The following is a 72,089-nucleotide window of genomic DNA, read 5'->3' on the forward strand; positions in this document are numbered from 1 at the left end:
AATGTGACACTCAGGCATTTTCTTATTTTCATGAGTGCAGCTAAAAAACTAAAACAAGAAACTCGGGCCCCACCCAGACACTGAGCAGGGTCTGACAGCCAGGCCTAGCCTTCGAGAAAGGCTGCCTTAGGAGATCCTTTATTAGTACATTCACCACACTGAGTATTGTGATATCATTGCTGTACGATCTGAGTCTAGAAATGGTGTTCAATGCTGCTGATATGACATGGCCATCACCCCTGGGAAATCGCGTGGGAGGGGCTAGCTATATTCCCACTCTCCCGGTGGTCACCACATACCCTGCCCTCTCTCCCCCAGTCAGCATCTCTAGATTTAAATCAACAACTGGGTGTCCTTCTGAAAGAGATGCTTTCAGTATTGCCAGCCCTAAATGTTCAAAAAACATGAGTCAGGCTCACCAAAAATCATGAGATTGTCTTTCAAATCATGAGATCATGTCAAGATAATAGAGTTGGTGTTCTTTTTATTTGCCTTCTGCTTTTTGAGCCTGTAGGGTGCACTGAGGTCACATTTTGAAGCTCTCTCCACAACCATGAGGGCTAGACACTTACTTTTTCTTTAAGAATGAAGGCTGGAATCATCACGCATCCACTTGATTCCATGGGCTTTAAGGAACACAATCATTATCACAAGACTCATGACAAAATCCTAAGAGTTGGCAACAGGTACACAAACATTAGCCTGTTTTTTGTTTGTTTGCACTGCCCCTCAAGTCAGACTTAGCACATTTACCTTGCTCGGCAGCTCTGTAATTTCAGGCTAGGGTTAGCATGTAACTAGTCAGATTGGGGCAAGCCCTTATTACTACTATTCTGGTTGTGCTGTGTGGGCCTCGTGAACAGAACACTCCTCAGAAACCCAGCTTGAATGTCAGAGCCGCCTATGCTGTATTTCATTTCACACGCTGGCAGTGGGAGAGTTTCCCCAGCAGAAGTTAGTATAACAAATGCCCAGGAGGATTCCATTGCATTAATGACTCTGGGGCACTGGCTACAATGAGCTCATAGATACTTCACTGGTTGCCTCCCATACCAGAAATCATGGTAGGGAATGCTGTAAAGCAGTGAATACATCTCACCCTTTTCCATATTGTGACCCGTGTTACACTAGAAAGGAGGTCCAGGACAGCTCCCTTTCTTCCCCTTAGCCATAAAGAAAGGGAGGCCAGGTGCAAATCACAGGCTGAGAACCCATCTTGTATGGCCTTCAAAGGTAACTAGTGAGAATGCTATTGGATTACTGGCTATGGGGAGCTCACAGTTGTTCCCATACCAGACTCCCCCACAAGAAATAATTGTGGACAATACTAGGGATGCCACTTGCCCAGGTTTTCCTCTACAGATGCTCAGTACACACTGCCAGCTCTCCAGTTTTATGGACTCAAGGTCATCCCAGATGTTCTGTTTCTTTGTACCTCAGAAGTGGCAACATTAGACAATACTGATGTAACTCTGTTTCTGTGGAGGCATCAATGAGTACAGTTCCATAGTATCCCAAGACCCACCAATTCCAAAGCTCTGAATCCTCACACAGGGGACATGCAGAATTCTCTTTTGAACATCCTGGGACTATGAAGCCCAACACGGGGGATCTGCAGGATTCCCCCTCTATGCCAGAGTCCTGAACTCCATCCAAGACTCCCTTGTGAGGGATGGAGGGTCTTCCATGAAATGTCTCTCCCCTCTCTTGTTATCTCGCTTTCCTTGTCAGTCAGTGAACTGTGAAGCAGCAGAAGAGAGAGAAATGAACTCTGACCTCATTTTTTCTACAATTAGCCAGAACTATGCTTTTATTTTTTATTTTTTCCTCTCCACTTTTTAAATGATTAATAGGACAAGTTGGTCCTTAGCTTCTGCAGCGAGCCGGGTGTGCTGACAAAGCATTACATCGCTTCTTCCAGGTCACCCAGCAGCAGGCCACGTCTTTGTGAAAACACAGGAATCGGATGGAGGAATTCAGAGACTGACATGCAGGAATTTTTGCCCTTCAGACCCTGGCAACTGTATAGTCTGCTGCGGTCTCCAGGCATTAGTGACTGCCGCGGGAAAGGAGCAGATGGTGAACCACAACCTGCGATCTTTTCAAAACAAGTTTTTTTTCTTTTTAATGTGCAGCCAGTGACCCTCATTCTATTTTACATAGTCATGGTCTCTGGTGTGCAGTAAATTGTATCGGATGACAAAACACAGGGCTGTAAACACCCTTAATTTCAGTGCGCAAACAGAACCTCACTCTAGTTAACCCAGCATCTGAACATAGTCTGAATTCCACTCTGTCTATTTCAGTACAGCACATACACTTTCCCCCACCTCAGAACCTATTCATCTTCTGCTGATGTGTGACCCAACACTTATAGTTGCAGGGGGTATGAGTTATCTCCTTTCCTGGATGGTCCCCTTGATGTTTGTGTTTGCAATGCATATTGCTAGATATCACTGACCATTAGCACCTGAATGCCCCCAGGTGGTTTGGAAAATGTGGTTGGGGCTACACCACAACCCCACTCATGTTCACAAGCCACTGGATGTTCAGGCAACTTGGGCAGAGCCAAACTCCGGCTTTGGAAACCCCACATGGCATCCAACTCCCATTTGAGTCTCCAGGCGGCCACCTGAATGGCTCCCACCCAAATGTTTGAAAATGTTGCCTTTAACTTCTCTGTGCAGCATTTTCCCAGCTGTAAACAGGAAAGGCGGCTTCTTGGCTGAAAATAATCTGAGGAGGTGGGCTAAGCTTCTCCCACACTCTATAGACACCTGATCGAAAGGTCTTTCCATGGGAAGCCGTGGCTGTCCTATTGACTGACACATTTGAGATGGCACTGGATAAAGCACCGAAGAAACACATTGTATGGAACAATCCTACATTGGCCTCTAGTGGATGGCTTATTAGTTTTTCCATCTCTTCTAGTTATCTACTTCTATGGCTGCAGACAAGGCATCTTTCAATTTTTGTCGAAAAAAACAAACAAATAAACCACAGCTTCTTTCCAAGCTGCTTCCAACAATTCCAGCTAAGTTGGGATACTTTTCCCAAAGGTTGACATTTACCCCTGTACAGAGGGCTACATACCACTTAAGTCCTTAAAATAGGGCTTTTATAGGACTTAAGCAGTGCCTATGTAATCATAGGCAGGTGGGATTGAACCTGGGGCCTCTGGAGTTTATGCATGAGCCTCTACCGCATGAGCTAAAAGCCAACCGGCTGTTAGCTAAGGCTATAGAGCAGACTCATTTAATCTGTTTCTCTAAGTGGTCTTGGTGCCACTAGATGGGACAGAACACCACACCCAGACAGTGTGTGTGTTACACATAGGTCTTGCGCTGGCTCACTAGATAGGGGTGAATTTCACCCCTTGAGAAAAATATCCCAGCTTGGCTGGAATTGTTTGAAGCAGTATATGAAGAAGGTTCAGCTGCTGTGCTTTATTATTTTCCCTCAGGATGCACACCAAGGCCAGAAGAATGGCTGGGCTTTTGCCCTTATGAAAACTCTTCCAGCATTCTAGAGTAATGGTCCAATATCCACCGCTTTACCATAACATTTCTATAGCAACCATTGCTGTAGAATTGTGTACCTTTCCAGTGAGTGATGCTGCCTCTCATTGTATCCCAGTGTCACTGCAGGATCACACAGAATTACATGCCCCCAGCAAGAGCTGGATGAGAGGGAACGTGCTGTTGCATGGATTCTGGACACATGTGCCTATTGATAAGCCATTTGGGGGTGAAGCTTTGAGTAGGGGAGAAAAAGGGTGAATGACTCAATAACTTCAGAGCCAAATCCTCAGCCGGGGCCTGATCTAAAACCCCTTGAAGACAAATGGAAAGACTCTTTTTGACTTAAGTGGGCTTTGGATTGGGTCCCTGGTATAAATCAGCAGAGATCCATTGACTCCAGTGTAGCTGCACTGATAATCACCAGCTGAGGTTCCACCCCTCAGTGGTTTTAGCTTTCCCTATTTTTTTGGCTGGGAAGTGTCCCCAAAAAACAAAGATGGGAAGCTCTGGAAGAGGAGCTTCCCATAGAACGTATGCTGCCCAGTTAATCATCACCCCTAAAGGGTGGAGAGTGGTTCTTTAGCTCTAGACAAGTATTTTAATTGTTGAAGGATTCTTGAAAACTTTTTGGAAATGAGTGTAGGTGAAAGGCACCAGACTGACACAGCACAGGAGACTGACTGAGATTCTTTGTTTATCCACAGAGCCGATATAATATGGGCAGTAACTGTGTAAGCCCCCAGTATCACCATGCTAATGTGCCCACACTCTGGAAGAGAAGCAATTGTCTATTGGGTAATTCAGGCTGTATGTTCAGTTCTGAGATACATACCTACCAGTCCTAGAAGGTGACGTGTGTCTCCTAGGAGATGCACAACTTCTTCAATTTCCAACAAAGGCCATATGAGTTGATACAGTTCAGCACCTCTCAGAATCAGGCCCGTTAAAATACTATACATTTAGGGCCCAATCTTGCTGCTGCTGAAATCAACTGCAAGATTACCATTGATTTCAATGGGAACAGGCTCTAACCTTAAGATTTCTTGGCTGAAATCAACCCCCTGGTCTACAGAGGAAAGCCTGTTCATAATCCCTGAGATTTCCAGTCCCCAAGCTCTGAATTGTTTCTAAACTGAGTGTTTTTAAGAGATTTCCAGGAGGACGGGCCTGCTCTTAAACCTTCCTCTGAAGCAGTGTTATCTGTCCAGACATTCAAGAGGGGAGGAATTTGACTGGAACCTTCTTCATCACCTCTAACAAACACTCCCATTATCTGGCAGATGCCTCCCATTCCTCTCACTCCACAGCTGGGCAGCTGTGAGGAACATGCCAAGATACATGGGGCGGGGTAGATAAGGCATTCTGTGAAGCCAAGGCAGAGGGAGAAGCAATCAGTGCCCCAGCACCGGTGTGCTGAAGTAACAATGATGGGCTGTTAATTTACATAGGGCATTTAACTTGTTTTTAAGCATTAAAAAACAAGTATTTAACCTTCTAATAAAAGCTTATTAATTATTATGATTTATTACAGTAGTGCCTGCAGGTCCCAGTTCTGACAGGGATCCCATCATGCTACACATTGTGCAAACACAGAATGAGAAACAATCCCTGCCCTGAAGAGGTTAAACAGACAAGGAGTGGAAGGAGAAACACAAGCCCACAGAGGTGACGTGACCTGGCCAAAGTCACCCAGCAGCTCAGTGCCCCAGTCCGGTGCCCTATCCACAGGTGCACTATAGTCCAAATTAATTTCATTAGACACAGAACTTCCATCATAGACCTCCCAGTGCCACTGCATTCTTCAGTTTATGCAAATAAGAAAACACAGCTAGATAAAGAAAAATGCACTTGGGCAAATGTTACATTTTTAGGTCATTGGTTCTTCAGATTAGTAAGTTTATAAGAATTTTGTATAGTTTATCTAAAGCATAGCCAAGTCAGTGATATCGTGAGTTCAGGGTCATTGCTCCATAGATTTTGATGCTGAAGTCTTGAGGTTTGGAGAATTTATGAGTAAATATCCCAGAGGTGCTCACTAACTTCCTTCCCATTTAGGGTGACCAGACAGCAAATGTGAAAAATCAAGATGGGGGTGGAGGGTAATTGGAGCCTATATAAAAAAAAGACCCTACAATTGGAACTGTCCCTATAAAATCGGGACATCTGGTCACCCTATTCCCATTGCATTCTGGGAGCAGGGGAAGCGAAGTCTAAGATGAAAGTGAAGCTTCTAGTCCTGAGGGGATCTCAGTGAGAGAAGAACCCTCTACCAGAAAGGAAATCAAAAGCAATGGGTAGATGGGTAGGAAAAGATACCATTCTATTGTGACTAATGTTGTAGAAGAAATAAAATAGATTTTTAAATCAGAACTGGTATAGGGCTTCTCTCTCCTCTCTTTTGCTAAAGAGTAAATAATCAGGTGTAACTCCACTGCAGTCAATAGATATATGCTAGAGTACAAAACTGGTGTAAGTGAGAAGAGAATCTGCATAGGATGCTGTTAAGTGCTATATCAGTCCCTGGGTATTTGTCCACACTGCTATAAGCAAATACCAGCCCACAATAGCCTGACTGAAATTAAAATGATCTCCTTCCATCGAGGTATAATCTTTATAATGGAGCTTGCCAATGAGCTCTGTGGCATCATGGGAATGTGTTTGTGAGAATTAGCTGGAGGTACTAGTATTCTTGTTTTTACATTTGATGAAATATTCTTTCATTAACAGATGTTCAAACTGGGATTTTCCTTCTGTATTTTTTTCGTCTGTAGCACAAGAGACTCTAATCTGCTCAATTACAGGGTTAGGAAGGTGGAATCCATTCAAGAAGTCCTAGTTGTCTGAAACATCGTAGGCTGTTTTTAGTTTTCTATAGAATGTACAGTATCTCTCTGTATAATGGATAATTATTTTGTTTTGAGGGTCCTCTGAGGAGACTTGACACTTCTATAGCGTCAATTCTGCTACTGTTAGACCTACCTTATTCCATCCGTGGGGCTATCCTTAGAGTTTAAGGTCGTTCTCAAGGCAAGACAGAATGGCAGCATATGAAGGGGCTAGTTAAGTGATTTACCCAAGAGTTTATGGTGAGTCAGGGGCACACTAGGTAAAAGAACACAGGAGTCCTGACTCATGCCCCAATCACTAAACTGCACTACAGTGGCACTGTAGTTGTCCTGTAGTGTAGACTCTCCTTACAATGACGGAAAGGGTTTTTCCATTGCAGTAGATAATCCGTCTCCCTGAGCGGCAGTAGTTAGGTGGAAGGACTCATTCTTCCATCAACCTAGCCACATCTACACTGGGGATTAATGCAGAGCAAGTCTCATTCCTTTGCATACAGGAAAATCAGAATGACCCATCATTTCTCTGCACTAATTCACATAAGCCAAGGTGGAATCAAGGGAATCCTGAATCAGTTCTTGTCTGATAAAATAGAAGGAGGAAAAAAAGGAAAAAAAGAAATCATAAAGCTGGTTACTATTACTAGCACAGTAGGGTTACAGACAGAACAGATTTCATCAGGGGCCAGAGCAGGGGGCCAGATTTTTTTTATTTTTCCTCCATCCAGAATCTAAATCAGAGTTTCTAGATCTAGCCTGCTGCTCTAGCTGCTCTTATTGGGGCATCTATGGCCAGCTTTTCCAGCAAGCCCAGCAGCAGCACCTTGCCACCTTGAGACCTTTTGTTTTGTTGTTTTGGCTTGAGCTTTGGCTTCCTGAAAACCTGGTCCTGACCATGAGTAGGAAGCTCTGTTGAAAATTCAGGCCCTAGTGTAGAATTACTTTTTGGTTTTTTAGCACACAAGTTCAGGTAGACAAAACCAGTTGGGATGTGTAACTCTGGACTAGACTGTAAATTCCTTGGGTCCCTATCTGATATTTTTGTTTAGTGCTGAGCACCCTGTTAACATTCAATTAATGCGAAATACTGTAATGAATGGATTTCAAAAGCTTCAGCAGTTTGGTGTAGTTGAGCAACCAATACTTTAGAGGCCAGATCCTCAGCTGGTACAAATTGATATAGCTCCATTGAAATCAATGGAATGACTTTGACTTATACCAGCTGAGGATCTGACTCTAGATGTTTATTTGAACCTTGTCTGAACTTCTTCGGCCTAGAGATCAAGCTGGAAATCTTAACAGAGTTAAGCAGGGTCAGAAATACTGGTTTCAGCAGGGTCAGAAATACTGCAAGGCAGCATTCCTGAGGGTATTTCAGTGCTCTTACCTCCAGTCAAGTCCCAAAGAGGGCAGAGGAATGTGAAAGTTTTTTTTTTTTTTAATGTTAACTGAACTTTTCAAACTTGAAAGAAGGGTCAAGTTCAGAGCGGTTCAAGTTTCAGGTTAAGGTTGAATGCAGATCTTACTCTATCTGAGAAGGTTCACACATCCCTAGTTCAAATATAACTTCATGATTATTAATGAGAAGTGACAGTGAGCTTCTGGACTGAACTTAGCCCTCACTGAACATTTGACTGTAATAGAAAAACCAACACTCAGTTTGGCAAATTTGCCATTATCAGCAGTCTGGGTCCAGTAGAGGACTAACTCTGCAATAGCAGATCAGGGCCACAGCACTGCAACTGGTGGCACATCACTAGACCCTAACACACATGTAGAGTTCCAGGCTGGTGCTAGGGTCCGATCAGGGCCCAAGACTAAAGGAACAGGCCTGCAATAGCAGGTTTGGACTGTGATATCTTAACAGATCGATGTGGGGCTTAGGACTGGAATTGCAGGAGAGATAGCAGTTTGGATTGATATCTGTTAGTGGAGCTGTAGGTGCCCAGGGTTGAAATAAAAGGGGTGCTGAAGACTTAGGATGTGGGTACATTGGCAGGACTGCATGAGGCCCAGGACTAAAATAGCAGGGGCATCACTTATCAAGTTTCCCTGACCTACACAGCTCGTCCCACACTATACATATTTCTAGCCAGTGTCCATAGCCCTTTCCCCTCATATGCACTGAAAATGCTTCTGAACTCACCTATCCACAAGCCATATAATAGATCTTAGAGAGGGAGGATGTGCCACTCAGAGGATCCTTCAGGTGCTGCTTTAACAGGCTGCTTGCCTATAGCTGCAGAGAGACACAAACAGCTTTTTCAGGGAGAAGGTGGTGGTTCTTATTCAAACAGCTCCCATCTGCAGGGAAACAACAAACGATTAAGGAAAACGAGCTTAACCATTAATGAGGATGGACAATGATTAGGGATGTGGCTAAGTTCTCTGTAACTTAACAGCCTCTTTCTTGTCTCAGTATAGTTGAATTATTTTTGGAAGGCCGGGGCTGGTTAAAGTCTTTTCAAGAGTTAATGAGCCAGAGGAGAGTCATTTTCCAGGGGGCTCTGTTTTGAACCCTCAGTTTTAGCATCAGGAACACTGTCTGTAAGTTACAGCACTTGGCGTGGTGCAGGGGGGTTTCATGGTTTGGGGGAAACTGTGGTCACACTGTTTTAGGATCGGGGGGAGCTATCCTTAGACTAAAGACTTTGGGTCGGACCCTCGTCTATGGCTAACCCCAGCAGTGCTAAGCAAAGGTGCTTTAAAGCACTTCATTGTACCTCCTGGATCCTGCTGCTGCCACCCCGTGCAAGCCAGCACCCATGCACCATGTTAGAGCAGCCTAATGGATACCCTAACTTTAATCAGGCTGCAACAGCCACAGGGGCTGAAAACACGGCAGAGGACTGGTGTGATATAGGAGAATCCCAAATCATGGCAAGAAGCAAGTGCTTTATGCCATTTGAAAGGGGATAGTCTCACTTCCCCAAAGGGATACACCCTAGAAAAACCCAAGATAATGCACTTTAAAACCGCCTCCCCCACCCCCCCACCCCACGAGCCCTGTACAGTGGGACTGCTGGTAACTAATGCACATGTGCTTACAGGGATACACAAAATAAGTCCATTATATTTTTTAAGATCCCTAAAACAGTTTTTCTGAAGCATGTGGCAGAGACGCTATACCTGATGGTGGAGTGTGGTAATATGATCATATTGGCATTCATTTGGCATGTCCTGCAGAAACCACCCCTGGCTTCAACACTCACGAATATTGCGCCCATCCTGAAGTTATGCCAGTAAGAGCTTTTTTTATCACTCATGATAGAGCCAAACTAAAACTCTCTGAGCTAGACTTCACAACTGGCCTATTTCTCTATATGAGGCCAAACCAAAACCCAAGATATGGACTTTCCCAAGTTTAGATCTGGATAGATACAGCTGCGTGTGCATGTATATGTCCTATTGTATATGTGCTATGTACATGCAAAGTACATCATCTCCTCAGCTATCACTGATGTGCACTGAATGGGAATGTTACTGCTGTTTAACTGTGCACAGCAAATCTACTGACTACATAACAGGAAGTACAGAAGAATGACACATCCACGGGGGTAATTGATGTAGGAAGAATGTAATTAAATTATCCAACTGAGAGTTGGCTCAGACACCAGGCGTGGTTGGCTAATTTACCTGCGGGCAAAAGGAAATGATTGAAAATGTTTTCGTTGTTTTGTTTTGTCAGGCAGGGCAGAAAGAGCCAATGGTGGCAACTTGCACTGTGGTTTTGAAAAAGTTACCACTCAGCACATTCTATCTCATATTCAGTTGTCTAAACTCCAGTCAGCTGAGGGGAGGGGACAGATAACAAATTTCTAATGGATGCTCTGGCATTTGTTGCTGTTATGCCTTCCAGTGGGTGGCCAGAGAATGTAACCAACTGGTGAAAATCCTTATTAAGTGGCTGGACTCACTGTATGGGCATATTCTGTGCATTCCCAAAGCTGAGCCTCCAACCAGGATGTTTGTGGGTGACAAAGAACAGCTCTCCCAGGAGATTCCCTCTGGCCCACCTGTCTGAGCTACAAGTGTCTGACCTTAGGAAAAGTTATCCATATATTTTCTTGTTGTGTATGAGTCCACCACAGAGTTCCCTTTCCCCATCATGTCGTCACTTCCTTAATGTGACCTGCCTTGGCTATGGAATGGGTGGAACTTCTTTCAGAGCCCATCACCATCACGCTTTGCAGAGGCACTGCAGAGCCATACAAGTTGCTCCTGTGAGGACACTTGTAGTACCTGCTAACCCAGAGTGCAAGAGGCAAGGGGCTGGAATCAAACCCAAGCCTTCATTGGACACTTCAGTTTGTTAGCTACAGGGTTGCTTGGCCAGCCTTGGTATACGCCTTAGTATTAAAGCAACACCAGCAAGGTGCTCTGCCCTCACCATTATATCTCGTAGTTATAGGAACATAGGAATTGCCAGATTGGGTTGGACACATGGTCCAGCTAGTCAATATTCTGCCTCTGACAGTGGCCAGTACCAGGTGCTTTAGAACAAGGAGCTAGAAGCCGGTTGGTGGTTAGTTATGGGATAAAGCTGCCTACAGGGAAAGCTTCCTTCAAACTCCCATAAGTGACTGGCTTATGTATTGCAGCATGAGGCTTTTTTAGCCCTTAAAAAGCGAATTAACCTATCTACTGTAACTATGGATGTAGTCGCTGTGACCCATGTAGCAAATATTTGAAATTATGGCGGGTGGTTTTGGGCTGTGATTTGGGAAAATGTGAACTTTGTGCAGGACATGGAGATTCTGTCCAGTAGAATCATTTTTTGTAAGGGGTACCGGTGGTTGACACTTTTCCTCTTCAAAGTGCTCTAGAAACACTAACTAGTTAATCCTCCCAACTCTCCTGTGGCATCGGTGGTGTTATCTCCATTTTTGAAGCAGAGAGGCTTGCCCAAGGCCATAAGAGAAACATTAGACCTAAGATAGGAAGTCAGCAGAACCCATCTCCAGTAGACAATGCCTCGCTCTCTCAACATGTGGCACAGCTTGACAATGTTTCCACCAGTCTCTTTGTTAGACACGGGCCCCTTCATGCTCCCACTTGGGTGACAGAGAAGCAATCATGGGAAACAGCACTGGCAAAAATGGGGGCCAGTTCCTCAGCCAGCATAAATCAATGTAACTCTATTGTCGTCAATGGAGCTTCACCAGTTTACTCCAGCTGGGATTTCTTCCAGGTTTTCACAGACTTGGAACAACCTTTCCCCACAGAAACCACCTTGTGGCTGACATACTTTTAGAGAGTGAGGTTATGGTCAGTAAAGGGTCTCTAAGCATGACTACTCTGTGTTCCATGTCAGACTACTCCCCTTCTATGATTTCTGTCTAGTATCAAAGTTGCTCAGTGTTTATAGGTTGAACCAAGGTTTTTCTAGCTGGCAGCACTGCAAGTTTCACCTGGTATCGGAAAGATAAGACAGGTTCCTTCCAGCCATGTATGTAACTCAGAAGCCTGAATGTATTTCCAAATGTTTCCAAACTATATGAAACTTTTTGAGTCTGCAAACTTGGACGGAACTTTGCAAATGATTGAGTTTGGGTTTAGTTTATATTCTGAGCAAAGGCACAGTGTGGTTCTTATTTTATTCATTCTCTTTTAACCACCCCTTCTGCTCTGAAGTCATCCCCCACAGTGAAGGTGCCAAGATCAGGACTTAGCTAGTAGCTTTGTTGATGAGGAAAGCAGAATGGCACACAACTCCCCCTTCTAGAGTTACATGGGCTCTGGAGTAGTGACTTGAATGAAAACCTGTTTTTGCAGTATTTGGAGCAGTTTTCATGTTACTCAAGAGGCGCAGAGGGAGTAGATGTGGAGAGTGTGTAGTCGCTTCTCTGATCACAAATATGAAACTTTCGCCAAAGATGCCAACTTGACTTTGTGAAGGAAGGTAGAGCTGACCAGCTTCAACCCTCCTGCTCACCCACCATTGAACTCAGCTGACAGATGGCTTGGCATTTTTTCGGTCAGTGAATCAGCCATTCCTACCCTCATCACTTTCCTAATATGTAACAAATATCAGCTCAAACACCATGCAGAAGCATACCACAGAGTCCTTTTTTAATACTAATACACTTGGGTTGTTTGAACAGACTATTGCAATACAAACCTAGCTCTTAGACATATGTCTGCTACTATGTGGCTCCCAGCCCTAGCACCTTGGCAGGTGATCTGGTCAACTTACATGAGCAAGTCTCATTGGTAATTTTATGGGAGACCTTACAGGAAAATCCAGTTGCTGCAGGAAGCATTGTTGGCAGCACTCTTGTCTTTGGGACAATGGTGAACTAAATAGTACAGCTAATGGTAAGAAACCCCAAATCAGGACAAACCATAAGAGCTAACACCAGGCTCTTGACAAAGGATCAGATTCCCCAGTGTAGCCACTTTGCGCCATGCTGTTGGTGTCTTCTGGCCCTACAGCCCAGGAAGGATTGCTCCAGTTAAGGGGTGACCCCACCCTCCTGTGATTTAGGGCAGCTCTACACTACCGGTTAAGCATTCCCCCCTGCCCTGAGCACCACAAGTTTCACGCTGTCCACACTGGTACTATATTGGCAGGAGACACTCTCCCTCTGACATACCTTCCGCTTCTCACCGAGGTGGAATAATTATGCTGACAGGAGACCGCTCTCTCGTAGGCATAGCGCGCGTTCACCAGACGTGCTACATCAGTGCAGCTGCATCAGTGCCCTTAGAATTGATGTCACCACTTCTCTTCTGTGCTGTGAGCATAGCAGAGGAAAGGGGGCTGACTTCAGTGGCAACTGTTCTTAGAACCACTGAAAATCAGGTGCAAAACTTCCCATTGCCCTGGACTGACTTTCATCCAGCTAAATGTATAGGTGACTGTAATTTGGAGAGAACCAAGATGGGAAAAGGGAACATTTCCGTGGCGAGTTGATTTTGAAAAATGGCAGCTGTTTGAAGCAGCTGAAGAGAGAGACATTGGAAATGTTAACAGTCATGCTGCTGGGGAAGGAGAGGTAGGCAGAATGCAGGTGAGGCAGCCAGAGGAACAATTCATCAGATGGAGGACACTGTCACCTGTGTGGTATCTATATCAAGTGTGTATGCTGCTGCGATATCCTTTGAGATACGGCATGGATGTAAGATATTATTGTTGATGATGATGAGAAGTAATTTACCACAGCAATCTGCAAAATCACATTCGCTGCTAATGTTTACCACTGAACTTCCTAAAAACATTGGTGCTGACTTGAAAAGCTAGACTTTGTAGTTGATTATTGGCTGGCTGTTTATTTGTTTTTCTTCTCGTATCCTGTCCAAATGCTAAATCCTGCAGTCAGGGCTGGGTTTACAAGTAGGCGGCATATACCTAGGGTGCTGAAGTTTTCGGGCCTTCCCACTGGTCCCATGCCAGCTGGGATTAGCAGCAGCCAGGGTTGGAAGCCACTGCTCCAACATGGTTCTAGCCCAGCTTTAAGAGTAACCCATTATTACTACTCCACACTGTGCTTCTGGTGTCGGACTATCTAGCAACCAGCCCAGCCCGAGTCCTTCGTCTGTGACTTTAATAGGAACTTTGCCCGAGCAGGGGCTGCAGCAGAACATGTCCTGAGTTTTTTTTTCTGTTGGTGCAAAGAAAGTAAATGAATAACAGGAAGTGGAGTTGAATCAAAGTGAGTGAATGCAGAGATAGGGCTCAAACCAATGATGTGCTGAGCAGCCTCCTCTTCCATGGGAGCCATTCGACTTGCGGGTGTGCAACAGCCTGCTGAATTGGGCACCTGCAGAATGCTCAAAGGTTTTGGGGTAGGGAGAGGCATGTAGCCCTGAGGATTAATCTGTTGGTCTGTATAAAATGTCTTTTTGATAAAAGTGTGTAGGCTGCATAGATTAATAGAATTTGCAATAGCTTTAATGCAAGATACCTAGAAACTTCTAGACCAGACATTCTGGCCTATTTCCTCTGTGACGCTGAAAGCAACCTTTAAGACCCTTACTCAGAAAAGTGATACTAGGAAACAAACCTATTGTCTAGGGACTTTCTGAATATCTGCTAACCTTTCACCTAGTTAGGTGCAAAAGTAGGGTATTTCTGCCCACAAAATATAACAAGTCTACCACAAAATGATAGTTGTCATTAAGGTCAGCCTATGAAAACAGGTACCCTCACCTTTTCATGGGGAAAGACAAATTTGGGCATAAAGGGAAGGATTTTTACCTATAAAAGGTGTGATAATCCACCACTATCTCTGTTTCCTGGTCGTCTCAACCTGAAGCTGTCAATGCTATGTGAGTATGAAATAATTAATTTCTACTTCACCTCTAAGCATCTATGCTAAGAAGGGTTTAATTTACAACCAGTTTCTTTATAACTATACTTCCTCTAGCAGAGGTGTGAAATTCACTTTAGTACTCTTTGCTGCAGAGTGCATTTAGAACTGTATAATATATCATATCTCTTAAAGAATTGTGATACTTTGTAATCTCATACTGCTTTTAACATTTTACATTTACTTCTTGTTTCATTGATTTTAAATAAAAGGTCTTGTTTGACTAAACTTTGTCTCAGTGTAATTCCTGTTATACCCCAATCTCCTTGGTATTAAATTCTGTGAAGCCTGATTCAAGACGAACTTTTATCTTCTGATCACACATATTGGCGAGCCATACCATATTATTAATATCTATTAATTATTACTAACATTCTTAATTAATTAGAAAATTAAGTATTAAATAAACCTAAATTAAGTGGATACATTCCACTGTCCCTACTAACCCTCCCCAAATCAGGCAACAGACTGGCGAGCCGCCAGGAGGAGATTTAAGGAGTGTGTGACAGGAATTTCTGGACCCTTTAGAGACTTTTTCTTTGAACCAATAGTTAATTTCAGTAAAACTCTGAAATCTTTCTTTAAACCAAAGTCAGAATCAACTGTTTCCGTTTTGTATTGTGGTTAAGCAATCTTAAGGTCTTTACTTTCACAAGGTTTTTAACTGTATTGATAACTGATAATATTAAAGTAATATTGTTTTAAAGTGATAAGCGCGCACAGAAAGGGGTTTTATATGTTGAAGAAGTTAATAAATAATTCGCAGTAGCATCTGGATCCGATGACCCACACTAGTGGTGGCGGGAGTTAATAAAGCAAGGTATTCATAGCCGCCAGAAAGGCCAATCAGTCAGAACTTGAATAGTTCAAAGATACCTTATCTTAGTCCCATTAACTCTTCCGGACTGCACCTCTGATCCGTCTGCCTCAGTATTCCCGATATTTGGCAGGTCCCGACAGAGGGAAGACCTCTCGATCTGCTATAAGCCATCGAGAGAAGAGAGAAGAGAGTATCCCCACCCTCTATTTACTTGGGACTTTTATGATACAGTGTTTAAACCGGTGTACAGGGTATTATCCTGTTGTTTCTGTGAAGGGACGCTTCTATATCAGAGTAAATCAACAGAAGATTGATTCTAGTGAATATACTAGACAATACTAGATTCTAGTGAATATACTAGGAAAAGAAAGAGATGAATTCTCTATTTCGTAGTAAGAGTGTTAAAAGTGAAGATAGCACAGGAGTGGAGTGTGTTGGAATTTCTAGTAGTTTAGCTTTGGAAAACTTTGCTAGAAATATATTCAGGAACATGGTGGAGGTTTGGAGCAGCTGAGAAATAGTAGAATGATTTCTGAGCAGAGAAACCCATGGGGTTTTGTGAGTAATGTATTTGAGGATGAAACAGAGCAGAAAAAGAAAAGAGCTAAGGTGGTGAAGGGAATAGCTGTTGAATGCTTGCTTGTAGCTTGTAGTTCATTGGGAAAGAAATTGGATAAAAGATGGAGTTACTCAGGAAGTTCAGCAGATGCTGGTAGCCTATAGAGTGGACCGTGGTCGGCTGTTGGAAAAGATTAAAGAACTAGAAAAGGGAGAAAATAGAGCAGAGGAAGTTGAAGAATTGATTCCATTCCTATTGGTATGGTGGACCCGACAGAGGTAGAAAATCTTATTGGACCAGTGACTAGAAGTAAAACAAGAGAATTAGCTCGAGCAAACACAGTACCTTTAGAAGCGAATTTGCAGTTGAATCTGTGGAGTCAGAAGAGGAAATTGGCAGTGCAGAGAAAACTGACAGTCTGCCGATAAGAGACGGAAGTTCTGAAGTGACAGTTCAGGAGGCGGAGATAAGTGTCACAGTCAGTGAAGCAGTTAGTGACACAAACAGAGAAGCAGAGAAAGAGGAAAAGATCTCTACTTCTGTAGAGACAGCTTCATCGGTCATTGTTCAAGGGTTAGAAGAGGCTGTATCACAGGTAACACAGGTAGCTAATGCATGTGATGTAGTGATCTCTAAGTTACAAAGAGAGCTACAACAACAAGCAGGAATAGAATTCCTGCTCCTCCACCCAATGTTACATTAGCACCATATAGAGTAGAAAATCCAGTCCTTTTGGGTGGACATTTATTGGCATTCGGGCAATCAACATTGCCTAGACCCCAGGAATTTCGTGGGTCCTCTACACCCCGTGGTATATGCTGGTATCACCTAGTGTATCGGTAGAACGCCCTACCACGCCAGACTTTAGTGGACTAAGGGATGTCCTGCGCCAGTGTGGAGACACTTTGAATGTAACCCATAGACATTTCATGGAAAATTATCCTAGATACAGTGGAAAGTTTTGATGGTTCAGATGAGGAAAATGTGAATCCAGGTAGAAGGAGGCAAGGAATAGAAATTGTAGATTTAAGCTCAGATGAAAGCTCAGATGAAAGCTCAGATTCAGATCCAGAAGAAGGAATTGCAGGTTCCAATTCTGATTGTCCTGTAGCAGTTGTTACAGATATTAAAACCTTAGACCTGGTAGCTAAGCAAGTAGGAATGATGGAGGATTCTTCAGTTGCTATGCATGCGCAGGAGACAGCAAAAGTGTTTGGCTTACCAAGGAAGATTGGGTTAAAATCTTACAACTCACAGTGAATCGAGCATTGTGGATACTTTGCCACTTAAGTTTAGGTAGGGGGAAAAGTTTTCAAAGAACATTAGCCTTACTGGCTAAAGCACATGCACAGGAGGGCTCTAAATTAGGTGGCGTGGAGCCGGTTGCAGTGTACTCACCAACTACAAATCTACTGTGAGAGATTGAGGACTCACTCAACAGCCAGGATTATTAGGGGACGAGTAATTCCCTAAAATCATCAGCTGGCTCGTGTTCCTTTCTTTTCAGATGCTGCAAGAACAGTTTCACGCTGACAGAGACCCCAAATCCGCTTGCACAAAACTGAGACTCAGTTGGTAAAAAAAATTTAAGAAGACAGCAAAGTGCCCGTGTGAATGAGCTGATGATGGGAAGGCCCCAGGGCAGCAACCTTGAACCGCCCAGTGGCCTCCGTCGATCCATCCCTTTTTTTTCCCAGTGGACACTCACCAGAAATTGGCTGCCTCTGAGGGAGAGGAGGGAGGACTTGATTATCTGACAATAGAGGGACTAGACAGGAATCTCATTATAGATACTGGAGCAGCAATCAGTTATTCTCATGTCGAGGGAGATAGATCCTCTCCTCTATCATCAGGATGTAGACAAGACACTGCTTTTGCAAGTAATCAGGTACTACCACACACCTTCTACACCTTGAAGTACACAGAGGTCACCTAGAAAGAGAAAGAATTTTTTTTGCATTGTTAGAGGACCCAAAGAAAAGATTTTCTTATTGGGAACTGATTTAACAAAAGGGATGTACAGGAAAGGATGACTCTCCAGAGTCATACCCTGTGTGGCATGGTATCCCAGTGGAGGACTCTGAACCTGAAGGTATGATTTTGACAAAAATAGTGGCTAAACATGCAGACCAACCTGAGTTACAGGCATTACTGTACAAACATGCAGATGCCTTTGCTAAACACAAACATGACTGTGGATGAAACAGTATCCTTACCCAGAACAAGCAAATCCATACATAGAAAAGACTATTAAGTTTTTACTGTCCAACAGGGTAAAGATTGCTCACTGGGCATTATTACTGCAATTATGAAAGATATTGCAGTCAAACCTATTAGGACACCATCTTTGGATCTAAGAGGAGGAAAAACAAAAGCTCTTTCAACCTTTAATCCAGGAGACAGATCCTATTAATAGGTATAAATTCTTTGTTGATGGTTCTAGTTATTACCATCAAGGCAAACCCTATACTGGGTTTGAATCTATGCAGTTCCCCGAGGAAAGGAGAGCCCTTGGGAAAGGCATCATCATGCACACACCACATTTCATATAATATTAAGCTGCTTAGCTGCTTGTGTGTGTGTGTGTGCAGTGCAGTCTCCATCACCACCACATACCAAGATATCTGTCTGTTTTCAGACTCTGCATAACAAATGGTTTTACATCTTCTGATGGCACACCTATTAGGTATGCATCACTGATGAAAAGCTCACTGGAAATTAGACCCTTATGCTGGAAAAAAATGAAAGCTGATAAATTGCCCGAGAAGGAGCCCGGATCAGAGGAATTTTTTGGGAGTAAGGATATTCTGTTATTATTACCCCTAATCCTAAATGTCCTATAGCTGCAACTAAATTGGTACAAAACAATATACCAGATCTAAAAGACATGCACATAATAAAAGTAATTTTAAAGCTTTCCAAAATAAACAAAGAGGGATCACTAACAATAGACCCTTTGTATAAACGACATGAACAGCAGTTACAAGTCGTAGATGGAGTTCTCATGTATACAGGAGGTCCTTTCCCTGTGTGGGTAGTTCCAGCTCACCTACGAAGGGAAATGATGTACATGGTCCATGACACTCCTACAGGAGGACATCAGGAAGTGGACAAAACTGTCCAACGTCTTGCATCTGTAGATGGATGTGCAACAATATAAGATCCCAGGTGTATGAAGGTCCGTGGATGGCTTTGCAGATTGACTTTGTAGGTCCTTTGCCAAGGACCCAAAGAGGTAACCAATATCTGTTGGTGATTATCGATCCTTTCTCAAAGTGGATAGAGGCATTTCCTCTTAAAGCCAATACTGCAAAAGCCACTGCCAGGATCTTGGTAGAACAAGTCTTCTCTCGCTGGGGGATCCCTGCGAGTGCGAAAGAATCAGACCAGGGATCACATTTTACAGGACAGTTCTTTAGGGATTGTCTTAAATTGATCATCCCATATAGACCACAGTCATCTGGGATGGTGGAACGAACCAATCGGACTATAAAAGTGATGTTGAGGAAACTGGTTGATGCCAATGGGCGTAACCTCATGCCTTTAATTCTAATGGCATTGAGGCTGCATCTACTGATAAAACACCTTTGAAGTGATGACAGGGAACATTTAATTTGAATAAAAATGGATACCTACCTGCAAAATCTGCAAAAACATTTAAATCACATTCACTTGCAGGTGGCTGCTAAATTGGGAAAATCCAGACGTAAGGCAAAGGCTTACTTTGACAAGAACCAGAGAGAGAATACTTGGGAGGTAGGAGATCAAGTAATGTTATTGTCATATAAGTCACCAGAACATGGATTGTGTAATCGATGGATTGGACCTTTCCAAATCATTGATAAACTCAGTTCAGCAGTATATAAGATCAGAATAACAGGAGGAAAGCATAATAGAGACAAGATTTATCATGCTAACCAATTAAAGCTGTATCGATCGTCCAGGTCGAGGAGCAACTTCCTCCTCAGGACTTAAGTGATCCAGTTTGTAACCATGAAATTGACATTGACATTTTTGACTTATTACACCCTTATTGTTGCTCTAAGGGTAGGACTATGCCAAAATCTTAAGTCTGAAACCGAACTATTGCAACCCCAAGAAACCAGACGACCGGATATTCAACAGGTTAAGGGAATTGGGGGAGATGTAGGGAATTCGGGGAGATGTTTTTGAATATCAATTAGTAAATGATCAGAAAAGAGATCAGCATTTGGGGAAAGAAATTATATGTTCTGCATATGGGGAATATATTGTAAGCACAATTACTGATGAACAACTAATGAGTTGGTATTGTAAGGAAAGATCCACTTGTTTGGATGCATGCCAGCATTTGTCAGTGGGTGCTATGAGAGAGATAGGATCTGTGACACCACCCCCCCACGAGACAGTTGTTCTACAGAGATGTGTACAGGCAATTGGCTGCTATCCATTCTATAGGTCACCTCGAAGATGACATTCTGTAGGTGTAATGTGTTTGAAACAGACACTGTTTTTGTGGACTACAGGAGAGAAAGCACAGAATTCATCATCGTCATGCCCTGGTGAGGCTGACCACATGGAAGAGACTGGAGAGAGGAGGTATGCTGGGGAAAAAACCAATTTTGGCGTGGTTACCAAAAAAAGAAAACCAGTATGGTCTTGGTCCCTCTCCTGTCACAGAGCCAAATTTCGTTATTTCCCTATTCCTATTTTTTGAGAATTTTACTTATTTCAGTCTAACTGATTACCAGAAAAATTTAACTCAAAGTACACCTACTTTTCTTCTGCTTATTCCACACCATTAGGTTTGCAACTGAAATCTAATGACTAATGAAAGAGACTCACCTCATTCAAATTACTAACAATATGGATGAAGCCCAACAAGTTATTACCAATTAATTAATGAAGGAAATGAGCCTGCAACAACTTCTAAAGAAAAATTGGATTAGAAGTATGGATAATTATCCAAGGAATTGGATTGTGATTTAATTTCATGTTAGGTTATAAAACAAATGCATAGACGAGCACCATCTGGGGATAAAGATGAATATATATACATGGTGCCCATTCCCGATACATACAAAATTTGCCCAGGTATAATTGTCTAGGGACTTCTGAAATATCTGCTACTTTTCACTAGTTAGTGTGCAAAAGTAGTATTTTCTGCCCACAAAATATAGGTCAGCCTATGAAAACAGGTACCCTCACCTTTTCATGGGGAAAGACAAATTTGGGCATAAAGGGGGAAGGATTTTTAAAAAAGGTGTGATAATCCACCACGCATTTAGAACTGTATAATATATCATATCTCTTAAAGAATTGTGATACTTTGTAATCTCATACTGCTTTTAACATTTTACATTTACTTCTTGTTCATTGATTTTAAATATATCTATTAATTATTACTAACATTCTTAATTAATTAGAAAATTAAGTATTAAATAAAAGGCATTTTTATACAGTTATACATTGCTGTTTATCCAGTTCCTGAAATGGCAGGCCTATCTTTGTCTGCCAGACTTTGGACTGTGTGTTTTGGGCTCAGAGTTCTATGTTTTCCTTGTGGGTTAAAATTAGAAAGAGGATAAAAAGAACACAGCTCTCAGACACAGATTAGCCCAAATGAAAGCGTTTCTGCTACCCCGTCAAGCTACTATGCTGGGGAGTATTGGGGAGGGGGAAGCTTTGCATCCTCGGTAGCAACAAGAAGCCATCTGTTTTCTGGCACTTGTATCCACTCCAGTGTTATTTACTCTGGAAAGACCTATCAGTTTCTCCTATGCCTAACTGAACATAATAATGAACAAATAACAATAGCATAATGCAAATGATTGTTACAGGCCCCCGCTAAGTTCAGGGCCCCATTGTGCTAGGCACTCTACAGACTCAGTGAGAGAGAGTCCCTGCCCGGAAAGCTTACATTCTCTCTTTGGTACGAGTGACCAAACAGAGGAGCAGTGAAATCAAAGAGTTAGTATAAGATAGTATAACCTGTGCCTACATCATCCCAGCTCCTTAAACCATGAGGAGATATTCAGACTAAAAAATGTGCCAGCTTTGACAGTCCCAGCACTGGGAAGAGGAGAAGGGGAAAGATTTGATTTCACTGCGGGTTCCCAGGACCCACAAAGAGCAAACCTGCTGTCCAGCCAGGCCTTTTAGTTTTGGGAGGAGCCAACCACAAGGAACCCAGTCAGATACCCCAGTGGACTAGTACAAAAGTTCTCAACCAGGAGCTTGGGGCCCACTGGGGGGCCATGAGCAGGTTTCAAGGGGTCCCCCAAGCAGGACCAGCATTAGACTCACTGGGGCCCAGGGCAGAAAGCCGAAGCCCCGCTGCGCAGGGCTGAAGCCCGGGACCCTGGGCCCTGCCACCCGGGGCCGAAGCCAAAGCCTAAGCAACTTAGCTTCACAGGGCTCCCTGTGATATGGGCCCCAGGCAAATGCCCAGCTTGCTACCCCTTAACCCTGGCCCCATCAAATGGGAACAATAGCTCTTTCTCACAGGATGCATGAAAGGTACTCAAATACTATCGTTTATGGGGAAAGGGCAGTTAGATATTTATTTTTCTCTCGAGATATATCTCCCTGTCACTTTTTCTTAATCTCCCTCTTATCTCCGTTTTTCATTCTTTCTTTCCACTAGCTTACCCCCTTTCCTCTTTCTCGTGTTCTCATTCCATCTTTCTTGTGCACCTATCACAGGCTGGCCATCTTAGCAGATCAACTCTTTCTCTGACCACCTCACTGAAGGGAATTTATTTCTCAAGATATTATGGTGCTGGTGTCACCCCGCGGCCAAGAGAGGCGTGCAAAAACAAATACCCCCTTAGACCTCAACGCTGACCTGCAGCACCCCTCCATCTCCAGCTCTGGGCATCCTTACGGGGCTCTGCCAGTACAGACCTGTACATACTATTCCAGGTCAATCCCTCTCTTGAGCAGAGTAACTACTCACTGTACCAAAGAGTGTCATGTTTTGTTAGTCCTTGCTAAAACAGATATTTTCCTCTCTGAATGGAATAGTATTTTCATTAATAATGCACCGATTATATTCAAGGCAACCCATTGGTTTCTCCAGTTAATACCCAAGTGCCCCAGGCAGTTGGGGCATGGGCTTGACCTCTGAGACAGTATCACTGTTTAAGCAAACGAGAAGGTCTCCTCCAGGCTGTTACACAGTGCAGAGATAGGGAGATAGGCCTGTTGTGAGACCTTGGCTTGGCTGTCCTTTCTGTGACCTTTGAACCTGATTTTTTTCTGCAACTGAACAAATCAACACCAGGGTGAGGATGTGGGAAGAGAAAGGAAAGTAGACATTGGAGCAGACTATGCTGCAAAACATTCACTTTCACAACTGTAGCAGAAGACTCACAAGCACCGTAGGTGAGTGAATTGGGGTAGTTAAAGTAGGCTGCTGTTGGCATGAGAAGCTCTGCTGTATCACCCACCCCCCACCCCGTTAACAGCAGTAGTAAATAATAAGAGTTTGCACTCCCTGTCCCTTTCATCTGATCTGGGGGCCTCCAAGGTCTTAAAGGTAGGATAGTGTAATTATCCCCATGGAATATTGATCATAGTGATGTCAGAGGACATTATCCAGATTAGACACTCTCTGTATGCTCGATGCTGTCCCTGAGAGCTCAGTCAATATAGCAGCAGACTGAAAGGAAAAATCTTCTCGGTGGGGAAGTTGGAGCTTTTGCTGCTGGTGCGAAGCTGTCGGTGTTGCAAGTGAGCACAGGTGAGATCAGAGAGGTGGGAATCACAATATGAAGGTGCGGAGGCGGGGCTCCTGCTGCGGGTGAGGGGGGGAAAGTGGGACTTATGCTGGAGGAGGAGGCAGGTCTTGCATCATGGGTGAGGTAGGTCTCATGTTGCGGCAAAAGGCAGGGCTCATGCTGCAGGTGTGGTGAGGGAAGTTGGACTTGCCATGGGCCCGATCCAAAGACATCGAAGTCAGTGGAAAGGCTCCCAGTGCCAGCAAGGTTGGGGAAGCATGAATATCTATGTTTGCAGTGTAGATGCCGTGCAAATAACTCCTGAGGTTCAGCAGCACCTGGCTGGAACCCCATTCACAACGCTGAATATAATCATGGCGCTTTCCATGTTCTCTTTACAGACGGAAAACATCTAGAACATGACCATATAGATGATCTTTCAGGCACACTGTAAAGCCTCTTTTTTTCACAGGCATTTGGAGAAGCCAGGGGTTTGTAGACAGAAGACGAGGGTTGTATGTTGGAGATGGGTATAGGTGCAGACTTTCAGTTTTCCTGGACGAGGGGGGATAGAGGCACATTGTCTAACTGAAGAGTTGTGTGATTGGATTTGGAAGGACTGAATTAGTATAATGAAAATGTAAAAGATTGTCGCTGTGTGTGTTAACTGATATAAGATGCCTAGAGCTTAGGCTAGGTTCCTTATTCATTGAACTGATTAAGTATTATAGCTGGTGTTGGTCACTCCGACTATAACTCTTTGAATTCACACGCTCCTTTGCTAGATTCACCTTTTAGGCTGACATTTTCCTGACTCAGTCTCTGCCGGAAGGTGAACTTTTGTTCTGGATAACTTGAAGCTGTATTAACTTTTCTTCAGGGCACCTTGTGCACCAGGGAACTCCTTTAAATGGGTGATCTTAGAGGCCAAGGAGCACTCCAATGGGACAGCAGAGCCACAATGGGAACAGGACCATGCAGGGGCATGGAGAGTCTCAGCAGATGATCTAAACCCCAGTGTATGCTGAGGATTTGACAGGGTTTGTGACCTGGGCCCCTTAATACTTCTGTAAGGAGAGATGGACAAGTGATGCCCCCTGAAGGAAATATGCAGAGGAAGTTCTATAAGGGTCTCATGGATTTTCCTGGCCCTCAGTCCCTAGGACACATGAATGTCCAACAGGGGTCCACTCTGCCATTCCCCCCCACCCCCGGTTAAAATCATGAGAAGTCAGGGAGTGCAAACACTAAGAGGCCAACATGGTGTTACTTGACTAGTGCTGTAGTATTTTGTATACATATTTTTTTCTGGTTAAATATATAGCTTAATACACATTGTTTTATTTTCTCATATACTCTAAGAATACAGGATTTGCGGTGTGGTTAAATTAACCTTGCTGTTGGAACCTTAACTTCCTGCTCATTTGTGATTTTTAACCGTGCATACTGCACATTACATTAAACTAAATTGTATAAAAAGCTACATTAAAAGAACATTAAGACTTCAAGGTCAAGCACTCAGAAGATAGGAGATGCCAGAATTAAGCTTGTCCATGGCCACTAAGCATGTGTGCCTCAACTGGTGTGTGCCCGGAATACATAGGGTTAGATTTTCAGTGGTGCTGACCACGCTCACCTGTAACTGAAGTCAGTGGGAGCTGTTCTTGGAACGTAGAAAGTGCTATTGAAAAGGGAAGTGTTCTGAAAAATCAAAGCCTGCATGTCTCAAATTGGGCACACGAAATTTGTAGAAACATCTGACAATTTTTGCCTTAATCTCTCTGTGCCTCAGTTCTCCAGCTGTAAAGTGGGGATAATTATATCAGCTAATCTCCCAGATATGTTGTGAGGATAAATTAATTAATGTTTGTGTCAGTGCTTGTGATGTATTCTGATAGTTTGGTGAAAGCACCATAGAAATGCTCAAAAGGAAATGAATAATTCCGTGCAGCGTTTGGCCAGTGTATAGAAAATAAGGCCTGGGGCCATATACTGCATATAGAGTATAAAAAAAAAAATCTTGAATAACTACTCATTCGCTAAATAAGGCAGGAGTCCTGTGGAAAAAATAGTATGTAATCATGTAATTAAAGACTGTATCATAATGCATACACAGAAGGGAGCAATCTTAAGTCTGGTATTTCCTAACTCTGGAGCGCTCGTCTTTGCAACCTTACTGTTCTTTTAATTTCGTTTTTTAACATAATTTATTATAGAATGTGCTGACTCCTAATGTGGCACAATATGTTTTGAATCTATAAATTCACCATTAAGATTTTGTATGAGTGCACAATTTGGATGTGAATGCCTTATGGAGGGCAGGAGTGTATTATTAATAGCATTGTAGGCGATGTGAAGGCGGCAAGCAAAAAATGCTAGAGATTTCCCCCTTAACTTCATATTTCTGTGCTCTTAAAGTTTCTGGTGGGCAGGGTGTGGTGTGATGAAACCTATGCTTGTCACTAAATGTAATTTCTGGTTGTGTTAATACATATTTATGACAGAATACGCCGATGCCTCGTATATACAATATATTTTAAATGTCATGCAAATCAGCCAGTTTGGTGACTGGAAAATACACATTGCCTATTAGAGAGAGAATGTCTAAGGGGTCAAGAACATTGTCATTCCAAGATCACAGTTTCCTGATGCTAGATAAAAGCTAGAGCCTGAGATAAGACAATATTTTTCAACTGAGACACATTGATCCTGTGACATTATTTGGTTACAGCGACTTTATCTCTACTACACCAATCAGATTTGATCACTGCATTTGATGGATATTGGTGGAGTAGAACCACAATTTCTCCTTGTCAGCCTGATCAAAAGGGCTTCAAGGGGCACTGGATCAGGTCCTGTCAGAGCCACTATAAAATCTGGCATGCTTAGAAGAATATTAACTTAGTTTAGATGATGGGAAGTAGTAAGGGCCATTTTTGTCACTCACAAGAAAACAAACTCATCCTCGCACCATCATGATTTTGCTTCACAAAGCAAAGCAATCTTAACAACACAATGAGAGATGACATTGTGCTGGTCTGATATCATGTTTGGGGAATGTCCGCTACTCTGCACACCATGTTTGGAGTACTCTGGAATGTCCCATTTAATGTGTCGTCTCACAATATTTGGGAAACACAGTAATCCTTAACCCTTGAGAACATGTTGAACCTCTGCTGCTCTGCCCACTTCCTGGAGGCCTGGGATAAAACTTAAACACACAGAATTCTGTCGCAGATGTAAGCACGTTATTTCTAGGAACATAGAAACATCAGAATGGCCACACTGCATCAGACCCATGGTCCAGCTAGTCCAATAAGCTGTCTCTGATGCTGGCCAGCACCAGCTGCTTCACAGGAAGGTTGACGAAGCCACTACACTGGGCAGATGTGGAATAATCCTAATCTCTAATAGGTAGAGATGGTCTTAAACCCTGTGCATGAGAGGATTTTTTTAAATCTCTTTCTAAAAATATTGTTAGCATTAACTACATAAATCTGGATATTTCTGTTACCCATATAAATGTTCAGTCCCTTTTTGAATCTAGCAAAGTTCTTGGCCTCAACATGGGCATACTATTTTTGCTATAGTATTACTATTTTTATAGCACCATAGGCATGCATGGCACTTTATAGATGTCAAGTAAATTCTTGCCCTGAGGAAATTACAATTGAGTTGAGAGGTTGAGAATCCAAGCATAGAACCATACCTTCAAATCAGAGATGGAGAGATAAAAGGTGAAGAGAGGAGTAGCAGCAGATGGAGAAGAATCAGAAAAGAATGGAGGACAAGTGAAACAAGAAAGCAGGCGAGGAACAGAAATTGAGGGAAAGCCACGGATTTTACCTCTAGCTGCCAGCACATTAACATTGAAATCTCAACTTGGATCTGGATCTGTTGACACAAATCAGGTGCTTGCATAGGGGTTGGAAGCAATTTTACCTGTTACATTCCAAGTGCTTTCGATGTTAGCAACATAAACTTCATGGCCTGGAGTGATTGTATTACATCTGCCTCTCCCTTATCTGCTATGTAATCTCATGGCCTGAAAACATTATGTACTCGCTATCCCTTCTCTGATAAAAATAAAGTATATAAAAACATACACACACACAAAATCCCAAGCCAAAAATTCCCTTAGGGGAACATGCTGTGACTAGATAAGAGCAGGCTAGAAGGCACATAGCTGCCTCTTGTGCTGATTGGGACAACTGGTGAGGAGGGGTGGAGGACAGAGAATGGAGTGAGGTGGTTGCGGGACTGTTAATGAGAGAAGGAGTAAAGTGGATGGGAAAGAAAGTAAAGAGAGAGGCAGAATGGAGCAAGGAGAAGGGAGCCAAAGAAACCTGATGGGGCCATGATTGGTCTCTTGAAATTGTAGTATCTTTAAACATAAGTGCAGTGGCTGAACAGTAATATTTTAAAAACTGACCTTTCAAGAGCATGTGCAACCAGCTCTTCTTGGGCTAACACTGGAATATGAAAAGCAGGACCTTCAGCACCAAAAGGATGAGCCTCTATTAGTTGAGCTAAAGAAATACATCCCATTATAGGCACCTACAATGGACTCATTAGCCTTTTATGTGGACCTGCTACTAGAGGGCAATAATCCTTGTGGGTTACACAAGTGAGTAACAACTCTTCCTGATGTTCTTTGTGCCACATCCTATAACCAAAGCTTTATCATGTGTTGTGCATGGGTCTGGTTTTGGGGCACTTAGCCAGATACTCCTGAGTTTTCATTCTAGCTCTGCCACTGATCTCCTCTGTGGCCTTAGGCAAGTCTCTTGATTCTGTGTCTCCATATCTTCTGTTGCAAAATGAGGATAAGCTATACACCTCAACAAGCTTCTGGGAGGGTTCTTTAGTTAAGGTTTGCATAGTTCTTTGAAACGTGATAGACTAAGTGTTGTTAAGGTGGAGGGGAGGAGAATGAGAGGTAGGGACAGAAGGATAAATGAAAGACAAAGAGATGGAGAAGGATAATGAGAGGAGGTGAGCTGAGAATGTGGGGAAAGAAAAAAGAAACATGGATAGCTCAGCACCTCTGAAAATCAGGCCACTGGTCTATGCCGGAATTTCCACACCTGGGTAATAACACATGGCCAGACAGAGCCTTTGGATAGCAATGTGCTACACTAAGGTTTACCCCCAATTTAAGGTCCTTTTGCACCACCCAAGCCATATAAAGAGGCCTTCAAGTACCTGAGAATCAGGTCCATTGTGAAGCTTAATTGGCCAGTAGTTGTACAGCGTCTTTAAAATGTAAAGAGCCATCAAAATGTTTATTATTTGATCATGTATCCCTACAATGTGATTATCAATGATCATGCCATTGACATAAACTTTTCCTAAAATAGCAAGGTAAGCACTGTATTGTCAAACTCATTCCCATTCCCCTACGCTAACCAGACCAGATGCCCTCCCTCTTTTCCTAGGGTAACTGAAAACATCTGAAAATTCTTCCCTGGCCCTCCACCTGCTCTGCTTTCCTTAGTCTTCAACATTTTAAGGAGAATATTAACCTAAAACTTGGATTAAATCCTTATTTTATCACACTAACACTGACCACCGTGCAATAACTTGAGCTGCAGTTTGCCTACTCTTTGACAAACCAGCACAAGAGAAGAAGACAGTCCCTCAGTGGGATCTCAACTGCATGCCAGTGGGATATTTTATATACTTGACTCAACTGGTGGGAGCATGTAGTTAACACAGAAGACAACTATTAGTGGACAGAGCTATGTGAAAACATTCCCACCTCCTACTGGTTTCGCTGATGGGGGATGAAATTTTTTTTTTCACATATGTTCTTTGCAAAAAAAAACCTTCTTGTTTTTGTCTTGAGCTAAAAATGTAGAAGGTGTGATGGTTTTGCATGGATCAGCTTATGGACCTTCCACTACCCCCACTCCCTGCTTCCATGCGCTTATTATTATTATTTGTATTGCAGTGGGGCATAGAGGTTTCCACCACTATCAGGGCCCTGTTGTACTAAGTGCTGTATTTACCCTACAGAAAATGTCAGTCTGCCCCCAAAGAGCTTACAATCTAAGTGAACAAGACAGACAAAATGTGAGAGAAAGGAAGGATTTATTAGCCCTGTTACAGAGGGGGAACTGAAGCACAGAAAAATCAAGGGACAGATTTTCAAAAGAGCCCCTTTCCCAACTAGGCACCAAAATAAATGAGCACTGGGTGCTGAGCTCTGAAAACCTGGCCATAAGTGTCACAAAGGGAGTTGCAGCACTTTTTGGAAAATGTTGCCAATTTTTTTGGTGGCAGAATAGGAACTGAGTTCTTTTGAACACCTGACCCCACCTCTTGGGTGCAGGGTAGCTGACTGGCTCCATGTGACTTGCCCAAGATCACACAGGTAGATTAGGGCAGAGTCAGGAATTGAGGCTCAATCTCTCCATGCCCAGGCCGACAACTTAACCACAAGACCAACCTTCCTCACTGCTTTTGCCCACCATGTTGTGCTGGGAAGGCCCTGCCATTCATCTGTTGCCAAGGGAGAAAGTTATCCAGCCCATGGCGAGCCACTGTGACTTGTGTCAAACTCCACTCCTCCTCTGGATACTCTGCATGAGATTGTGAGAAAGGACACAGACCGGGGACAATGATTAACAAAGCTTTTCTTGCAATCAACAAGCCATTCTGAATTACTGTAGCGTACATCCCATGGGAACGAATAGTCCCCATTAACTCAATGTAGGACCAATTAGAACAGACAGTGAATATAATTAGCATGCTCAGGAGAATACATCTAAAGCTGTTTGGACACATTCCTTAGACCAGTTAGAGCAAAATTGTTCTCACAGCTATTCCACCCCCCTACCATGCTCAAAAATAAAGCTCTTTGGCCTTAACTCACCAATCCACAAAGCCTGCCATATTAACTCCCAAGTCCACCAGCTCCCATGGCCTCTTCTGGTTCTCAGCCTCAGACATTTTCCACAGACTCCTAGGGTACTGTATATTCTCTACACATGGGGTTCCATTCTGAGCCCTAGAAAGTTCTGCGTTGGGCCCTAGAGCAGACCTAAACTGCTAGTTGGGGCTTCCCTGAGTGTAAGGGGAATCAGCATACCTGGCCCTGTGTCACCCTCCTCTACAAAGTACCTTTATTCACTCAGAATAGAGGCATTAGACTAAAGAACCACTATTCCCCAAACATTTTGCAAACAAAACCCATTTTACGTGAAGAATGTTTCCTAAGAGTGAATATTCATGGCTCTGAACATATCTGACTGGAAGTGGAGTTTGGAATTTGAAGAGATATTGGTCATCACTATTTTTGCAGAGTTCAGCCAGTTCTATTCTTCAGCCTGTTTATGATGTAATAATACCTACCGAAGCACCCTCACTTGGGGAAAATAAGCAAGGCTGTGTGAACATGGCAATGTTCTTCCTTCATGATCTTTCCTTACAATTATTTCTTGCAATTCTGCTGCAGGCCATTTTAATGGCATTTTTAGCAAATGGCAGTTTCCAAATCAAATTTCAAGATTTTGCATCTGTTGTGGCAAAAAAATCCAACCCCTTCAGGTTTCCCAGAAAGAATTTTCAAAATATATTTTTGTTAAATTTCAAGAGAGTCACTTGAAAATAGCACTTCTTCAATCTTATGTGCAATTAAATGTTCCAATTTGACATAATAAGACACCCTTTTTCAGACAACAGCAGCAAACAGATGGCACCCAACCAAAATGACATTTTGGACCAGTTTTTCAAAACTGAAATTAAACAAATCTATTTTCAAAGGTTTAATTTTGTTGTGATGATCTGATTCCACACAGCCATAGAAATAAACAGAAGGAGCAGGGGAACAGAGAATGAAAATATATGAGAGGGAAACAGATGTTCTCTGCCTGGAGGTCACAACTGCCCTGCCCTTCCCACCTTGCCAAGTGGGAGATGGGGCCCGGCCAGATCTCAGCTATATGTGAAAGAAGTGCTGGCAGGAAGCAGATCCTTTATGTAAAAGATGTCCTGGTTAGAGAAGACTTAGAACCCCAGCCTCTTTTGCCCCCCTGAAAGACAGGGAGAACCAGTGAGAGAAGAAATCTTCCTGCACAAGGAGGCAGAAAGGGATTGTCCAGCTTGGACAATTCTTTTCGCACCAGTTGCCGTGCTGCTCCACCTACTGAAGGAAAGGCTTAGAACTCTAGAAACTCCCCAGTTGGTCATCTGCTCCTCCTGCTGGTCTCACTTCATATTCTACCACCTGAGTCATCCCCATGTCACCAGCCAGCGAAGAGGCAGGATGAAGGAGATGATGCAGTAGCTGAGTGCCTCCAAGACATGGAGAGGGAGTGGAGAGGAAAATCTTCCTATGGCAGACACCAGGAATTGAACTGTGGACCTCCAGGGCTAAAAAACATGCATCTATGGCTTCAGCTAAAGAGACAGCCTCTTTTGCTGAGAGCTTTAATAGAGTCCCATTCTCTGTGGATCAGGGACAGATAACACATACTGATCCATGAGTTATATAGCATTATGGCCAGTGCATGGACCGAGATAGAAGGCTTTGCGCTTTCTCTATTCAGCAGCAGACAGGGGCTGGATCCGACACTGGCACAGGCTAGGCTCCCCTAACTTGTGCTCATAACTACCCTCCCTTCTTTGTTGCTGCAACCAACAATCACCTGGGCACTAGACTGCCCCGGTCACACCTCCTCTGCCCTTAATCCATCCCCCTTCTACCTTCACTATACCCCCCACTCCATCTTGAAGTTCCCCCTGCAGTAGGGGTTCCAGTGAGGAGCTGGTGAAGAGGCCCTCTCTGGCAGTGTTATTCATTATGAGTGTGTGTGTGTGTGTGTGCACATGCGGGGAGAGAGAGACACCTTAATTCCCACTCCTTTGCAATGCTCAGTCTGTCCCTATGAGTTCAGCTCCGGGAGCTAAGCCACTTCTGAGCCATTAGATCTTCCACAGGCCAGCAGAGATGGAGCGCGAACAGGCTCAGGCACCCTGGGACAATGGTGATGCCATAGAGTGGGCAGACCGCAGCAAACACATACAGCTCAGCAGCAGGGAAAAGACACTTTTTTCCTTTAAGTTTTGCATGTTGGGGTGTCAAAACAAATCCAAAAGAGTGTGTGTGGAAGGAAGGGGGTAATCTCTTACCTGGAACACCTATGAGAAGTGTTGTTTTTTGGGAACGTGGCTTTCAAGGTCTTCCTTGCAGTGGCAGCAGCTTGTGAAGAGGCCATGTTGTTATTAAATGAATGGATTACATTTGGAGACCAATTCAGAAGAGGATACTGGGTGCTAAAGCCATAGGTCCAAATCCTTGAAAAAAGCCTGCTGCCAAGCCCCAGCGTATTGAGCCAGAGCACCTGGCTGGGTGCCCGCTCCATGCCTCTGATTCCACAAGAAAAGGCACACAGAGAATTCTCAGAACCAGGCTAGGACAATATTTGCTCAGAATATGTTAAAGCTTAATTCCAGTGATCCCAGGGGCTTCCTGAGCGTGTCCCACATATGGCACGTTTCCAGGCTTTATCTGATCCTCTGCCTCCTCACACGTTCACAACTGGGCGCTGTCTAATGAGCATGAAGCAATATAATGCCCTACCCCTTGGGCTAGATGGACGCCACTGCCTGGATAAAAACAAAGCCCTGCACTAGATCTTTGTATTTGAAATGGTAACAAATGCCAAAGGCTTTCTTGAGGATCACATGGCACTATGAAATAAGCTTGCATTGAAGTGGAAGGATGGTCTATTGTTTAAGGCACAGGACTGGAAACCTGTATTCAAGACTTGGCTCTGCACTGATTGCCTGTCTGAACTTGGGCAACTGCCTCAGTTTCCCATCTGTCAAATGGGGATAATAATACTTCCTTAGTCTGTCCTGACTCTTTACATTGTAAGATCATCAGGGTAATGGCTGTCTCCTGACTGTGCACAAACAGCACCTAGCACAATGAAGCCCTGATCCTGATTGGCTATGGAGCTCTCTTTCTCTGCCTCCCTTCCAGAGATCATCTTTCTCTGTCCACTCTCAGCCAGACTTCTAAGCTTCTGAAGCCTTTCAGTTCCTCTGACGCTTCTGAGCACTCTGCAGCAGCAATAGCAATGAAGGCCTTTGTCAAGAATGGGATGCATCTTTTGGAGGGGCTAGCAATGACGCACTCAGACTAAAGACTAACTCAGTAACCAAGGCCATGCCCCAAGTAAAACCAGTGATTGCCAATTGAAGAATGAAACAGTCTAACCAAAGGTCTGAGGTGACAATACCCCTATACTCCAGCCCTGAAGAGGAAAACAGCAGTCTTTGTGCTGGAGAGAAAGAAGAACCCAAGTCGTAACATTCCCTCCTGCTCCCATGACTTATGAGGAGAGGCTGAGGGAGTTGGGATTGTTTAGTCTGCAGAAGAGAAGAGTGAGGGGGGATTTGATAGCTGCTTTCAACTACCTGAAAGGGGGTTCCAAAGAGGATGGATCTAGACTGTCCTCAGTGGTACCTGATGACAGAACAAGGAGTAATGGCATAAAGTTGCAGTGGGGGAGGTTTAGGTTGGATATTAGGAAAAACTTTTTCACTAGGAGAGTGGTGAAGCACTGGAATGGGTTACCTAGGGAGGTGATGGAATCTCCTTCCTTAGAGGTTTTTAAGGTCAGGCTTGACCACCATTGATGATCGGTCACCCAAGGGACTTAGTCAGAATAAAAAGGCAACTCTCACAAGGATAAGACAGAAAGGAGGTGGAAGGAGGCTGAGAGGTGATAGGAGAAGGATATGAGAGGCACAGGTGACATAAGATCAGCTGACATGGCGATAAAGGTGACTTGGCTGATAGCCAAGGACAATAATTAGTGCTGCCTCACTATATCTGAGAGGGTGACAGGGGACAACACTAGCATCCAAGCACGGAATAGTGGAGTGATGTGTTTCACACCATATCACGCTCGGAATGGTGCAGAAGGCAGAATGTTAAGATGGTCACATGATACAAGGAGTATCTTGCTGATCCTCAGCTCTGGCTCAGCCATAGTATTTTTGAGTCTTTTGCCCCAGGGCCCCTATGGGACCCCTTACTCCTGGGCAATCTGACTGTTCCTGGCAGAAGTTCAGGTCACTCCTAGACCTTTTCAGAGCCCAATATACAGTCCCCTTGTCTCGTGCCCCTGGTGGCACTTCCCAAGACCCACAGCAGGGTGCTGGCTGGAAGCAGCCCTCCAGGGCCTTTGCTTATATTGAGCTCGTAGTGTCAATCTGCCCCAGACCGAAGGGGTTGAAGTAAAAGGTTAGCAGCTGCCTCAGGCTGAGCTCCCCTTGCTACTGGAGCTCACTTGCAGTCCCTGGCAGCTTCCTTTCTCCTGGGAAAATTCCCCTTCCCCCTCACTTTCTGTGGCCAGTCTCACTTCTCCAGGTGGACCATGTTCTTAGGGTGACCAGTTAGCAAATGTGAAAAATTGGGACAGGGCGTGGGGGGTAATAGGAACCTATATAAGAAAAAGACCCAAAAATCGGGACTGTCCCTATAAAATTGGGACATCTGGTCACCCTACATGTTCTGCTGGTGTGCCTAATTGACGCTGCCTGAGTGCAGGCATGCTAGTTAGCTTTTGCACAAGTGGGATGGGAGTGCGTCCCATCACACTCCAAGATAAGCTGAAAGCACAAAGTTGTCTAGGAGGTAATCCTGCCAAGAATAGTGACACCAACACAAGACCTTCCAGTGGTAGTGCTGGGATTAGCAACACAGAAATCCCAAGAGAAGAATTGAGCCACTTGCTAGGGCTAGTCACAAAGTCTCTGTTGAAACTTTTTTTTGCTGGAAAATTAGTTGTTGGGGCAAATGATTTTTTTTTTGCAGACAGTATCTGCCTTCCTTGAAATTTTTAAAGTTTTTTTAAGTTTTTGTCCCACAACCAAAACATTGTTGATTTTCTGATAAAAGTTTTGGTTTTCTGATGAAAAGTTGAACTTTTCTGATGAAAATGTCTATGAAAACAAACTTTTTTTATATTTTTGTCAAAATTTTCCATGGGGGTGGGGGAACGGGTACATTTTCTGACAAGCTTTACTGCTTGGCAACGCTCTTTAATAAATGGGTCCAGGGCCGCCCAGAGGGGGGGGCAAGAGGGGCAATTTGCCCCAGGCCCCGCGTCCCGCAGGGGCCCCCACGAGTGTTTTCCGGGGCCCCTGGAGTGTTTCTTGTCTTCCCGCGGCTTGCCTGCGGCAGGTGCACCGGAGCCCGGGACGAGTGGACCTGCCGCAGGCATGACTGCGGAGGGGGCGGTCGTCCCGCGGCTCAGCTGGACCTCCCGCAGGCATGACTGCGGCAGGTCCACTCGTCCCGGGCTCCGGTCGACCTGCATGCCTGCGGGAGCTCAACCGCGCTGGGGTCTAGAGCCGCCCCTGAGCGGGGGCCCCCCGCCGCCGAAGACCCCGGGCCCCCGGAATTCTCTGGGCGGCCCTGAATGGGTCAGGGAGCAATATTCCAGCTCATATAACAGAATATGAAAAGCTGATAGAGCTCTGGCTTTTTGAAGCCTGGACATAGGCAAGGAAGCATTAGCTGAAGATAAAGTCAGCCAGTGCTGCAAAGCCAATGGCGAGCAAGACTCCTAAAGGTTTTGTGACAAAATGCAAATGCGCACATAGAAAGTTGACCAAAAAGGAATTTGCCAGATAGGGAAGTACAAGCTAGACACATACCATAACACTATTCTGCTCACAGGGAGTGAAGCACAGAGGGGAAGTCTGTTTTGTACATCTTTCCTTGATAACTATAACTTGACGTCCAAGGAGATAGATCTAGTAATGCATGTAAGCTAGATGGTGCAGAAAAAGTGACCACAGAAGGAGTGACTATCAAGAGTACAGGGATGGAGCAGCTAGATGGAGCAATGGTGACAGTTTGGCAAATTAAAGACACTGGACAATGCTCTTAGCCTAAAGAAATGTACAGCAGAGAAACTCAAAAGCTGGCCTTTGTAAGAAGTATGATGGCCATATAGCCCCCCAAAAGATGGTGTGACATACCCAGGTGCCACAGAGACAATTGCAATGGCGAATTCCCAGAGGAAAAGCAGACTGGGGGAGGGGTGGAGGGAAACAAAAGGCTTGATGGGCAAGTTTGTGGGAAGTGGCAGGGTCTATAGCAGATAGTGTGCCCCTGTGGTAGGGTGACCAGATGTCCCGATTTTATAGGGACAGTCCCAATATTTGGGGCTTTTTTTATATAGGCTCCTATTACCCCCCACCCCCTGTCCCGATTTTTCACACTTGCTGTCTGGTCAGCCTACCCTGTGGGATACTGAACTTCTGGGAGCTATTTAATGCCCTGGCTTACAGGATATTATTCAGGGTGCATGCCTACTCCAGGATGGAAAGAAAGGTGGAGCTAGTTGCTCTGTAAATGGTACTCTGTAAAGAAACGAAATACTCTTGGTTGTACACAGTTGTCAAAACAGAGGTCTGGCCAAAGCAGAGCCCTGGCTCAAACAGTGCAGCGTTGCTCTTGGCCTCTGGTGGCAAGGTACTACGGAGCCTGCGATCTGCACCAGAAGATAGCAAGCATAGCCAGATGCACCTCTCATGATCAGAATCCACGTGGTAGCAGTCAGGACCTGGATTTGTAGGAAGAAAAGAAAAAGTAGAGTTTCCTGAGGAGAGGGTACAGAGAGAGGAGCCACAGTGTAAAGAGGCCTTAAATGAGGCAGAAACAGCCACTTAAGAAAAACCCCTGCACTGAGGATCCCCCACCGCATCCGGTGAAGTGCTCGCACAAGCTCCCTACACTAGCCCAGCTTCTGGCATTGGGGACATGGCCAGAGGGCCATGCAGTTCATCCATTCTTTGCTTCCTAGGGCCAACAGGGGCTCATGGGATGCAGTTCATCATTTAGAGGATACCTGAGACTAACTTACACTAGAGGCTAGGCAGGCCCATGCATTGCCCCAGAATAAAGGAAACACAAAGATGGCTTAAAGAGGGGCTATGGGCAGAGATGTTTCTGGCAAGTCATTTGCATGATAATTTGGTGGGGACACTAGATGCCAAAAGGTTATGAGACCAACAAGTAGATTTATTCACAAACAGTGTCCAAGAGTGAAGGCTCCCAAATATAAAGTATACAGACGTGATATAGATAGAGAACAAGAAAAATAACTATACATACGATATTTTTAAAAGGCTTTGAGAAGGCAAAATAGGTCAAGGACCAGTGAGGTTTTCACAGAGGCTGTAAGAATCCACAATGCAGTTGGGGTTACAGAGCTGTTCTCCACCCTGGGCCTAACCAAGCTGCTGTGACACAGGTAGTAAATGGCTAGGCTGCCTCAAAGGCATTAGAGCTGTTGGAAACTTGGTGGTTCTGCTTTGCTGGAATTCCTACAAACAATTTCTTGGGTTTCAATCATTCTTAATGGGATGGCTTCCAAACCCCATACCCACTCTGGTTTTTTAAGTATGGATGATCCCCAGCCAAATCCCTTGATCCTGATCTAGGTTTGGGATTCGAGTTTTCAGCACAAAAGTGTATAATGGTCTGAATCCAAAAACTCATTCTAAATACCTGAAAGTTTGGGGAAAGTTTATTACTAACTGAATGTATTAATGGTGTATCATTACAGTATTTATTATTATTTATGACCATGACTTACTTTATGTTATTATTTATTCCCTGTATAGGTCTGTAACGGGTTGGGACTCACCCCTGAGGCGCCTCCTGCTGGTCACTCTGGGGAATTAGCTCTTTCCAGCATTCGGAGTGCCCTCTGCAGGCCGGTGATCCCCCTGTCTTCTCCTGGCCCCCGTGTCCCTCCCAGGACCCCGGTGCCCCTTTCCCCGGGTTTCCCCTTCCCAGGGGAACCCCCACCCTCCTATCCCCACTTCGCCTCAGTAGTGGCTATTGCCAGTCATTCTCTAGCCCCACATCCTGGGGCAGACTGCAGTATCAGCCTGTTCATCATAGGCAAAGGGGTTTGGACCTGCTGCCTTGGCCTCTCCCTGGGCTGCCCCCTGCAACCCCCAGTGCCTTTTGCCCTATGGTAGGCCGCAGCCTGGGGTTTTGTAGGCTGGAGCTTCCCCAGCTCCTCAGCCTTTCCCCAGCCCTGCTTCACCCTAGGTACCTTGTCTCAGTTCCCTGCAGCCAGGCCCATCTCCCTCTACAAACAGAGAGAGACTGAGTGGGCTCCTGGCTCATAGCCTTTTATAGGGGCCAGCTGTGGCCTGATTGGGGTGTGGCCCAGCTGTGGCTACTTCCCCAATCAGCCTACCTTTGAGAGCAGCAGCTCTCAAGCCCTGCCAAGCTGCTTTTAAACCCCTTAAAACCAGGAGCAGGGATCCACCCTGCTACAAGGTCCATGCCACCAACATCCTGTTGCGTTTCTGGCTGCACTTTTCCCCCCACCTGCTTCTCCATGCACTCCCTATCCATGGCTCCACGAAGTCGCGGGACCTCCTGGTCAACCTCCTCCTCGCCCTGGCTAAAAAGGCCATCCACGCGACCAGGGAGAGGAGGTTGGCCGACGGAGACTCCTGCGACTGTGGGGCTTGTTCCGGTCCCTCGTCCGCTCACGTCTCCGGGCGGAGTTCCTCTGGGCGGCGTCCGCTGGCTCCCTTGACGCCTTCGAGGAGCAGTGGGCGCTGTCCAGGGTTCTCTGCTCGGTGTCCCCGTCAGGATCCCTTCTTATGACCCTTTGACCACGCTCCTGTCCCTGTTCTTTTATTAGTTGTCCCCCACAATTAGTGGGTTTCTGAGGCCCTGTGGTACCTCCCCTTAGGCTGGGGGGGGGGGTTCCGTTAGCATGGGGCAGGCTTTGCCCGCCCCATTTCCCGGAAACCCAATAGACACAAGGTCCATGCCCTAGGAGTTCATAGTTTACAATATAGTGTAAACAAGAACAGTATATGGAGATGACAACACAGAGGGGGCATGCAAAGGGATAATAATATGAGCATGCAGTAAGTTGGGAACCTAATGCACATATGTTACATGGGAACCTGGGACTTGCCATAGTGGATCAGCCCTGAGCTTCATCTAGTCCAGTGTTCTGACTGATTCTGACCCTGGCCAGTACCAGCTGATTCACAGGAAAGTGTAAGAAGCCCTTCACTTGGCAGTTATGGGGTGACCTGCCCCCAAGGACAGTTTCCTCCTAAGCCCCACAAGTTAGAGTTGAGCTTATGCCCTGAAGCATGAAGGTTTATATCCATTTACAAACTCTTGTTTATTTTCTTAGTATTTCCTCATAACCTCTGGTTATTCTTGCAAATTACATGGTAGCTTGCTTGGAAGGTATTTTTGAGTCACTACAAATTTTGAACCCTCCAGTTTGAAGTATTTGGATCCAGGAGACTGGTTTTCCCCATTAAAGAGGCATGAAGCTTGGATCCTTGGTTTTGGTTCGGCTTATTTCTAGTTTTAAAACCAAACTCCAAAAATGCAAAGCAAAACTCAGCCAAAACTATCCGTTTCACCTGGAGCAAACCATAAAGCAACCAAGGTTCATTGACATCTGGAGCTGAGCCTGCTTTCCCTCCTCGGCCTGGTGCTGGCTGCCCCCATCCACTTCTGGATGACTTCCTGAATATATGGTGCTGTTGCAGTACCTGTAAGAACTACTCCAGCATCTCTGTTAACTGTATATACCCCGGAGTAAAACCAAGATCTGACCTCCATTCTACCCAACCTACATCTGGAACTTGAACCTGAAAGTGGTTTAAAGACTTTTGGATAATTAAAAAAAAAGAACAAAAAGGGTTTTTTTGTGTGCAGCTTTAGTCTATGCTTTCCATTTCCAGTTTGCCCATCCTTAACAGACATAGTAAAATAGACCAGTATATGAGACTGCAGTTCACTTCATTGTGTTGCTAAAGGGCTGGGTCAATCACACTTTTATTTTGCTTTGGGGTTTAATGTTATTCTCTTTGGCAGTGGAAGTTAGCGGTCTAATTAAAATCAGGTTAAAAATCATGGCCTGTCACCGAATGATGCTGAAATGTGACCTTTACCACAGTTAGACACACACACCTGGATAGGTATAAATGTGTATAGAAAGGGTGCCATCTGCTGAAATGTCTTATGCTTCACAAGACTGCAAGGCAGTTCTGTGCTTCCTTTAACATCAAGAACGGAGAGTGAGAACAGGGGTTAATGTACATAAAGGGAGAAAGCTGATTGTATAGTTCAATGAAAAGTTTACAAATAGCCATTGATAATTTTCCCAAAATGGCTCTTACAAGCAGGCCAGTTGATGCAGTGGCTAAATGTACAAACTTTTCACCTATGCATCTATGAGCACTGGAGAGCAATTTGGGCAAAAATAAGAACTGGAATTTCAACCCAACCCTTATACTGCACTTGCACCTATTTAAAGGTTTAGATACTTGATCCAAGGTGCATTCTGACCCCCCAAAGCCCTGTTAACATTCATGATTTCCTGGGCTAGATGCTGTCTTCAAATCTCATCTTTGTGGCATCACTAGGTTCACACCGTAGTATACTTGATGTGCCACTGCAGCCAGCCTGGGCCCCATCTGCTGAGGTCCTGCAACTGGAATATCAACAAAGGTAGGGATCCCTTCTGGGAAGAGGAAAAGGGCCAGGGGAGGGGAGGAGATAAAGAGAGGAACAGAGAATGGGGACTTACTAGCAGTCCAGGTCAGGGAACTCAACCAAAGGGCTGATATATTGTGGGGGAGGAATCAGACCACAGGAGTATGTTGGGTGTGAGCAGGAGTTGATAAAGGAAATAGGTGGGAAATGGAGGAGTTTTAACTAGGGCTGGTTGGAACATCATTTTGTCATTACATGCAATTTTGTGTGGCGATCTGTCGATTTCTATGACGTTTTCCTCTGGCAGGTTGTTTTGGAGGAAGAGGGAGTGTGAGCCTGAGGCTTTATAGTCCAGTTGCACTGGCCTGAGGTGTGGGAGACCCAGGTTTAAATCTCTGCTCTGCTTCATTCAGTCATCTGGAATGAAAAAAAAAACCTGCTCTTAACCTGGGTCTTCCAACACCCAGACTGGTGTCCTAACACAAAGCTAGAAAAAGAGACACATCACTACCTCTCTTCACAAATCGAAAAACTCAAGTTTCGAACCAAAACCAAACATTATGACACAATTCTGCTTTTCATGAAAACATTCAAAAGGTCTTGGCTTCATTTCAATGTGGAATGAAAAGAAAGGTCCAGAGCTGCCACAAAATGGAATTGTCATCTTCTAGACAGTTCTAACGTTAACCCTTGTCAGACACATTAGGTACTGGCTGCTGCTAAAGACACCGGGCTATCAGATCATTAGTCTGATCTGTTATGATAAATCTTACATGTTCTTTTTACTCTTTGAATTTATATATTCCCTCCCTCACCTCACCTCAAAACTTTGTTAACGCTGAGTTAAGGTTTCTAGACTGCATATCTCACCAACGCAAACATCACTGCAAACGTGTACAGCACGTCTTGGTCTCAGGAGAGATACTTCTGCTGCCAGTCTCATACAAGACACCCTTAATGGAGGGAAACTTGGGGTGGCAGAACTCTCCCATAGATGGAGAAACAACTGCTGCCATTCAGCCCACACTCCCTACAATATCATATATCAATAATGCCCCCAGGGAAATCTGTGAGCCACTGATGGTCTGCTGAGACCAGGTGATCATCACATAGTTCTAATTCTCCCCCATGTTACCACCTCCTAAATTACATTATAAAATATATGCCAGAATAGGATCCTTTTTATTTTCCTCCTAATGTCATAATGTTTAGGATTTTCATCAAGCTTTGTTCTGCACCCAGTTGGGCTAGAATTTTTTTTTTAAATAAAGCTGAGATGTTCAAGTAATAACCTTGTTCCAGGAATTGAGGCTTTAAGAAAAACACCAAATATCATGAGACTTGGGATGAAATTAGAAGAGTTGGCAACACTGTTGGCTTTCAAAAATGTTTTCCATCCTGAACTGGGAAGAAAACATTCAATCTTCAAATTTTCACTAACTGAAAATCTGAGAAAAAATTTGGGGCAGGTCAACTGAAACATATTGTTTCAATTTTACCTTTTTTAATTTTTTTTAAAACACATTTTAAAAAATATAAATTAACTTAAATTTTAAACCAAAAAGTCTCTTTGATCCAAGCCCCAGAATCTTTTAGCTTAGAATATGTTGAAACATTCAACAATTCTGAACCTTTTAAAAAAACAACATTTTTTTTAAATAGGAAATTTGTCACAACTGCCCCTTTCCTGCAGCTTTGATTTGGATGAATTGGCATTCTCCAGTAAAAAAAAACATTACATGGAATAATTCTTGACTAGCCCTAATATATAAAGAGATATGCTGTACACATGGAGATGCTACATGATTGCAAGTGGGAGGGAGGTATCCATAAGACATTCTGTCTGCTAAGATATGGTCCACACTATGAAAAACTGTGAGAATACCGTGGGTTGTTTTTTTGGTTTTGTTTGTTTTTTTTGGTGTTACAGTTGCAGGAGAAACAAAGAAGCATGAACAAGAGCAACTACTCAATGACATATCATCATTAATTATTCTCACTATTAAAAATGTATGCCTTGTTTCCAGTCTGAATTCGTCTAGCTTCAGCTTCCAGCTCCTTGAGTCTATCATATAAAGTATATTTTCTAATCATGTAATCGTTCTTGGAGCTTTTCACTGAACCCTCTCCAATTTATTAACATCCTTCTTGAATTGTAGAAACCAGAACTGGACATGATATGCCAGCAGCCATCACACAAGTGTCAAATACAGAGGTAAAATAACCTCTTTACTTCTACTCAAGATTCCCCTGTTTATCCAAAGATTGCATAAGACTTTTGGCCACAGCATCACACTGGGAGGTCATGTTCAGCTGATTATCCACCACAATCCCCAAATCTTTTTCAGAGTCACTGCTTCCCAGGATAGAGTCCCGCAACATGTAAGTATAGCCTACCTTCTTTGTTCCTATATGTGTACATTTACATTTAGCTGTATTAAAACACACAGTGTTTGCTTGTGCCCAATGTACCAAGCGATCCAGATCAATGACCATTCCGCTTCATTATTTGTTTTCTTCCAGGTTATTAATAAATATGTTAAATAGCATAGGGCCAAGACCAATCCCTGTGAGACCCCACTAGAAACATACCTGTTTGCTGATGAGTCCCCATTTACAGGTACATTTTGATAACTATCTGTTAGTCAGGTTAAAATCCATTTATTGTGTGCCATTTTAATTTTATATCATTACTGTTTTGTAATCAAAGTGTCCTGTGGTACAAAGTCAAGTGCCTTACAGAAGTCTATTACATCAACAACTCTTACCTTTGTCAACCAAACTTGTAATCTCATCAAAAAAAGATATCATATTAGTTTGACAGGGTCTAGTTTCCATAAACCCATGCTGATTGACATTAATTATATTACCCTCCTTTAATTCTTTATTAAATGAGTCCTGTATCAGCTGCTCCATTATATTGCCCAGGATCAATATCAGACTGACAGGCCTATAATTACCAGGTCATCCCATTTACCTTTTTTAAAATTGGCACAACATTAGCTTTCTGCCGGTCTTTTGGATCTACCCTAGTGTTCCAAGACTAGTTGAAAAACAACATTAATGGTCAAGGGAGCTCTTCGAAAACATTGGATGTAAGTTATCGAAACTTGCTGATTTTTTAATGTCTAACTTAAGTACCTGCTGTTTAACATTCTTTTGTGATATCAAGTGGAATGGAAAGAGTGTTATCATATATGACATATCATCTGTTTTTCTTCCAAAATAGAGAACAGAAATATTTATTGTACATTTCTGCCTTTTCTGCATTATTATTGATAATTCTACCATTTCCATCTAGTAATGCACCAAGACTATTTTCAGGATTTTTTTTTTTACCTAATATACTTAAAAAAAATTCTTCTTACTATCCTGAACTTTGCTGGGCATGGAGTTCTCCTTTATCTCTTTGCTTCCTTTATCAATTTTCTACAACTCCTATCTTTTGATTTATATTCATTAGTATCAACTTTCCTTTTCTTCCATTTGTTATATATATTATTTTTTAATTTTTTATAGCTGCCTTTACTTCGGGCTTGTCTACACTACCTGCCGGATCGGTGGGCAGCGATTGATCCAGTGGGGGTCGATTTATCACGTCTATACTCAACCGCTGAGCACTCTCCTGTTGACTCCGGTACTCCACCAGAACAAGAAGCGCAAGCGGAGTCGACAGGAGAGTGTCAGCTGTCGACTTACCGCAGTGAAGACATCGCAGTAAGTAGCGCTAAGTACGTCAACTTTAGCTACGCTATTCACGTAGCTGAACTTGCATAGCTTAGATTGACCCACACGGTAGTGTAGACAAGCCCTTCCTCTCTAAACCAGGTCAGTTTTTTAACCAATATGGCCTTCTTCCTTTATTGTTGCTTTTTGGTCATCTAGTAAAGTGTTCTTAAACAATTCCCAATTATCATTCACTTTTTTTCTGATGAATTTCTTCCTCCCAGATGATTTGGATGATAATTATTTTCACAGTTCTGTGAAATTGGCCCTTTTAAAGTACCAAGAATATATATTACTGGTCTGGACTTTATTTTGCTTGCACTTTTTATCAAATGATGATCACTTGTACCTAAGTTACTAGTTCAGGCCCGGTGTGCCAAATACAGTGAGAGATGCATAGGACTTTTTTTTCCCCTCGCCTAGGGTGGGGTGCAGGGAGGGGTAGATTTGCTGTGCCAACAATGAAGCAGTTAAAGTTGAAAATGAATGGGCCACCCAGCTTTGCCTTTAAAACCTACTCCAGTAGGGAAGTCCTCAGGGGCAGCCAAATCTCAGCATTTCTAGGAAATAAAAAAAAGAACAAACGAACAAACGAACAACCTCCCTCCCCACCCCCGTATTTTCACAAGAATCTGTCTTTGATTCAAATAGAAACATGGCAGTTGGGAGAGAACTGATTGTTCAACAGAAGGTTCAGAAGAACAAATAAAAAAGCATATTTGTTCAGGGTGTGATGGAGAAATTTATGACGCTCAAGGAGACAATTGTAAATTGCATCTATTAAAGTTTACGCATTTGTCACTGGGGGTGAGGAATCAAAGGGTAGGCAGTGGGACAGGGGAGAGTGAAGTGATATCCAGGATTGAGTTTAGACCTTTCTTATAAAATCATTCAATGGGTTTGTCACATAATTGCATAAAACGTGCTGATTTCCATCACATGCAGTTCTGTAATGACGATGTCCTTCACAAAAAAAAGGGGCAGAAGTCTGCTAATAAGACCAACACATTTGTCCATCAGAATCTTCCAAAAAGGCCAGAGGTATTATTAACATAAAAATGTGAAGTAATGGGAAAGTGCTAAGACCTTTTGACAAAACACTGCAATAATGGTGTAGAAAAGGTTCCAATTCAGCAAATTGAGTTTTTCTGCAGGCAGGAAGTTGGCAAAATGTCGAGGGTCATCTTGCTCCTCTTATTCCAGGCAAAGCTCAGGTAGGTAGCACTAGACCCATTTCTATTGGCTGGTTTGGGGAGTGCCCAGTATTAAGAACCATGTATAATCTTTCCCCTGTTCATCTGGCCAGAATTTAAACCAGCCAGAGCTGAGATTAATTACCCTTCATGGTTGCAGATCAGCAGCCAGGTTCCTCTTCTCAGTCGGCAAAATGCAGGAAACATTAAATAAATAAAATATAAGCACCACCAATCTGTACTTTTGCCTCTTCTTCCCCATCAGTTGGCATTTTTAATTATATACATATTTCAGAGCCTAATCAAAACCCCACTGAAGCCAGTGGAAAGACTTCCATTAAATTCAGAGGGCTGTGGATCTCAGGTATAGAGGACATGATATTTAACAATTAGTTTTCTACAACTGGTTGGGCCATTTGGCAACTACCAGTTAGTCAAACTCTTCTCTTCCACCTAGGTGCGGTAAATGTTCTACTTTCCTAGTTCTAATGGATCTTGGAGGTCCTAGATGGATCTGTATGATGCAAAGTAGAAGGAAGAGCAGATAGTGTTCTTTAGGGCTAGAGAGACATGGCATTTTGTCTAATGAATTCACTATACCTCAAGTGGTAAAATAGATATATGGAACAAACAAAAGTTCAGAATAGGATTTGGTGAAATTTTCAAAATTAATCATTTCTAAATTTCAATGGAAAACCAATAAAATTATCATGAAAATTTTCACCATTTTTTCAAAAAGCTACAGCTACAGGTTGAAAATTGAAATTCAAAATGTCAGCGACATTTGAAATTAGATGGAAAAAAAGGGATGACATTTTCATGAAAATTTTATCCGTTTTTCTACCAGCACTAGTTAGAGAGTTTTACTTCTGTTTGGATAAGCAGCCAAAAGTACATCTAAGGTCACCAGTTTTTTGAACATCTACTTATCTTCCTCTTCCCAATCCAAAGAATTCCTACTCCCTCCTACACACCTCTCATTCTCCTATCTCACTTTCCCCAATTTCCAAGTCTCTCTCTGTTACTCTAAGCCAGTGGTTCCCAAACTTTAACAACCTGGGAACCCCTTTCACTAAAATGTCAAGTCTCGCGAACCCCCTCCTAAAAATGAATATTTCCAGGGATTTTCTCCTTTATCTGAGTATAAATTACAAAAGCAGTGATCTTGGAAATATAAAATTTGTTTTTATGACATGCTTATTACACACTATTTATTATTATTATTTATCATTACAGTATTTTTATTACATTATGAAAATGGCAACACTCTTCCAAGATCTCACTTTTGTAGCTTGTGTCACTTTGAATAAGCCTGTTATAAGACAAGGCTCCTATGTTTCATCAAGGAGTATGAGATATGAGACAGTATGAAGGTATTTAAGAAGCCAACTCAAAGAGTTCCTCCTACAGAAGCATTCAGGTCTTGAGCAGGCCAGGCAAACAACATAAAGCTTAAACTTGTTCTTCATAATATTTAAAAAACAATACTAGCTGCCTATTTAATTTTAAAAACAGCAAAAAATATCCACCTCCCTTTCCATTTCTTATAAGGAGTCTTGAAGTTTAAATCTCCTCAGTGTGATAGAGAGGCTTGCTTTAATCTGCTTAGCTCTTGGAAGTCCAGGGGCTCCTGTGCTGGGGTCCCTAGGGACAGCTCTGTCCGCCACTAGTGAATTTTTTCCCAAGAACCCCCCGTAATATTTTGCAAACCCCCAAGGGTTCATGAACCCCAGTTTGGGAACCATTGCTCTAAGCCCTTCAAACAACACACACCCCACCAGATGATATTCCAATCTGGACAAAGCTACGGTCAGACATAGACCGGGGTGTTCAGTGATGAAGTCCCTGTTGTGCACCATTGAGAGTTGTTGCATGAGTGTGACATCATCAGAAAGAGCTAACTCACCAATCAGAATACAGCTTCTGACAAGCAGTGTCCTAAGTCATAATTTCATAAAAGCATAAGAATGGCCATACTGGGTCAGACCAATGGTCCATCTAGTTCAGTATACCATCTTCCAGCAGTGGCAGGTACTAGATGCTTCAGAGAGAATGAACAGAACAGGGCAATTTATTGAGTGATCAATCCCCAGTCATCTAGTCCCAGCTTCTGGCAGTCAGAGGTTTAGGGACACCCAGAGCATGAGGGTGCATCCCTGACTATCTTGGCTAATAGCCACTGATGGACCTATGCTTCATAAATTTATCTAATTCTTTTTTGAACCAAATTATGCTTTTGGCCTTCACAACATCCCCGGCAATGAGTTCCACAGCTTGACTATGCATTGTGTGAAGAAGTATTTCCTTACGTTTGTTTTAAAACTGCTGCCAATTAATGTCATCAGGTGACCCCTGTTATTTGTTTTTATGTGAAGGAGTAAATAACACTTACTTATTCACTTCCTCCACACCATTCGTGGTTTTATAGATCTCCATCATATCCCACTTAGTCATCTCTTTTCCAAGCTGACTAGTCCCAGTCTTTTTACTCTCTCCTCACATGGAAACTGTTCCATATCCACAACCGTGTTTGTTGCCCTTCACTGCATTTTTCCAATTTTAATATATCTTTGTTGAGATAGAGCAACGAGAACTACAGGCAGCATTCAAGATGTGGATTTATATAATGGCACTGTGATCATGGCTTTGTGCTTTATAGAGCATTCCAGGGTCAGAGGTGCCCCAGAGTTAATTAATGAGACTGAAGCAGCCCTGGAACTAGTAAACTCTGAGGATACTAGCCAGCACAGAAGAGACTGTCAGGTCTAACAGAGGCCCAAGCTGAACTTCAGCAAAGGTAGGGGGCCTGCTGGATTCAGCAAGGCAGAATGGAGGGAACTTATCTGATCTTTCTTGAATCAGTTAATTCTGCTGTAGCTTGTGGCAGAGAGTCCAGGAATGGATTTGACCATAGAATCTGAACTACTCTCATACCTAGAGCTGGTCCCTCTATGATGTTAGAGGAATGGGGTAATGTAGAGCTGCCCATACTGTACCTGTTCAATGGATAAAGGACTTTACTTTCCAGCCCTTTTCAGCAGCACCGAATTTACCCAGGGCTGGAAAAATAAACAATTAATTCTACACAGAATCAATTTGGGCAATAGGGAGGGTTGATCAAAAGAAAATGCCCCTCACCCCCAGGTAGCGTTTGAGTATGCTGCTGCGTTATTGTAAGAGGCTGGGTGCCAAATTGTTGTCCGGGGATGGTAGGGAGGGTCGTGTGATAGTCATTTTCATTCAGCAAGCTTGGCAAGAATAAACTGAACATATCCAGACTTGCACAGAGGAATGATCAGGGTTTCCGGCATCCACTCACACTGACATTTCTTGCCAAAAATAGAGGGAGACATGTTGAAAACCAAATCCCAATCTGCAGCAAAGCTCTGTGCCACTCAGTCTGTACCACTCAGCCTCCCCCTTCCCACTGCCCTGCCCTCAACACACTCCACATGCCCACCTGTTGGCCTTTTGTATCTACTGCATGATGCCTTAGCATCTGCTCCAATTCAACCACAAGTTATGGGGATGGTGGCAGGAATTACTGTTAGAAATTCTATGACTTGTCTTTTGCAAAAGATCATATTATATTACCATAATGATCCCTTCTTGTTATAAAATGTATGAGTCTCTGAGCCTAAGATCTGGAGGCAGCCTCTTAGGTTTTCTCTCTCTAGTCCTGGCACTTCTTAAATACTAAGGGTCAGGTTCTCTGCTGGTGTAAATCAGCATAGGTTCACTCAAGTCAATTGTGCAATGCTAATTTACACCAGCTGAGGATCTGGTGTGAAGGCTCTCAGATATGAAGGTGGTAGGTACCCTTTAAATAAAACTTGGGTAGGTAGATTGATCAATCAATCTCTGTTCCTTCTAGGGGAACAACTTCCATTAGCTGTATTGCCCTAATAAGGATGGGCTTAAGAGAAACATTTTGTACAAATGTAACATGTGCAAAGGGAGTTTAGCATTTTAGTTGTTTGGTGGAGACCACAATGAAAAGCAAGAAATGCTAAGCCACCCCCCAAAATATCAGAGAAGGTCTTTGCTGGTTGGTCAAATGGCCACTGATGCTTTGGTGTACTGTTCACAATGGAAACAGACCTTGTGTCCCCAAAAGGAATCATGTTAGTATGAGGCAGAGATGCTGAAATAATGGGAAACTGTATTTAGGGGGGACAGGAAAGGTGGTCTAGAGGACAGGCTGCTGGACTGGACCTTGAGACCCAAGTTCAGTTCCAGACTTAGACACAGTCTCCCTCCATTATCTTGGGCAAGTAATTTAGTCTAGCCTGTGCTGCAGTTCCCCCCTTGCAAAATAGGGATAATGCCTCCCTACCTCACAGGAATGTTGGGAGGATAAAATCCATTAATGACTGTGAGGTACAGAGCTACTATGATGAGGGGCAGATGGGTAAATGATTCTGCAAATGATTTTATTCAGCCATAGTTTTGCCACTTGCTGTTCATCTTTCCTTCAATGTTTAGAAGTTCAGTCTCTGTTCACACGAATATTTGTGGAGATGCTGTTCATTATAGAAATATCTCTATTCACATCTGGATAATATTCATGCATGAGGAAGCTATTCACTATCCATTGTTTGTTCTTTGTTACTTGCCACTTATTAAAAAGTTCCTTTTTAAGAAGTTCCAGTCATCCAATTAGGAAATGGAAACAATATCATGTGACTTATGCACCCAATCACATTGAACTGCTAATTCTAGTGCTCAGTTTGTCAGTAAACCACAGGCTGCAATTTGTTTGGATGACTGACTCAACAAACAACTTTGAACAATGAACACATTTGAGAAATTCCTCACACTTTGTGCACAGGAAAAGGGAAACATTGGTCAAATAATTTATTCATTATGAATTTTTCAGCCAGCTTTAATAGGAAGCTTTGTTGGGTAACATGAGAGCACGAATTCCCTGACTAGCCAAATCACACTAACTATTTAATGAAAAACAAAAGCTAGCATTTGAGGTATGGTGCATCAGGAAAAGGCGGATTTTTCACATCCATAACTGCTGGTTTAAGGGGGCAGAACAATGATCAAATATTCTTTTTAATACGATAGCACCTAGAGGTCCCATCTGAGATCAGGATTCAATTGTCAGGCACTGTACATATACGAAGTGAGAGACAGTCACTGCCCCAAAGAGCTTACAATAGAATCAAACAAGACAGGCAGAAGGACTGGTATTCTCCTTTTACAGATGGGGAACTGAGGCACAGAGAAATTAAGTGACTGCCCCAAGGGCACACAAGAAGTGTGTGGCCAAGCTGTGAACTGACCCCAGGTCTCCCAAGTCGCAATCCAGGCCTTAACAAGAAGTTTATTCTCCTGGGAGGCACTTAGATGTGAGTGTCCTTTCAGCCTTGATGCCCCATGTGGCCGCTTACTGAAAATGCCTATGAAGGCTATCGCTGGGTATACAGACTAATGCAATCCCTGCATTATTTAATCAGAATCACTAGTATAGCTATTTATTGATTACTTTTTGTGGAGGAGGTTGAGTGGTGAATAGATTGCTGAGTGAAGAACTACGAGGACCAGCGAGATAAACTTATTTATTCACATGCTAGATAAAAGCATGAGAGAGGCAGACATAATATGGGTCTCCTTTCCACACCCACTAGAGAGAACTTTTATACCCTGCCCTAGAGGGATTACCTTCTCTCCAAGTATTGATAGGGGAGTTCAGTTTCCATGGTCTTTTGTTCCTGGTCTTCAGCACAGTCTGCTTCACAATGGACCCCAAACCATGACCTGAAGAAACCACCTTCCACTAAAATGAAAGGGAAGTTCAGTTAAATTAATCCATATGCCACCAGCATGAACATGCACGAACTCCACCTGAGTTACAATTGACCATTGCTTTCAATTTAAAGGTGGACACTTCTAAGAGCTCTAAAATCTGTATGCTTCTTTGGATTGACCTGAATTTTGTAATGCGTCATGGGGGTAGTGTTAGTAATCCAAATTTGGGGTTGCTTAGGAAGCGATTCCTCAGATACAGCCCACCTCATTCACCCACAAAACAAGAATCCAGCATTTTATAAATGGATTCAAAATGATGGATTTTGGACAAGAATACAAGTCATGTCCGGAAGATTCTTTAGCTAACCACAAGGTATTCAGCTCAATACAACAGAAACTAGATGAAATTCTATGGCCTGTATCACACAGGAGGTTGGACTAGATGACCTATCGGTCCCTTCTGGCTATGAATCTATAATAAGGACATACGAGGAAGCAGTAATAGAATGTGTTATTGCTTGATATGATCCACGGATTTGAATTGCAGCATTTATCTGCATGTACTTCAGCTGCGTTCACTGTTAGATGTCACTGTACTGACTGGTGGAGGGATTGGTTGGAGCAACTTGGCAGAGCTATCACTGTGAGGTAATGAGAGGTCCCCATGTACCTTGAGGCATTGATTATGCCTCACTTCAGCACTGTCTTTTGTAGGTTGTAGCCACAGAAGTGCTCAAGGGTTTGTTTGTTTTTTTGCCATGGGGATTGTTGGCCATCTGGTGGCCCATATGACACTGGTCTCCAGGGTTTAGGGAGGAGTAAGTGAAGGCAATGTCTCAGCAGGACTCCTTAGGGCAAGAATGAAGGTGAAAGAGTGATGACATTTAGTAAGCCTGCAGTGGTTTGTATAGAATTGGCTCAGTGTTTGAGTGCAGGACAAGTATAGGTAGCTCCTGTTTGCTACACTTCACCTAAACCCACTTTTTGCCATAGCAAAGAGAAGATGTTAGGCTTTGTCCTACAGTTCTCATATGCTCTTTTCCCAGAGTTCTGTGAAGATAGAGTGCTACAAAGTGTGTTGCTGGCACGTTGGGGCAGCGCTCAAAGAGGGCAGAGTTAAGGAGGCATTGCAGGGGTGGCATGTTCCTAGTTTGCAGAGGTTTAAATGTGTGATACCTTAACTCTTCATTTCCTGGTCTTCAGACCATTATGTTTTGCCATTCTTCGCATTCTGGAAGGGCATGAAGTACCACAGCGCAAATCTTAACTCTGTGTAACAAAGTTCTTGGTTCTTTAATTTAATAGGCACTAACCAATTTGTGAATCAAAAGCCAATGGTTTGCACACTCTCATAAAAAGCTAGAGGCAGTGTGACCCCTGGGTAGGGCACTGCATTGGAAACATAGATTATATTTGCACAACAAGGGCTCTATTTGCAGAGCTGCCATTGGCATGCTGGATAACCTTAGCCAAGTCACTTCACCTCTCTGTATGCCTCTATTTTGCCCCTCCCCCCACACACTCTCTCAGTCTTGTCTATTGTGCTGGTAAGTTCTTCAGGGTAGGAGCTGTCTCTCCTTATTTGTGCTTGTCTTGCACTTACCATAATGGATCTTGTTTGTGGTGGCCTTCAAGATGCTACTTATAACACAAATCGTTAGCAACACCAATAACTGAAGCGTTAAGGCTAAACTCTGGAGGATCTGCAGTCTCCTTCTCTTTCCTCCCCACCTTAAAAAGACTGTCTATTTTAGAAACTTCAGAGGAGTCTCCCACATGACCAGAGGAGTGGATTTCTCAAACAAAGGGTTAAAATAGCCAACTCCATTAGATAAAAAAAGAGAAAGATCTAACAGGGATGCAGCTCATATGCCAGGCTAGGTACCAGCTAATCAGTACTATTCAAAGGTGAAGGCCAGACAGAGGAGCCAGGAATTGTTGCACAAGTTAAGCAAAGTTTAGTGAACGGCAAATCTGATAAAGCAATGGTTTGACTCTATTTTCTGTGAAAAACTCCACTCTTCCTTTAACCCTGCTCTGGAACAGGGGCCACATGGACTGATCCTCCCAGTGAATCAATCTCAATCTGTCAATATCTCTCTCTCTCCCTCTCTCCTTCCCCTCCTCCTCTCCCTCCCTCACACACAGGTTTCAGTGGAAGGCCTCAGACCTTCCCATGGACAACACCCCCTTAATACCCTTTCAGTCCATACAGTATCTGTTGCATGTAATTGCCTATTCAGGGAGCTCTGGATTCAAACTCTTCTGGTAAAAGGGCTTGAGAGCAGTTTACTTTCTCTGCAATGACTTCATTGCAAAGGATTTTTCTTCTGTGTCAAGCTTGCCATGTGCTGGCTTTCCCTCCTCTTGTTCACCAGAGCGTCCCAGTTTCTGGAAATAATTTGTGGTTTGGAAATCGCCTCAGAGGCTTCAAAGATCTTAAAATTTACCATACCAGATTGGATTGTTGGGTCCATCTAAGCTGATGTCCTGCTTCCAGACATGACCAATACCCAATGTTCCAGAAGAAGACAGAACTCCTTCATAACAACAACCACCCTTCACTCTTACATCATGGACCTAGCCTGACTAATTAAAGGAATTGGCACTCCCTTCACACACTACCATGCTAGACTGCACTAGACTTTTGAGAAAGGTACCTCAAGCAAGCACACAAAACATCAGTGGGGAAACCCCACAAAGATGAATAGATTGAAGGGGAACACAGATTATCAAGGAGGACTTCCCAAAATACAGCACAGCATTGCACAGTGCCTTCCAGCCCCTTTTTGGCTCATTGTCCCCCATCAAAGAAGTTGGCAAGCAAATCTTTATTGTAAAAGACAGAAGAGAGGCCGTGGGGGAGGTATTGAAATCTGGGGATAAGTCACAAAATTCCAGCCCGTATTGTAGAAGAAGCCTAAAGTTATATATCTCATTGGTTCTTATTTCTTTGGTTGCTGGATTTAAATGGAGAAAAGCAACCCATTGATGGCAACATCCCATATTCAACCACCATCCTCCCCCACTCCTCTTACATTAATGTAAAGCATGTGCAATCTAAAGCTGGCATTTTATGACCCCATTACTCATGCTGAGGTAGTGCCTCACTCCACAAAGTCCTGTTTCCTTCAGTCAGACTATTATTTGCCAAGGAAGGTGCTGCTCAGTGTGAGTAAGGCTGTCAGGATCAGATCCTAGGGAAAATGGCTACCCTGGAAAGAGGACTGCTGTTGCTCAGCCCTGGCACCTCTCTGCAGCAGTCATGCGTGACATTATCATATGGATGTCTACAAGGGTCACCTAGAATGGACTCTGAGAATAGCCCTGGGATGACAAGGAGACCTGGATTTCTGTGTCCTGGTGACAGAGACTTGGCACCACCCTGAAAGAGTATTGTCTGCAGACTGTCTGGACCCCATGAACATGAACTGAGTTTGTGTTCCAGCCTGGATTGGATTCAGGGCACAATTCTTGGCAGCAGAGAGACTAGCATGGGACTTCTCTGCCAAAGTGGAATATATGACATGCATGGTGTTATATTGCCACCTAGCGGTGAGTGTGCATAGGAGACAGCTGAGTAAAGATGGCTGACAAACAAGTCACGTCCATGGCTGTGCTGCGGTTATTGCATGCTTTTAAGAAGTGAGATGAAGGATTTTGAATGCTCATCATGCACCTAAAAAGCTACGCCCTGTTGCGAGTGCTCACATGTTGCCATTGGTTTTCCTCCTGGAGATGAGATGGGGCAACTCTGTGGCAGGATGGTCAAGGCTGAAATCTCAGAAATCTGGAGATTTTATGTCAATGACTTAAGGTCTGGATTTGCATATTTGATGTTAACGTCTAACGTCTTGCTAGCCTATGCAGACTTCTGGTCCCACTCCTGCACTTAGGGGACAGGCCTCTGCCCTCAGAGTTCTCACTAGTGGATCCCCACATGGGGACCCTCATCGCCATAGAAACCAACAGAGGATGGTTAAGCTTTAGTCATCCCAGAGCTTCTCCACAGGAATCTGGCTGAGCAATGAATGACAAAATATACATTTTGTTTTGTTCAGTGTGGAAGAAGCCTCTTGCTGTGATGGGTTTTATGTTAGCTGGTGTCCCAGGATACAGGGAGCCTGCTTTTGCATGATGGAGTGCTGTAATGACAGACTGGAAGATAGTTGCTACAAGTGCAACGGCTCACTGTCACAGTGACGTCATGCACTGATTTCCATCTGCTCAGATATGTATTCAAGGCCGCCTTGACACTCCCTTTTAAAAATCTGTGGCCTGAGTTTTTGGAATGCAAAGCGTATGGTGTGGTATAAATAATAAACACTGCTGAGAGGCTCATGACATTCCATTCTCAATTATAAAAATTACAGAACCATGACCCCGGACTCTTATAATCTAAATTAGACATAACACATCAAGAGAGGACAATCAAAACAGGGCAAGGAGGTGGCTATCAAAGGACAAGGCATATAAACCATGAGACATGCTGTTGTTATACAGATAACTTGCATATACGTCAGAGATTGGAGGTCAGTGTGGAATGAAGGCTGGGAAGGCGCTAAAAGACTGATAGCACTGGGTAGGGCGTGGTATAGTGCAGACGGGTTATGTGAAAGCTTCCTCCATACATCTCCCCAATAGCAACCTGCAACACCTGCTGCTAATCAAAGGCTCCATTCTCCCTAAGAAAGACCCACTCAGATGGGAGACCCCTTTTCTGGGAAGTCTCCCATCTGCAGGGCAGGATTCATCCTGCTGTCCACCTCTGAGGAAAAAGTCACACTTAATAGTCAGCCTACCCAATGTCCTGCTTCAGGGGGTTTCCCCTTCCATCTCTGCCCCTAACTAAGGGTTTCACACCATGCAGTGGGGGTACTTTATAAGTAAGTAAAGCTCCTTTCACGGATTTAGGGGTAGAGGGAAGATTATACTTACAAATATTTGAAGGGATTTTCAAAGCCACACAGGAGTTAGGCTCTTTGAGTTTCAATGGGATTTGACTAACTCTCTTAGTCTCCTTTGAAAATTCCAGCTATCAACATCAATGACCTTGCATACATGCTGAAACTAGGGGTGCTGCTGCATCCTCTGGCTTGAAATGGTTTCCATCATATACATTTGGTTCAACGGTTCTCAGCACCCCCACTATAGAAATTGTTCTAGCACTCCTGTTACCATGTCCTTGCACAGAAGCCAGTAAGAATTTTGCCATGGATATCAGCAAAGGCGCTAAGGATTTGATCCCGAGAGATGGTGAACAGCCACAACTCCTGCTGAATTCAACTCCTCCCCGGAACAGCCCTTACAGAGGAATGGAATTACCTGGGATGGTCAAAAGGAGTTTAAGGTGGGTGTTGGAATCCCCATTATGACAGACAGTTATTACCTTCAAGCCTGGGACCCAATGTTTTCCACAATCCTGAGGCAGTACCATTTACTGCAGAATCCATCCCACTCTGCATCATTCAGCTCTAGAACCTATGCTTTCATTTTTTAAAACTGATCCCATATTATCTTCCAGAGTCTGCAGAGAGACTGGGACAATAGCTCTGAAAGGTCTGAGCTCACCTCCCGCACCCTTCAGTACAATGGGATAGTAAGTCTAACACCTAAAGCTGACAGTTTGAATGTGAGCATTGGTAACACTGATCACTTTAGCAGAAATTGCCAGCTAATGTGATTTTCCCAGATTCCAAACTGTCTCCAATGCCTCCCCAGGTCCTACCAGACGGCTAAACCTCCAGTTTCCTCCCTGACAACTTCTACGATGCAGATCTGCATTCCCAAGACATAAATCTGCAGCATACTGAAAACTGATCATGTGGAAACAGCGTAAAATGAATTGAATCTCAACATGACACAGCGGACACTCTGCTGAGTGTATTATTCATTTCCATATTTAATTCATTACATTTCTCCATTTTTTTTTTCAATTTACATGGAGCTGCAACACATTTTCCAGCCTGTTGTGCTGGAAAGCTGCAGAGCCCAGGGACCCTGCTGCTGAATGTAAGACCTTCTTGTCATATTGTTCGTGGGCCTTTGTCCTCAGGAAACCAGATAGATCCCAGGTAGATAACAACGGGTTACTACCTATTGCTAAGTGAATGTAGAAGCAGGTATTGGGAAGTAAAAGCAGGGTTTCTGGCAGCAGGGAGAAGGGCAGGATTCTTGCCTAGAATAAGAACCACGCTTACTGAACCTCCAGTCTGCATTCCCCAGGTGGTCTGCCCTACTAGTTCTTGACCTTTCTTTTGGCCTGGAAGGGGAGACCCAGTTGTGGCTCTCACAGGGGGTGAAGGAGAGATGGTAGGTTGATTAGGAAGGTAAGACGAGGCCTCTGCTGCTGTGGAGAGGGAAAGAGAGCACATTTGTTCTGGACTGAGCTGTGACTTTCATTCTGGATCCTCCAAGGGTTAAAGCTAGTTTGAAGTACACAATGTAGGGAAGGACTCCTACATGGGTTGCAGGGATGGATAAATTGACCTAATACAATATTTTTTCCCTCCCTGATTTCCCTGATTCTGTAATAAACATACTCTGAATCAGCTAATATTTCCCATTCATATTCACTATTTCTTCTCTGAATTCCACCTCCCACCTCTGGAATGATCTGCAGCTTTATCTTCCTCCTTGGAGAGAGACAGCTGGATGACTTCACTCTGTGCCTGGAAGTTGGCAGTGAGGTTATCACCCCTTTTTGAGCACAGTGCAGTTTCTAATACCCTCAGCTGAGGATCCACTGAAGCTCTGGAAATTCTTTTATATCCTTACATGAAATAATAACAGTCCCTTGGTGGCATTTTGTTCCCAATAACACATGCAACAGAGAAAAACAAAATACTTAATCCTGGCCAGATGAAAGAAAAATCTCACTGGGCTCCTGCATTGCCTCACATGGACCAGAAGTCATTTTCTGTTGTCAGCTGGTTGACAGATGGCTATAAACCTAAACTGAAGTCATATTAGCTAGTCTTCTGCTTAAGGGTCTGATTCTGCTCCTATTTTAGTCAATGGCAAAACTTCCGTTACAACTGGGTTGTGACTAGGATCATGTCTTAACTTTGTCACAAATCACATTGCTAAGTGTAGATTGTGTATAGATGCATGTAGAGAAGTGGTATTTTGATCTGGAATTGACTTAGGCAGGGGTTTCAGGCTGGATTCACTACTGCTGAAATCCCTCAAATGGTGGTAACTTTGTAAGAACAACTGATCTTGCAAGATTTCTGCCCTCTTAAAAATGATTGCAGTATCATGCAATCAGCTGTGGGTTTTTTAATGAAATTTCTGCCATTTTTGGCAGAAATCTCATGATTTACCACTCTTCTCAAAAGATTTCAGTAGAGGTGGGTAGGAAATTATTTTCCCATTCTTAATTTTTTTAAAAAGATTAAGAAAACTGTTCCTATTCTGAATGGAGATGAAAAATCAAAATCTCAAACATTTTCACAAACCAAACATTCAACATTTTGTTTGGCTCAGATCAACCTGAACATTTAGTTTAAATAATTTTAAAATATTTCATTTTGATTTTGGCCTTTTCATGTTTTTTTTGGGTGGGGGGCATGTTTTGCTATCATTGAACCTAAATTTTTAAACAAAAAATTATTTTGAAATGAATTTTTGATTTTTTTTTTGTTTAGAAAATGTCAAAAAAAAATCAACTTTTTTGAATTGGGAAATTCATCAGAACTTCCCTGTGAGCAGTTTTGGATTTGATGAAAAAATGTTTTGCTAAAACATTTCCCCATGAGCTTTAGATTTCAGATCTGATCGGGGGGAAAGGATCTACTATTTTTAGATCTGACCTAGAACCAATTCTGAGTAAGTTTACTTTGAAGCTTAAATTTGAAGAGGTAGGGATTCTGGATTCTGGTTTTGATCAATCACTGGTTCTGTTGTCTTTGCAATAGAACTTCTCTAGGACTCCTGTGTTCTGATTCTTCAAACACTGAATTTAATTCTGTAGCCACAGTCACTTTGCTGATTTTTTTTTATTTTCTTTTTAAGGTGGCTTCCTGTTTTGTTTGATCCTTTGTTATTGTCCAATTACTGTATTTCCTGTACCCACTCTACTGATTTCTAACTTAATCTTCTTGGTATTCATAGACATTTCTACGGCAGAAACACTTGATTTTGCTTTACAGCTTATCATTGGCAGGAATTTGACTTTGTCTCAAACTGCAGCTTCTGTCATGCAAACTGGCGTAGCTCTGTTATCTTCAATGGAGATACGTTGACTTCCACCAGCTGGGAAGCTGGAATAACATTGGTAACCATCAACTGGAACGATTTCTAATACAATACAGGGTCTGAAGGGAAATGTGAAAGTGGTTCAAGGAAGAATAATGAATTATTGATTATTACTAGTAACTAATGGAAAATATACAATGCTATAAGTGCACACAGCACTTCTAAGACACATTGTCCCACCCCAAAAGCACTTAGTGTCTGACACAGAGAAGGTAAAACATAGGATCCCAATTCATTTAAGGAATGGTGAATAGATATTAATGGGGAAGAGACTCACATAGTAAAAACTTTAGGAAGAAACAGGTTTTAGGGAGGGATTTGAAGTAGGGGACTTGGTGGGTAGAATCAGGGAATCTCTTCCGAGCACACAGGTCTGAAAGCTGGGTGTGGGAGGTTACTTCTGGCAGGAGACTAAAGAGCTACAATCAGGAAGATATCTGAAGTGTATTACAACACTTCTCATCTGTGCTACATATTTTTACATGCCAGTGGATGACACACTTTATATTAATTAACTGTACAGCTATAGATTTATAAATGGAGGCTACATAGTCATCCGTCTTGGATGTTTCAGACACAACAAATCCTGCATCTTGGCAGGGGGTTAGACTAGATGTTCCTTGAAGCCCCTTCTAACCCTGTGATTCTATAATTCTATGATTCAAATGCCACAAGGAACCATTGGAATCATCTAGTCTGACTTCCTGTATAACAGAGGCCATAGAATTTCCTCAAAATAATTCCTAGAGCATCTCTTTTAGAAAAACATCCAATCTTGATCTGAAATTTTCAAGTCATGGGGCATCCACCCCAACCCATGGCAAATTGTTTCAATGGTTAATTACTCACTCCGTTACAAATGTACACCTTATTTCCAGTTTGAATTTGTCTAGCTTCAACTTCTAGAAATTGGATCGTGTTATACCTTTCTCTGCCAGACTGAAGAGCCCGTTATTAAATATTTGTTCCCAATGTAGATACTTATAGATAGACTGTAATCAAGTCACCCCTAGACCTTCTCTATGCTAAGCCAAATAGATTGAGCTCTTTGAGTCTATTACTATAAGGCAGTGGTTTTCAAACTTTTTTTTCTGGTCACGCAGTTGAAGAAAATTGTTGATGCCTGTGATGCAACATAGCTGGGGATGAGGAGCTTGGGGTGTGGGAGGAGGGTCTGGGCTGGGGCAGGGGGTTGGGGTACAGGAGGGGGTCAGGGCTCTGAGCTGGGGCCAGGGATGAGGGGTTTGGAGTGCAGGAGGGGACTCTGGGTTTCGGTGGAGCTCAGGGCTGGGGCAGGCTAGCCTCAGGCAGCTCCTGGTCAGCGGTGCAGCGGGGGTGCTAAGGAAGGCTTCCTGCCTGTCCTGGCACTGTGGACTGCACTACGCCCCGGAAGCAGCCAGCAGCAGGTCGAGTTCCTAGGCAGAGGCGCGCAAGCGGCTCCACATGGCTCTCGCCCGCTGGCACTGCTCCCCCCAACTCCCATTGGCCAATGGGAGTGCGGAGCCAGTTCTTGGGGTGGGGGCAGCGCGTGGAGCCCTGTGGCCCCCCCACTTAGGAGCCACACCTGCTGCTGGCTGCTTCCGGGGCGCAGGTAGGGACTAGCCTACCTTAGCCGGGCAGCACCACTGACGGGACTTTTAACGGCCCAGTTGGCAGTGCTGACCAGAACCACCATGACTCAGTGCCTTACATTGACCCACAGTGTGAAAACCACTGTTGTAAGGCATGTTTTCTAACAACTTAATGATTCTCATGTCTCTTCTTTGAACCCTCTCCAATTTTTCAGTATCCTTCTTGAATTGTGGACACAGGACTGGACATGGTATTCCAGCATTGGTCGCATAAGTGCCAAATAACCTCTCTACTCTTACTTGAGATTCCTCTGTTTATGCATCCCAGGATTGTACTAGTACTTTTGGTCGCAGTGTCCCACAGGGAGCTCATGTTCAGCTGATTATCCACTACGACCCCCACATCTTTTTCAGAGTCACTGCTTCCCAGGATACATTCCCCCTTCCTGTAAGTATGACCTACATTCTTTGTTTCTAGATATGTACATTTACATTTAGCCGTATTATATCACATTAAATTGCTTGGACCCAGTGTACCAAGCAATCCAGATCTCTCTGCATCAGTGAAATGTCCTCTTCACTATTTACCACTCCTTAAATTTTTGTGTCATCTGCAAACTCCATCAGTGACGATTTTATGTTTTCTTCCAGGTCATTGATAAAAGTGTTTAAACAGTGTAGGGTCAAGAACCGATGCCTATGGGACTCCACTGGAGACACACCCACTTGATGATGATTCCCCATTTAATATTACATTTTTGAGACCTATCCATTAGCCAATTTTTAATCCATGTTGTGTGTGCCGTGCTAATTTTACATCACTCTAGCTTTAATCAAAATATTGTGTAGTACCAAGTCAAACACTTTACAGATTATTGCCTTTATCAGTCAAACCTGTAATCTCATTAAAAAAATCAAGTTAGTTTGACAGAATCTATTTTCCATAATCCCACATTGATTTGCATTAATTATATTACCCTCCTTTAAGTCTTCATTAATCAAGTGCCATATCAGCAGCTGCATTGACTTGTAGGATCAATATCAGGCCTATAATTATCCAGGTCCTCCTGTTTTCCCTTTTTAAAGATTGGCACAATATTAGCTGTCTTTGAGTCTCTGGAACTTCCCTTATTGCTCCAACACTTATTGAAAGTCAACATTAACAGTCCAGTGAGCGCCTCAGCCAACTCTTTTAAAACTCTTGGATGCAAGTTGTCTGGACCTCTAGTTTTAAAATTTTTTAACTTTAGCCTGAAGAAGCTCTCTGTGTAAGCTCAAAAGTTTGTCTCTCTTACCAGCAGAAGTTGGTCTAATAAAAGGTATTACCTCACCCATCTTGTCTTTCTAATATCCCAAAATTGACATGGATACAACACTGCGTATAACTTTAGTAGCTTCTGCTTAACATCTTCCAAAGGTACTAGTGAGATGGAAAGATTATCATCATCACCATATGATGAGACTACATCATCTGTTTTTCCACAAATACAGAAGAGAAATATTTATTGAACATTTCTGCCTTTACTGCATTATTATCAATAATTCTACCATTTCCATCTAGTAAGGCACCAAGACCATTGTCAGGATACTTTTTGTTCTTAATATATTTTAAAAACTCCTTATTGTCCTTAACTTTGCTGGCCATAGATGTCTCTCTATGTCCCTTTGCTTCCCTTAGCAATTTTCTGCAGTTCCTAGCTCTGATTTATATTCATTTCTATCAACTTCCCCTTTCTTCCATTTGTTTATATATAACAAATGGAATTAATTATATCACTGTGCCTTCACTTCTCCTCTAAACCAGGTCAGTTTTTTTTAACTAATATGATCTTCTTCCTCGATTATGGCATTTGGGGCATCTACTAAGGTGGTTTGTAATGATTCCCATGTATGATTCCCAAATATGCATGTCCTTTATACAGAACTCTGGTAACAGGAGAAAAATAGAAGATGAAGGGAAGACCTTACATCAGTAGTTCTCAATGTCGGGCCGCCACTTGTTCAGAAATTGGCCGAACCTGGCAGTCCGAGCCGGTTTGTTTACCTGCCACGTCCACAGGTTCGGCCGATCGCAGCTCCCACTGGCTGCGGTTCGCCACTCCAGGCCAATGGGGGTGGCAGGAAGTGGCAGCCAGCACATCCCTCGGTCTGCGCCACTTCCCGCAGCCCCCATTGGCCTGGAGTGGCGAACCACGGCCAGTGGAAGCTGCTCTCAGCTGAACCTGCAGATGTGGCAGGTAAACAAACCGGCCCAGACCACCAGGGGCTTTCCCTGAACAAGTGGTGGACCAGCTTTGAGAAGCACTGCCTTATACCCCCTTGGCCCAGCAACTGCAAATTTCCACTTTTGGACTCCTTCTGCTCCCCTTCTCATCAGTTTTGTTTTGTCCACACCACAAATTTTCCCATCCCATTTCCTGAAGGGGAAGGCTAGAACTTTTGAAAATTAAACAAAGACTCCCCTTTTGTCTGTCTTTGTGGTTCAACCAGCTGGAGAAGGGGACAGGGCAACAGCTATGCTGTAAGAAACTTGGGGCCAGGTACGAAAAATCCTCGGTATCATACCTAGAAACTACTCGTTTGAAACCCCAGATATGTAAGTAGATCAGGAAATGTCTAGGAAGATGCAATTAGATTATCTCTTTTTATTTCTTTATGGCTTGTGGATTCCTCTGTGCTAAACCCAGGTGTTTTTGTTTTGCTTGTAACCATTAAACTCGACCTGAAGAAAGCTATTCTTGATGCTTAATCCTTGTAGATGTTTTTTTTAAAATCTAACAAATGCCTAAGTTCCCAGATGTATTTTCTTTCTCTCTCTCTCTTCTTTTTTAATAAAAATGTACCTTTTTAACAGAATTGGATTTTTGTGTCTTAAAAGGTTTGTGCACATGTTGTTTAATTAGCTGGTGGCAGCGGCTGATTTCTTTTTTTTCTCTTTCTCTTCTCCGGGGCGGGGCAGGGTGTGTGTGTGAACGGGCTTGAGGATACCCCATAGGAAGGAATTCCCAAGTGCACCTTCCTGGATTCTCAAAGGAGTTCTGCACTTGGGTGGTGTCAGCATCTACCCATCCAAGGTCAGAGAGAAGCTGTAACCTTGGGAGTTTAACATAAGCCTGGAGTGGCCAGTATCAATCTTTAGAATCCTTGCGGGCCCCCACCTTCTGCACTCGAAGTGCCAGAATGGGGAATCAGCCTTGCCACTGTCCTTCACCCACTCTCATCTCTGCATCTTCTTCCCCATGTGCCTTTCCTCCGGAACCTCTTCCATCACCAGGTTTGCCACACCTTCCTCCCTCCTTCAGATGTGCTTTTTCCAACAGGCCAAATAGTCTCTGTCCCTCCCTTGAGGGAATTGCTCAAAACAATTATGTAAAATAGAATTAATCCAGGCCAGGTATTATAGTACTTAACTGCTCATTCATGCCCCTTCCCTGGGTTTGTATATTGTTTGCCCAAATTGCAAGCTCTTTGGGGCAGGGACTCCATTTTTTATGTGTGTGCAGATCCCAAGTCCTGGTAAGTAACAGCAGAGTTTTAGACAGGGATGAGAACCTTGTAGATGAATTGCAGCTTGGCTATGGTGAAAGAGGGGAAATCACTGAAGGAACTGAAGGATGAGGTGATGTGGTCAGTGCAGGGAGAAAGGAAGATGACTTTAGCAGTGGCATTTTAGATAGACCAGAGTGGGAGTATCAGAGAGACAGGGAAGAAAAAGTTACAGTTATAAGGAAGAAACATAACCCAAGAGAGGACAAACCTGTTAGGACAGGGAAGAAGGGCTGGTTTTTGAGACGTAGTGTGGTGTAGTGAATAGCGCAGTGACCTGATTTCTATTCTCCACTCTGCCACTGACTTGCTGTGTGGCCTTGGGTAAGCTTCTCTATGCCGCTCTTTTTCCTTTTTCTATTTATTATAATCCTTGCCCTAAAAAGCTTATCTCTTATTATGTGTTTGCACAGCACTCTGTCACAAGCTTGCCTGAGCGATGGGAGTGTCGCACAAAACAAGCTGCTCGGATTTTACAGCAGTAAACTGATATTTAAATCAAAATAGCCCCCAGGGTTTAAAATTCCACAACATAAAACAACAGTCCTTCACTGACCTAATCTATGGGTGTTGTCAGAGTTAGGCCCCTGAACAAGCCAGGGTTCTTGGGTTAAGATAAGGGAGATTCTTCCACCACCCCCACCCCCATCCCACTTTCACCTAGAACTGGCCCCTAGAAGAGGCAGCCAGCCCCTTTTATCTTGTCTGCTGGGCCTTGATTGGCTTCTGCCTATTCCTGGCCTTTCTAGCCACTGGAACCAATCTTCATTGGTTCTGCCTGCAGCTGATCCTGGATGAACTCTCTATGCAGTTCTTGGAGGACTGAACTCAGTGCTTCTCTGCCCCAAAAGGACACCTTCTTTCAGTGGGGTGTGACAAGTCAGTGGGACCTCCAGCAGGGGGCAGCAAATGCCTGGTACACCCCATCACAGGCCTGAAATGCAATTTAGGCCCCTAAGCTCTACTGTGTTGTGAATAATAATACTAATGATCTAGCTGTGATGTTACGGAGAGAATGATAGAGAGGAGTCAAATATTACACTGACAATGTGTGTCTGGAAGATAGGGAGAATAGACAAAATGTCAGCTGCAGCAGAGAAGGGAGAAGACAGAAAGAAAGATTAAGGGGAAAGATGAGAAGTCCCTTTAAAAGGAATGGATTGCCCACTCGGTGGGAGGGAGAGTTGAACACACAGGAATTGTAGAGAACCACGATAGGGACAAAGAAATGGAAACTCCGCCACTAGAGGGAGATAACCCAAAGCATTCTGGGAAGAATGCTGGAGCAATCAGTTCTCTGCATCCTGTGTGCTCCTGGCTTTTAAATCCAGCATGCTTCCTGTTTGTTGGCCACTGAAATACTGGGTTAACATAAATAATCCTAACTTTGTTATTCCCATGCATTCCCCAAAACTTATTTCTAATACAGTTGACATATAACTGCTGATATCTATTCCAAATCTAAATAATATTTACAGAGTTAAAAAAAAAAGAAATAAATAAAAGATGTGTTTTTAAGCCGGTATTATTTTTAAGTACACCATTGGTTTCAGCAAGAAGTATCTTTTTTTATTGTTGTGTTCTTATGGAACACAGAATGCCAACTTGTTCAGTGAATCCTATGTTTATTCTTTTATTGTCACACAAAATGTATCAGATGAAAGTCAGTCACAAAGCAGTGCCCATGTTGTAAGGGATCGTCTCTGCTGAAAGTCGCTGCAGAGGTTGTGTATTTTATGAGAACTACTTGAAAAGAAGATTGTTTGGTGCACAAAGGATCTGATCCAAAGTCTATTGAAGCCAATGGCAAGTTTCCCATAGAGCTGAGTGGGCTGTGGATCAGAACTAAGGCGCAGGAGCTAGTTCCAACCATAAAGGGCACCATAAGAGGCAGCATGAAAATTAAAAATAAATATAATGACAAAGTCCTGGTTGAATGAAAGTCAAAAGGAGTTTATCCATTGATTTGAATGGGGTCAGGATTTCTCCCAGTAAGCCATTAAATGATACTCTTAGTGACCTATTGATAAAATGATCCATCTTGGTTAAAGGTCCCATGTAGCCACTGAATAACCATGAGACATGCAGTGGCAGTGCAAGTTCCAATATGGATGCCTCACCCCTGACTGAAGAAACCACTCCTAATGGTGAGGAGGTCATTCACCCTCTCTGCCTACTCAGCAGCCTCTCTCCTGAGACTGCCAAGGAGGGTGCCAAATGTGATGTGTGCACCTGTCCCCCTAGAGTGAACGGCAAACATATAATAGAGGCCACTGATTGGCCATCAGATGCCAATGATTTGCACTCACCGCTGACCCAAGCAGGATGTGAGCTAGTGACTTAGGGTCTGATTCAATGCCCATAGAAGTCAATGGAAAGACCCATTGGCTTTGATGGATATTGGATCAATTCCACTGACTCTGATGGACACTGGATTAGCTCCTTGGCGGTGAAACTGTACCCTATTACCAGTCCCTTGAGCCATCATAGCTCACTGCTTTTGTCTTTCCTACCTTGTTTTTGTGTGTGTACACACATACTCTGCCATGTACATCTCTATTTTTCTTTTATTCTCCCTCCTTTTCCAGTAAGGAATGTTTTTAAAAGCAAGTGTCTCTATCTGAGCTCCTGTGAACTCTGACTCTCTCTGAGAAATGTTTGTGCTGTTTAACTTAAAGAATTTCTGAAAACATATAAGGAAGGAATTTCATAAACTGTTCATTGAAAAACATTCCATACATTCCCTCTCCTCCAGAGACACCCGTGTGTGGTCTCTGTTGAGGTCAAATTAGGGGTCTACACAATAGGGACAGATTCCAGCACTCAGAAAACAGCATATTGTCAGCTGCTCTACCAGGATGGAGAAAGATCTGATGACTCCCATTCCCCAAGGCTGGTAAAGATCAGACATGACAAATGGATGGTAAATATATAGGCTCTCCCAGGGTAGGAGCAGGGAAGTTCCAGCCAAAATGCTCATGAACACTACAACATAACTGTTAACAGACTGACATTAGGCCACTCTCCAAGCATATCATATCTTCAAGGGACAGCAGGTTGATCTGAGAGCAAAACAGACATTCTCAGTTATGGTTTTACCCATTAAAGACGGAGACATTCCAGGGCTCACTCAGAAGTCAGAATGGGATTCCTAGCACACATGATGGCTGGACAGATGTGTGCAGAGAGGGATGGACACAGAAGAAGCTGGGTATTAACCAAAAATAGGAAGATATGCCCAGTAGAGGATATAAACTTGTTTAAAATCTCCCCACCCCGCTTGAAAGTCAAATAGAATCACTTGCAGCACGGTAATCTCGCTGAACATTCTGAAGCTGCAGAATGGAATATGCTGCAAGTCCTTGCTATCCACTATTTTAAAACACCCATAACTTTGTTATTTCAAAACTTAAGTACTCTGAAACATGCCAAAGGCACCACTCCTAAGCCAGTGTGATGGAAATGACACATCAAAGGTTTTAAAACAAAGCTATCAGAAAAGCATCAGAAAAATGTCTTTGGTAGAAACCCCTTTTCTATGCATCACTGAATCACTCCAAAATGGACTTTTCTGAAACTTGCCCGCAAGTTCCACCAGGAGAGGTTCTGAGAAAGCCTTACAAACTGATGAACTTGAACTGAAGACCCAGATTTGAACAGCCTGAATGTTGGAGAAGTCTGAATCCAAATCTGGACCAAGGGCCTGATTTGCCTCTGCCCGGCAGCTTGTGTCATCATTTACACCTGTAACAGATGCCACTGGGCAACGCATACAGTGGCCTGACTTGGCAGGGCTGTACACCTTCTTTGCACTCCTTTTGCTCATTTGTAAATAGCATAAGGTCTAGAGAGGTGGCATGTCAGGCCCCAGATCTTTACACTTGATTCCCACCTCTGTAATTTGATGAAGAAATCTCCTTGCACTAAACAGTCTACAGAAGTTTGGGAAGGTTTGGCTCAAGAGCCATACTTTCCAGCCAGGACACCTCTCTAATTTTAAGCAACTGGAAAAGAGGCTTAGGCTGGAGATCACTTTTTAATTTTAACTATAATATCACAGTGGTGACATTACCATAAATCCATCACAAACAGTAGCACAGGTTAGATTTCTAAAACAACGCACATGTAATACAGAAAGCTGGGAGATAGCTCTGTATTACATGTACCATGAGTACTAAACATATTAAATCTTATTCTAAAAGCAATAGGCAACTGAGTCAGCAACTTCTGGTAGAGACAAAACAGAAAGAATCCTTGCAAATAATTAAACATCGTGTTTCTGAATTACCTTGAATGAATGAAGTGGCTGGCACGAGACCCATAGAACCTTGGAATGATGTTTTAATGTCACATCTTTCCTGCTGAAGGTTATCTCCTGCTCTCCTGTTTGTCTTCCCCTAACTCTTTATAAATTTGATCCAGCTATTAACAATGTCCATTAGCTTCCTCAGAAGATTATCTCAGCTTTGGAGACTGGAATGTGGGGCTTAGAAAAAAAGTTCAGTTTTGTTTCTAATAAAAATGGACATTGATTTAAATTGCTGGCTTTTAACATTTGTTGTGGAAGCCTTTGTGATAATAACCATAAAAGCTGGTAGATAGAGAAAAAAGGGGGAGAGAGCGCGCAGTAGGTAGGTAAGTAGGTAATAAACTTCATTGTATTTAATTAATATTCTGGAAGGGAAGCTAAAATGGAACAGAGTGAAACTCACACTGGTTTAACAATTACATTATAAGAGCTAAAATTCTAATATTTTATGGGGAGAGGGGCAAAGAGAGAAGCAAAGGTGTCATGTTACTAAGATTGGCTGTGGCTATGCAAATGAGATGTATAATATTAGTAAGGGAGTGGCTATGCCAATGTGAAGCTTCTGAGCATGCCCAGTGTGAGCTAGATATTTCCGAAATCCAGTGCAGAGGCACCCTGAGTTGGGTGCACGTTCAGTTAATAGAAGTGCTGGGCCTTCATGCCTGACAAAATTTCCTGGAACATTGGAGGGTTGTGGGGATGGAGTAGAACAATAGGGTCTTAATGGAGGTTTTGGGAGCCATTTTAACCAACCACGGTAAAGTTGCTCTGGGGGTCTGGAGGAGGCACACTCCATAGCAGAAGTAGTCAAAAGTTTTCTGTTGAAATATTTGTTTGTTTGACAGAAAATGGCTTTTCAGTAAAGTGGAATCATCACCAAAAAAGTTCTGTTTTCATCAACATTCTTGGGGATTCTTGTTGAAAACAAAAGCAAAAATTGTTCAATTTTCAATCATTTCCCAGCCAACTGCGTCCTATAGTGCTCCTTACTGCTGTTTCAAAGAGAGGCAATGGGTGCTTCCCCCTCATCTTCTGGCAGATGAAGACCATTGAGCTGGCAATTCATTCCCCATATCAGTTGACCCTGCCTCTCTGAGGCAGTCCAGTACCTCCGAGGACATCACCTAGATTTCAGGGTCGTGGTAGGTCAGCACTTTGCCTGGCTCCTGCATGCAAACACTTTGAGAAGAAGGGGACAAGAAGGCTCCTGGATCTCCTTTCTCCTGCCTTAACATCCCCACGCAGGACAGAGCCAGAATTTAGCCCTGTGAACAGAGTACTAGGGCAGGCTCCACATGTTTGGGAAGAGAGACCAAGCTCAAAACTTCCCTTCAAAAAGCGGATGAAGGGTGTGTGGTTTGTGCCAAAGCATGTTGAATCAAAAGCATCTGAAAGGTTGATTTCCCTGTGGCTTTGCGGTGAGTATAAACATAACACCATGGGAAACACTCTTCAGACAGTTCTAAAGAATCCCTTTGACACTTCCTGCCCTCAGCTGGAGAACGGAGCCATTTCCTCACAGGCAACAGGGTAACAGGGGCCTAATGAATGAGATCATCAACCAGGCATCCGCAGAAGTTGTGGGGGTAGGGTGGATTTTTCCCATTCTTAGTGACTGGAACTAAAACACACACACCATACATGCACATGCAAAGGAAGCAGCTGCTCAGATGTAAAGGTGAACGGAGCACCTGTCTGAGGCTCTTGGGGTCAGTCTCTCTGGGTCGAGCCTCAGTTCTGATCCAAACCCTCCTTCCTTTCCAGGATTTCTTCTATTTATAGGGACTGAGAGCTAATAGCCCAACCTGATATTAATGGAAGCACTGTTTTTCTACAAATGTAAGTGCAAATTATGCTGTCTCCCCAGTCTTTACTCAGACAAAACTCCCATTCAGGGCACTGGTTAGACCATGTCAAACACTAACCCCAAATGTGATAAAATTTCACATTCATCCAGATACTGATTTTTGAGTGATACTAATCTCTGCTGTGTTTGGAACAATAGTACTTAAAATCCCCAGTTATTTAGGGGGGGAAAAGTTGATATCAAAAAGTATATGAAATGGAGAGAGGAGGTCCTGGGCTTCCACAAAGCTCCAACCCTTAAACTATCAGATTATTAAGTGACAAAACACTCAACCAATGAAATGTCAGGTTAGAAATGTGATGTAACCGGAGCAAGCTCTTACTGGATGAGCATACTGTGAGGCTGGCCATTACACCAATTCTTGAAGCTTCAAAAGAATCTTTTTATGAGGATCACCTACAACACAGCTTCACTCCTAAACACAAAGACTACACGGATCATGTTAAACCTGCAATTGCCCTGTCTTCATTCGGATTTTATCTCATGTTAGTTACCATGTGTTAGCTAACAAATTAAGAACACATCTTTTTTTCCCAGTGAAGACAAAGCTGCAGAGAGGAGGAAGAGGTTGTTTGGTAA

At 43.3% G+C, this 72,089-nt stretch overlaps 1 long non-coding RNA gene across 1 annotated transcript; it reads left to right on the forward strand.

Moving 5' to 3' along the window:
• The first annotated feature begins 23,721 nt into the window (after nt 1–23,721).
• On the forward strand, nt 23,722–43,482 carry LOC120405013. The gene is made up of 3 exons (XR_005598316.1): nt 23,722–23,778; nt 41,210–41,294; nt 43,439–43,482. It is a non-coding gene; the product is annotated as an uncharacterized LOC120405013 (long non-coding RNA).
• Nucleotides 43,483–72,089: the final 28,607 nt, after the last annotated feature.

Source organism: Mauremys reevesii, linkage group 4 (assembly GCF_016161935.1).
Source record: "Mauremys reevesii isolate NIE-2019 linkage group 4, ASM1616193v1, whole genome shotgun sequence".
Taxonomy (NCBI): domain Eukaryota; kingdom Metazoa; phylum Chordata; order Testudines; family Geoemydidae; genus Mauremys; species Mauremys reevesii.